We start from the raw sequence: 71,686 nt of genomic DNA, 5'->3' as shown, positions 1-71,686 counted from the left end.
AGGCCTATTCAGACCTATTAAGTGGTTGTGAAGTAAAAAAAAATAAACGCAATGATTAATATCTGAATAATTAAGATTCAAACTTAAAAAAATAAATGCACTTAATGTCTGAGATCTGAATAATTAAGACCTAGACCTCTATTAAGTGCAAACAAATGAGGTCTTAGTAAGCTAGTTTTGGTTGCTAAACTGGCCAATAAAAAACCGAGTCAGTCGGTCATCCATTCATCCACGAAAGGACAAAACAACGAAGGCCTATGCTACAGTAAGGAAAAGAGTATATTGAGATTACCAAGTCACTTAACCGTATAATATACTAAGGATAAGAAAGATAAGGGAAAACTCTAGAAATTGCTTCGAAATAATATCCTTGCGTTGAGTTATCTTTAACTAAGAAATTAATCTAAACAGAAGTCCTTCTTTCTCAAAGTCATTTTTCTCCCTTCTTGCTTTAGTGAAACAAGGGACACCAACGCAACCTTTCTTTAGCCGGCTTCGGGCTAAGCACATTTCTTTGAGTTAAACGTTGAGTGAAATTACTTTTGTTTTAGATATTAAAATTTAAATCAGATAGAATAAATGGATGGATCTATCTATCTATTCATCGTTGAAGAGAGAAAAAATAGAAGAAAAAAAACCTCACACACAACAAAAACAATTCAATGCACACGTGTGGCATTTATGAAGTGGATTGAAGCAAAGTCCCTATACAGACAGGTTTGTGGACTCCAAAAATGGGCGACTCTGAGCTGTTAATGGGCCCCAAAACACACGAGGGCTTTTTGATTGGGATAGATTTGTGGGCCCAAGGCCTAAATAGTCAATAGTCCCCTTTGGTTTGGAGTGAGACTGTACTGTGGACAAATCCTTTTCATTCACTGCTCTTTTTTCCTGTGTTTATGTCTTCTTTCACTGAAATAAATTCCAAGTTCAAAAGTGTTGGCTATGCTATCTATGTACATCTACATACATAAAACATGTGACAACCGTTTTGCAGTTGTAAACTTGATTAACTTAATGAAGTTCGTTTTCGGTTTTGCAAAAAACATTTGTAAATTTTAGTATATTCAAGTGTATAAACTCGAAGTTATATAGGAAATTAAAAATTGAAGACTGATAAATAATGACAATATTCGAATCTCTGTTAAACTTTCTTTCAAATTTTATTCTATTGGCAAATTAAAAAACCATGTTACTAAAAGGGTCTAATAGTTATGTCATCACAAACGCCGAAAGAAAAATAGCTGAAAGAAAATTAAAATATTATGCTCTTTGAATCCCTCACATAAGATTTTCTTTTAAACTTAGAAACTCTTTGATTAAGAAAAATATCAACGATGTAGCTGTTTTTGAGAAGCTATGAAATTAAATATAGTTTTTGTACCTTCAAAAGAAACCAAAAAAGTTTGAGCTAATCAGTGAAACCAGCCGTCCTGGCCTCATCAAAAACTGCGCAAACATCAGTTATCGTCCCATTCATTGCACAATAATGTTGGTTTTAAGTATGATATTAGACAAATTTTCTGAATTGGAGAAAGGATCCTATTGTTCTTACCCAGATGAGAAAAAGAGAAATATTAATTAAACAGATCCTAGTCTCTTTTTTCCCTCTATATTTTCTTCTTTAGGTTAGAGCATTACTCCTGGTCCAACATATTAGTTACAAGTATAATTTCTCTTCTCAAATATACCCTTGTCGTTCCAACCAGTGGAATGCTAATTAAGTGAGATATTCATGGAAAAATGCAGTTTTGACAATTATATATTTGTATGGCTAAGATTATTAAATGCTTTTTTAAAGAAGTGTGCAAAATTAAGACGAATAATAGACCGAATACATCATCAATGACAATTGGGAAAATTGACATTGTATAGCCGCTCTCAAAATAATGTCCAAAAAATATATATTTTTTGTATATATATATATATATATATATATATATTATGTATATTTTATATATAAAAATTATATCAATTTTATATATTTTTCGGCTTGCGCGCAGGCCGAAGGTAAAAAAAGCACATGACTATTAGGATAAGCGGCCCTTGCTGGAATTTTCTTATATTAAAAGGGAGAAGCGCATTAAGCCTAAGGCAAAAGCAGCTTGAAGTTTTTATCCAGTTTTGATGGTAAATTGTGTTATAATGGGAATGGGTGAACAAAAACTTGATTGTGTTCTTTAGGAAGGATCTTCTGCTAGAGGTAGAGTGATTGAAAATTCACAGTGAAAATTAAATTTAAGTGCAATTACAGGAAACTGTTGTTTTACTGGCCAAGTAATTCCTTATTCCTAGTTCCCAAAAGATAAATCATGAAAACTATAGGAGAAATACAAACATTCTAAAGCATGTTGATCATTTTTTTTCTCCCAAAACAAACTTAGAACCCTGCACCATGCACGTCTTTATAATATTACTAGGTACAAAAGCGGATCCACGATTTTGGGATGATGCCCGCAGAATATACGGGTTCATAGTTCTTATTATTACAATTACACTTTTGGAATTATAAGTTCAAAATTAATATTTTTTTAAATAGTAATTTTCTTATATTTATATCTATACTTCATGTCAAAAATTTCGGGATCAGTTAAACCCATGACTATATGCTACATCATCCACTTGCTTCTAGTTTTTAATATACAGATTTTGTTTAGTCATATAAGATTTTAAGGCGATAAAGAAAGAATATAAATTTCAATGTGTGAAATTTTTGGAAAGAATAAACAAAAGAAAGAAAAGCACTTAATTAATATGCAAAATTGACACCAGACATGCCCATCTTTTATGGGCGCCTAATTCTAGAAAAAGAAAGGAAAGAACAACAAGATTGATACTTTGAGTTTGGATGCATATATATATATATATATTGGGCGCCCAATAAATCGCATCATATGATTCTTTGAACTTGGATGCATATACATATATTTTAGTATTTTTGAAAAAAATATAACATTAATATATACAAGCTAGGGAGGAAAGCATTAGTTCATGTGCCCCATGAACCCTTAGAGACGCCCCTGACTAGGTATCTGTTTACCCTAAAAATCGGATAACAATTGAATTTGTACGTAGTTTTAAGGATACGTGATATAATTTGATACAGAGTTATGAGTCATATCAATTATGAAAAATAAAAGATAAAAGGTAAATGCAAACCATGCAAGTTTGGACAACCCTAGCCTTGTGAGATTAATCTCCCCCGAGCTAGAAATAATATAACTGATAATATTATTGACGTTGAAGTACAATGGACTATGACAAAGATAGAAACAACAGTATGTTGCCTTTTGATATAAGTTACAATGTGTTTTATGAATTGTCAAGTCCCCCTTATATATTAGGGGAGATCTACCCTTTGAGATATTATTTTATTGCCCTATAAAAGACAAAAGTCCTTGATTTGCTGACCATTGGTCTCCCTTTTGAGCCCTTCCATGATTTCCGCCATAATGATTGGTTAATGGCGAGAATTATGTACTCTTGTTGGATGAGTTGGCAAAGCTTTCTTCGAGACCGTTAGGAACATGACCGGTCACGTCTTCGGCAAACTCGAGGGTAAATCTGATGGTTTCGATGGCTAATTTTGATAGTGTTTTGGGTTCGATCATAATTACCATGTGCCGATCTTTGAGCTCGACTTCACCCGATCATAAATATTTCGGCTCTGGCCTAATCAGGCAGTACGAAAGCACGATCGAATATCGAGCTCGGTTTTACCCGTATATAAATAGTCCCCTCATTTTTCCGAGAGTAGATGACGAGAAACGATATGAGCCTCAGATTCTCACTTCGATATATCATGAGGCAAGTGACAAAAATATAACATCAAAATCCCCTTTATTTTTCGGAGAGAAAATGATGGGAAACGATTCGAGCTTTCAATTCTTACTTTGATAAAACATGACGATGAAGTCATGACGTAAGTGATAAGAATAGTAAAAATATCCCGTCAGTCCAGTCTTCGAGGCATTAAATATGTGTCAGTCAACGGTTGGCCATCTCGGGATGTGAACCGTCGTTTAGGAACACTATAAATACCCTTCAATCCATTCATTAGAACATTTTCCATTCTAACTCTTGCTCTTGCGTTTTAAGAGAACTTCACCATCTTCATCTTCTGGTTTTCTTGTTTTAAGCTTAAGAAATTCCTTCTTTGTGAGTTTTTTGAAATTTCTTCATAAGTCACCTGCTAATTATAATTCCTCTTCTACCAACATCTTCTTCTTTCTATTTAGAAAAAATGTCAAAGACTTCAAAATCTGTTCCTCAAAAAGAAAATCATTCTTCCTCGAAACCATAGGAAAATACTTCACCTACTGCTACCGAGTAACCAACACCGGAACCCCCTCTAAAGTCATTTGTCCCTTCGGGATGCCCAACTGGGACCAACTTTAAGATCAAGAACACCCCTTTGGTACCGGGCAGGTGCGAGCCGATCTCGAGGTATATATGCATTACTACCGCCAGCATCTTCGATAAGGTCAAAGAGTACTGCCACTGGGAAGATAAGTTTGTTGTGATCCCTACCCCCGAGGAATCGATCACCACATACGTGGAGGGTTTTCTAAGTGTTTACACTTACACTTTCACTCCCGGTCCCTTAGACCTAGTCATCATAGTCTTTTGCAAAAGTTATGAGGTAACTCTCGGGCAGATTCACCCTTCGTTTTGGAGGATAGTAATTCTTTTGTGTTTCTTCGTGAGCAAAACCGAGGGGTGTCCATTTACTATCAACCACCTCATGCGCATGTACAGCCCTCGACTTTACCGAGGGGGATTAATCAAGCTCGCACGCCGAGCCACCAAGGAAATATTCTTGAGTATCGGCGAGGATCGAGACCGGGGCTGGTTGGGCCGATTCGTTTGAGTGAGGACCTCGGACTTGATCCTGGCTGCGGATATGCCATTTCCTGATAAATAGAATATGAAACGTAAGTATAACTTCGCCTTCAAGATTTCTTTTATTGCTTTTATTTTTCATCCCTTCTCATCGATGTCATGTAATGATGCAGCTGCTGCCCAGATGTCGGATGTCGTTCCTCGACTCAAGGAGTGGGTCGAGTGCATTGTGACACAGATACCTTACTTCGAGTGCTTATGGCGTGAGCTCTCGAAAGGTCGATGGAAGGCCTGTAATCATGGTGAGAATTTCTTCTCTAAGTTATATTTGATCTTACTTTCATACCATCGATTTCTGAATAGTCTTATTTTCTCTTTGTAGGTCTACCAAAAGACATCAAAATGAGGCCTCCATCAGCCGATGATGACATATACACCGATCCCCCAGCTCTGAAGCAGGATAAAGAAAAGAAAAGGAAAAAGGCTTTGATTTCCTCGGGCCCTGAGAAGAAAAGACCGAGGAAGCAGCTGGCGCGCAAACCTAAGAATGCCAGCGCTCGAGGACTCTCACCGGACTCACTCCAACGGTTGAGGGATGAGTCCGAAGAAGAAGAAGAAGATTCTGAGTTGGTGGCCCACGTAAGAAGCGGTTACGAAATGCCTTAATCCATGGAGGTCGTAGAAGAAGATGTGGCTGAAGTTTCCAAGCCAGGGAGGGTCGAGACTGATTTTCCCTGAGCCAGCGAGGTCGAAAAAGAAACTGTGTCTGGTACATCTCGGTCAGAAAATAATGTGCCTAAGGAGGCGTTCGGGGTGATTGATCTCTCCGGGTCGCCTTCGTTTACCAATTCTATGATAAACGAGGCTCAAGAGTTGAAAGGTAACCTCGGCGAAGGGGCACAAGGAGCAGCCAATTCTTTCCATAATTTCTTCGACGGCGTGGATTCTAGTACTTTGGAGGACGTCACCAGTTTGGGCGACTTACCAGTACCAAGGAAGATACCATCCCCGGGAGCTAGCGGGTCTTCTTCAAGCCCAAAATTAGTGAACCAGTTCCCCGCTCCGAGTGTTGATCCTACTCAGAGACGTGCAATTTCTGTGTCCATTCCGAAGGACGCCCGGATTCCCTCCACCCCGGTGGGGATTGCTAGTTACCTTTGATGCTTGGTGACCGAAAAGGATCAAGCTAGAATGAACGAGGTGGAAGCGCCATGCCTGTTCAATGAAGCTCAACAAGCGCCGAATCGAGTAATTTCGAATGTCCTTTCATTATGTACTTAGATTCAATAATGAATAATCCTAACATTTTCCTTTGTGCATGCAGGCCTTGGTACTCCATCACGAGGCCTTTCTCCCATACAGGGAGGAGTTCAAGCATCACGAGGCCGAGACTCGGGAACTTATCGGGAAGAAAGATGCTTACAAGCTTCTTAGTGTGAAGCTTCAGGCAGAGTTAGAAGTGGCTCGGAAGGAGCACGTTGGTTTGGTCGAGCAGGTAATATGAATATTCAAACTTAGTGATGATGATTCAGAAACATTGGCTAACGACTCGAACCCACGGGTTCAACAGAGACTTGACCAGATCTGGCAGCTCTAGGTGGAAGTGGACATGGTGAAGGCTGAGGCCAAAAAATGGAAGAAAAATATGGACCTCCTGGCCTCGGAAAAAGAGACTTCCCGGGCGCAGTTGGCTTAGGCTGAGGTTCAGCTTCGGGCTATAAATGAGAAATATTCGGTGCAGGACAATACAATCGATGGACTCAATTCTCAGTTGGCTTCGGTTGTTTCTGGTAAAGAGGCCTTGGCCAAGGAGCTTGAGGCGCCCAAGTTAGAGGTCGTTGTGACCAAGACCGAGGCCAATGATAAAATGGCTCAGTTCAAGGCCGATGTCTAGGCCATTCAAGAACAAGCGAGAAATATGGTGAAGCATGTGAGGTGGCAATTCCGAAGGGAGACCCTCGAGGGAGCCCATGCTCAGAGTTTTGACATATTAGCTGAAATCAAGAATGCCAAGATATGCGAAGCCAAGGCCTGGAAGTTAGCTTATCCCGATGAGGATTCCGAGGGGTCTGAAGAATCGGGTAGGTCCGATGGTGGCGAGACCCTGTAGGCGATGAAGTAGCCCCCGATGAAGATTAGGTCATTTATGGTCTTTTTACCTTTTGTACTGTCTTTCGTTGAGGTCGTTCGGCTTGTTGTAAAAAATATTCATCGGGGCTATTCAGACCTTGGAAAGAAATTTTTGATATATATATATAAGGCCTTTCCTTTTCATAGTTTTTGAATCCTTCCTTTGCTTTATTTGTATTTGCAAAGATCGAAATGCCTTAGCATGAAATGGTTAGGTTATATTCGAAGGTTCGAACAAACCTTGCCTTTACTTTGTATTAAGGCATTGTAGGGATTCGGTGTTACCAAAGGCTTTCCCCCAATAATAATTTGGGTTTATAGCTTGTCAAGAATAACTTTTAAAACATGTTATGAGTGATTTTCAAAGGCTGTATCCCTCACTCATTACGAGTCTCGGACGTCTCTGAGCCGTATTAGTATGGTCGTATCCCTTTTAGTTCAGGCGCTACCAAATAAACTTTTATACCCTCTAGTTTTTTTTAACTCGGAACAGCCTTAGCCTTTAAATTCGGGCATGCCAAATACGTTTCATGCCCTCGAGTTTTATTAACTCGGAACGACCTTAGCCTTTTAATTCGGGCAATGCCAAATAAGCTTTATGCCCTCGAGTGTTATTAACTCGAAACATCCTTAGCCTTTAAATTTGGGCATGCCAAATAAGCTTCATGCCATCGAGTTTTATTAACTCGGAACGACCTTAGCCTTTACATTCGGGCAATGCTAAATAAGCTTTATGCCCTCGGGTTTCGTTAACCCGGAACGGCCTTAGCCTTTTAATTTAGGTAATGCCTACAGTCCCCGAGTGAAGTGAATGTTCGAACTCGAATTAAGGTGGCCCTTGTGCTCGATATCTTTGGCTTCTTGAAAGATGTAAGAAATATTTCAAACGACAAGATGTTTATGTGCAAGGAAGAATATTCTCTTATATTCTTGTGCGCAATAGTTGTACATGTATACATGTTTGGTGCCAGGGCTCGAGCGGTCTGTGTGGGCATAGTTCTTTTGACCGTTTGGCCCTTACAATAAATTCTATTGATCGAGACCCTTAAATCACGAAGTTTCTTTCCTTGTTAGAGTCAATAACCGAGGGTATTGCCCCCAGTGTTCGGGGCTAACTGGAGAGTAGCCTCGAATGCTACTGTAATCATTGCTATCGGTTTGTAGCCGGCCTTTGATTCTAAGTTAGCAAGCACGATTTATTTGCTGCCTCGTTAAAAATCTTGCCGGAAAACCCATTTGGGACTAAACCAGTTCAAGAGAAAAAGAGTGTAACGCGTGCTTTCAGACCTAGGATCTCGTATCATCCTTTATAGGTTGCTTGCAAGTGTCAGTTTGAAATGTAAAAAAGAAAAATAAAAGAAAGAATTGGTACCGTACCTTAGCAATAATATCGTTTTAAGGGAGATATATTCCAGTTGTTCGGTAATTGCTCATCGTTCATTGTCCGAGCTTGTAGGATCCTTTTCTGGTGATCTCGATAATTTGGTATGATCCTTCCTAGTTTGGCCCCAATTTTCCTTCGTTCGGGTTTCGGGTGTTCAGTGTAAATTTTCTTAATACTAAGTCCCCGGTGTTGAAGTATCGAAGGTTGGCCCTTCGATTATAATATCTCTCAATTCGCTATTTTTGGGCGGTCAACCGGATAAGGGTGGCTTCGCGCCTTTCATCTAATAGTTCTAGGCTCATACCCATAGCCTCGTCATTTTATTCCTTTGTTGCATATCGGAATCTGATGCTCGGTTCCCCGACCTCAATACGTATTAAAGTTTCGGTGCCATAAACCAAAGAAAATTGGGTGGCACCGGTATTGGACTTCGAGGTGGTACGATATGCCCATAGGACCTTAGGTAGCATTTCCTTACATTTTCCTTTGGCGTCGATCAACCTCTTTCTGAGGTTTTGGATTATGGTTTTATTGGTGGATTCTGCCTGTCCGTTCCCACTAGAGTGGTAAGGAGTGGATAAGATTCTTTTGATCTTATGGTCTTCGAGAAACTTGCTTACTTTGCTGCCAATAAACTGTTTTTCGTTGTCGCACACAATCTCGGTCGGTATTCCGAATCGACATACAATGTGGTCCCAGATAAAATTGATGACTTCTTTTTCTGACCTTTTTCATATGCATGTGCTTCCACCTATTTAAAAAAATAGTCAGTCATAAACAAAATAAATTGGACCTTACCGGGTGCCAGTAGAAGGGGGCTAATGATGTCCATCCCCCATTTCATGAACAGCCTTGGTGACAAGACCGAATGTAGCGGCTCTCCTTTTCGATGAATCATCGGAGCATGCCTTAGGCATCCATCGCATTTTTGAACGAACTCCTTTGCGTCTTTTTCCATGCCGATCCAGTAGTAACCGGTTCTAATTATTTTTTGAACCAATAATTCGGAGCCCGAGTGATTTCCACAAGTACCTTCATGAATTTCGCTCGAACCGTATTCAGTATCCCCCGGTCCCAAACATATCGCCATCGCGCCATCAAACATTCTTCTGACTAAGGTTCCATCCTTGGATAAACTAAACCGTGCTGCCTTTGTACGTAGGGCCCTCATGTTTTTTGGGTTCGAGGGCAGTTTTTCGATCCTGAGATATTCCACGTACTTATTCCTCCAATACTAAGTTAGGCTCATTGAATTGATCTCGGCGTGGCCTTGTTCCACCACCAATCTCATAAGCTGCACAGTTTCTCCCGAGTTGATCTTGTTGACTTCGACCGACGATCCCAATTTAGCGAGGGCATCAGCTTTGATGTTTTGATCCCGAGGTACATGCTGCAAAGTCCATTCTTTGAACCGATGTAATGTCACTTGTAACTTATCTAAGTATATCTGCATTCGTTCTTCTCTAACCTCGAATGTCCCATTAAGTAGGTTTACCACAAGGAATGAGTCGCACTTGGCTTCGATCACCTCTGCCCCAATCTTTTGGCTAATTCAAGGCCTGAAGCCATGGCCTTATATTCGGCCTCGTTGTTAGTCAAATTCACAGTCTTAGTAGATTGCCTAATTATATTACCTGTCGGTGGCTTTAGTATGATGCCAAGTCCGGTCCCTTTTGCGTTTGAGGCTCCGTCCGTGAAGAGGGTCCAGATTCCCGAAGAAGTCCCTGAGTTAATCAATAATTCTCTTTCTACCACGGTATTAAGGTCGACGTAAAGTCGGCCACGAAATCTACCAAAATTTGTGACTTAATGGCGGTCCGGGGCCAGTACTCAATATATTAACCACTTACTTCTATGGCCCATTTGGCCAATCGGCCTGAGAGTTCGGGATTATGCATAACGTTCCTTAACGGGTAAGTTGTTACGACACATATGAGGTGACATTGGAAGTATGATTTTAGTTTCTTGGAGGCGCTTAGAAAGGCGAGCGCCAGTTTTTCTAGGTGAGGGTACCTAGTTTTTGCCTCACCTAAGGTTCTACTAATATAATAAATCGGAAATTGCATACATCGTTCTTCCCGAACTAGGACTTCACTTACCGCTATCTCCGAGACCGCCAAGTACTAGTATAGTTGTTCGTCTGTCTTCGGTGTGTGAAGCAGCGGCGGGCTCGATAAGTACTTCTTTAGTTCCTCCAAAGCTCGTTGGCATTCTGGAGTCCATGAAAAGTTATTCTTCTTTTTCAATAGTGCGAAGAATCAGTGGCTCTTGTCGGACAACCACGAGATAAATCGTCCGAGAATGGCTATGCGCCCCGTTAGCCTTTGCACGTTCTTTACGTTGTCTACGACCGTTATATCTTCTATGGCTTTGATCTTGTCGGGGTTGATCTCAATTCCTCGGTTGGATACCATGAACCTAAAGAATTTACCCAATCCAACTCTGAACGCATATTTTTCTGGGTTCAGCTTCATATTGTATTTCTTCAATATGCTGAAGGTTTGCTGCAAATGTTTTTAATGGTCCTCTGCTCGCAGGGACTTAACCAACATATCGTCAAAGTAAACTTCAATTAATTTTCTATTTGTTCTTCGAACATCCGATTTACTAAGCGTTGGTATGTGGCACCAGCATTTTTTAATCCAAACAGCATTATATTATAACAGTTTGTGCCGTATTTAGTGATGAAAGAGGTTTTTTCCTCTCCCAGCATATCGTCAATATAAACTTCAATTAAGTTTCCTATTTGTTCTTCGAACATCCGATTTACTAAGCATTGGTATGTGACACCAGTATTTTTTAATCCAAACAGCATTATATTATAACAGTTTGTGTCGTATTTAGCGATGAAGGAGGTTTTTTCATGATCACCTGGGTCCATCCGTATTTGGTTGTACCCGGAATAGGCATCGAGAAAACTAAGGATCTCGTGGCCGGTGTCGGTGACTGCTATTTGGCCTCTTGATTTGTGCTAGAATTTGGTTCCCTCGATGTTGTGAGTACTGATATTGGAATCACTTCTTCGACTGCAAACATCTCTTTTGCGGACAGTTGTTCCCCGTAAACTGTCTTAATCCCTTCCGGAGTAGGGAATTTTAACACTTGGTGAAGAATTGAGGGGCACTACCCTCATGTTGTGGATCCACTGCCCTCCAAGAAAGGTGTTGTACCTCATGTCTCCTTCAATCACATAAAATTTGGCCTCTTGTATGGTTCCGGTGATATTGATCGCTAACGTTATCTGCCCCTAAGTGGTTTCATATGCCATGTTGAACCCGTTTAGAATTCGGAGCGCAGGCATGACTTTGTCTCGTAGACTGAGCTATTCCACGACCCTCGACCGAATGATGTTGGTCGAGCTACCTGGATCAATCAACACACGTTTAATTCAAGTTTTATTTACGAGTACAGATATTACCAGTGCATCATTGTGAGGTTGTATGATCCCTTCCGCATCCTCATCGCTGAAAGATAAAATTCCTTCTGGTACGTAGTCTCGAGTTCGTTTCTCCCTAGTGATGGATACTTTGATGTGTTTTAACATCGGCCCTCGTGGGATGTCGACTCCACCGATGATCATATTTATGACGTGTTGAGGTTTGGTATCTTCTTGTCCTGTGTGTTTTTTAGAATCCCTGTTTCTAAAGTGGTTCTTGGCTCGGTCGCTTAAGAATTCTCGAAGGTGCCCATTGTTGAATAAACAAGCTAATTCTTCTCTCAGCTGTCGACAATCTTCCATTCTATAACCACGAGTGCCATGATATTTGCACATCTAGTTAGGGTCCCTTTGAGCTGGATCAGATTGTAGAGGTCGAGGCCATTTGGTATCATTGATGCGCCTAATAGAAGATACGATGGCGGAAGCATCGATATTAAAGTTGTATTCTAATAGCCTCGGTGCTTCTTTAGGCCCGATGGACCTGTCGAAGTTGTTTTTTATCATAAGCCCCCGATTGCTTTGACCTTGATCATTTCTCATGTTGTTTCTTACGGGGTTTCGCCCCGGCCCACTGCTTATTTGATCTCTATTATATGGTAGATATCGATTCCTGTTTGATCTTGGTTCACGATCGATGTCTCTCCTGACTCTGTCGAGGGTTCTGACGGGATAAATAGACTCTGAGGGGGGCCCGAGTTGGTCATCTTCGATTCTAATTTTTGATTGATACCGGTTGTGTACATTTGCCCAAGTAACGACACGGTATTCTATCAGATTCTGCTTCAGTTGGTGTGAAGCCACCGAGCTCCGAATATTGAGTCCCTGAGTGAAAGCTTGAACAACCCAATCATCAGCGACTGGCGGCAGATCCATTCGTTCCATTTGGAAACAAGACACAAATTCTCTGAGTATCTCGTTATCCTTCTGTTTAACTTTGAAAAGGTCTGATTCCCTGGTTTCGACCTTGATTGCACCAGCATGTGCTCTCACGAAAGAGTCAGCAAGCATAAAAAATGAATTAGTAGAATTAGGAGGTAAGTTGTGATACCATGTCATAGCTCCTTTTGATGTGGTTTCCCCAAATTGTTTTAGTAGAACTGACTCTATCTCGTCGTCTTCCAAATCGTTCCCTTTGATGGCGCACGTGTAAGAAGTTACATGCTCGTTTGGATCGGTCGTTCCGTTATACTTAGGTATTTCAGGCATACATAATTTTTGGGGGATTGGCTATGGAGCCGCGCTCGGGGGAAAATTTTTTTGCACAAACTTCCTAAAATCTAGTACTTTCAATATCGGAGGTGCTCCTGGGATTTGATCCATCCTAGAATTGTAGGTTTCCACCTTTTTATTGTTTGCCTCAATTTTCTTCTCCCCTGATTCTATCTGCTTTGTTAGCTCCTCGAGCAACTTTATAATCTCGGGATTAGTACCCAATTCTTGTTCATTTGACCTTACTATGACCGGTTCATTTCCGCGAGTGACCTCACGGGGCGGATCGGGTTCAATCCTGCTCGGCGTCTGGCTTTGGCTCTGCAACTGAGCTATCACCACCTGTTGAGTTTGCAACATTTTGAAAATCATTCGTAGGCTGATCCCGTCTTCTTCATTATTTTTTGTATTTCGGGTCGTCTATTGGGTCCCACCACGGATGCTACTTTCGGGGTCGGTAGGCAAGTTGACATCGATCGCCACATGTGAATTAACATCAATCTGATCTTCGATCGAAATTCCAACGGGGCCAGCAGGTGATCCTACGTTACCGGGCGCTATGTTGTTATTCTCACCCTGATGACCGGACTCGTTGTCGATATGTAGGGGTGTTAGTTGAGAGTTTGATATTTTTTGCCTGAAATCAAAGATGCTTCAAAGAGCAAGTGTAAAATAGTGTGTGTTATGAAGATTTGTATCAAATAACCAATATTATCCTTGGCCCCACGGTGGGCACTAAACTGTTTATCCTAAAAATCGAATAACAATAGAATTTATACGTGGTTTTAAGGATACGTGATATAATTTGATACAGAGTTATGAGTCAGATCAATTATGTAAAATAAAAGATAGAAAGGTAAATGCAAACCATACAAGTTTGGGCAACCCTAGCCTTGTGATATTAATCTCTCCCGAGCTAGAAATAATATAACTGATAGTATTATTGATGTTGAAGTGCAATGGACTATGACAAAGATAGAAACAACAATATATTGTCTTTTGATATAAGTTACAATGTGTTTTATGAATTGTAAGTCCCCCTTAAGTTACAATGTGTTTTCTGACCGTTGGTGCCCCTTTTGAGTCGTTCCGTGATATCCGCCACAATGATTGGTTAATGACGAGAATTACGGACCCCTGGCGGATAAGTTGGCAAAGCTTTCTTCAAGACCGTTAGGAACAGGACCGGGCACGCCTTCGGCAAACTCGAGGGAAAATTTGATGGTTTCGATGGCTAATTTTGATAGTGTTTTGGGTTCGATCATAATTACCATGTGCCGATCTTTGAGCTCGACTTTACCCGATCATAGTTATTTCGGCCCTGACCTAATTAAGGAGTACGGAAGCTCGATCGAATATCGAGCTCGATTTTACCCGTATACAATATCAATACTCAATAGCATATTGGAAATAGAAAAAGATAAACCTACGCAAATGTTTATATGAGGATCATTTTATTTTTTAGAAAATAATCTTGGGAAAGGGTTGTTTTTGCATTACATTTAAAAAGAATACGGTTCGACTGCTCTCTTTTGATTGTCTTTTGTTTCCTCAAAACACGTAATCTGTTTTAAAACGAACGTCGTTATTTTCAGTTATGTTTTTTTTTTTTTTTAAATCTACTTGTGGGAAAACAGAAAAAAGAAATAGTTTCTAATCCAATAGAGAAGAAGTTATTCAATATTTTCCAGGTATTTCCTTTTTGAGTTCGTTTAGGGTAGAACTATAAAACGTCAGCAAAGAAAGTGAGGTGAATTTCGTTACTTGATTGAAAAGCATTTGATGTTTTGGTGAAAGTGGAGAAGCAATATGAGTACTCGAAATTAGAGCAAAATGGGTAGCAACAAATTCTCCTCATAGATCAGAAAATTGAGAAAGTTTTGGAGGGCATAAAATTTTGACACTTAAATTGATATAATCAAGTAAATAAGTATAACAAAATTAGGAGGGGAGCCTTGGCGTAACTGATAAAGTTGTTGCCATGTGACCAGGAGGTGTTTTAGCCGTGGAAACAATCTCTTGCAGAAATACAGGGTAAGACGGCGTACAATAGACTTTTGTGGTCCGATCCTTTTCCGGACCCCGTGCAAAGCGAGAGTTTAGTGCACTAGGCTGCCTTTTAATAAGTATAACAAAATTGTCTTAAATAAAATAAAATAAAATAAAAAGTTTAACAAAATTCAAGACTAAGAAAGAGGAAAGTGAAACTGGCATAAGTAATTTCCTAAGGGTGAAAATAATTACCTGCCGACAAATTAAAGTGCCATTTTCTTGAATTTTACTTTAGACCGGCAGTTGCTTGTTCGTTGAGAAGTAATTATTCCAACTAGATGCGGTGAGATGGATGAGATCTCTTCACTCTTGATCAGAAATCTCAGATACAAATCCTAAAAATTAAGAAATTCTGATAGAAAGCTCTTCTCCGTCTAATAGTCCATACACGATACGAGTTTGAATTACACAAGTCAGTAAGTTTTAAATGGCAGATGGTTATACTCAAGAGACCATTTTTTTCCAATCATCTGTTTTCTTTTAACGTATCGAAGTACTTCCTCTTTCAAATTTTATCCAAATATCAAAGCTCTACTAAATAGAATAGCTATCAATTATCATATCCACTCACTTTCTAGTTTCCAGAAAAGAAAAGAAAAAAACTAACTTATTAAAGTTTGAATATCTTCTTCAAGTTGCTAAGTCTAATGTCAGAAAAACACAAAGGTATAATGAATATGAATATATAGTCACAATTTTAGGACAATAGCTCGTAAAAGTGATTGCTGTGAAATTTATTTCAACTCATAAAATTCTCAGATTAGCCAAAATTGTCCATGACTATTATATTTAAAAAATAAATAAGCATAGCTCAAAAGTATTCTATCGCACAATTCAATATATTAGCAAATGTTCCAGAAACACAGTTGATCTTTTTAAAATAAGGACAACATGACAAATTGTCATTTACTATTATATTTTGCCTGTGACGACTCTGATCAAAATTTCATCTCAAGACATGTTCTGGCCTCTGGGCAAGGTTACCCAAAAAATGAATAAATTTTAAATGAGAAAATATTAGAACTCATAATTGGACGGACATCATAATTTTGTTGCTTATACAGGGACAAAAGAAGACCAAATTACCTATTATTTTCTTTAATAAAAAAAATCTTCATCTCAGAGCAATAAAAAGCAAAAAAGAGGAACCTTCACTTATAATGTGTAATCATTATTAAAATTCCAACAAGATGGATATAGTGAGATGGATAAAATTCCTCAAATAATAATTAGAAATCTTGTGTTTACGCATGAAAATGAAACAATTCTTAGTAGAAATCGATTTTTCTTTTTAATATGCCTTACACATGTGAATTCGAAATAGCTCCGTCAGCGAGTTCTCGATACCAAATGATTAAGCTAGCGTTTGGATATAGATTTGATTGAAACTTAAAAAAAAAAATTTTGAAGTTATTTTGAAAAATAATTTTTGAAAGTTGAAGTTGTGTTTGGACATGCATTTTATTTGAAAAAAAGTTGAAGTTTTGTGAGTGGAAAAAAAAATTCACCCAAAAAGTGGGTGTCGGTCGGTTCGGTTCGATTTTGTAGAAGTCAGTCGGTTCGGTTTTTTCGGTTTTTGGTTTGCGATTTTAATAACCAAAACCGAACTAAAGTATATTCGGTGCGGTTCGGTTTTCTTGCGATTATTTTCGGTTTTTTATTTTCGATTTTATTTTTCGGTGCTAGTGTAACAATATGTGCCACATCCATTTATGTGGTGTTATCCTTCATCCAATTTGTTACTGTACATTAGATTCCTAATTATTCAGTTATTCAATGAGACATTTTACTTCACTATTAACAAGTGATGCCATCTTTTGTATTGATCTAGTTTTGCATTGCCCTAGTGGTCTGCTAATTCATCTTTGTTTTGTGATGGTTCTAGCAGTTGTATTTTATCCTACGTTGTGTTGTCAAACATGGCCAATTGGAAGAGAATCTGTAACGTATGATAACGTTTTAATTCTGTATCTGGATTCTAGTTTTATATGCCCCACAAATTTGGTAGCATAAGAAAAGGGTGGTTAAACTGAAGCTAGAAATTGAGAAGAGCTTCATTTCCTTATCTTCTTTTTTTCTTTTTTCTTTTAGCTAACAAGATGACTGTCAAGGCAACTAACACAGGAACGAGGGCTAAGAAGGATATATCCCTTTTATGGTAAGAAACAAACGCGACAAATATGTCGAGAAAACACTAATGAAGATAGAAAAATCTAACAGGTCTTTGGTAGAAGAAACTCTTAGCTTCTCCCTAAAAAATTTTCTAGTTGGATTGTTTAGATACCCTTCTTATAAAGTGACTAGATGTGAAACAATCACTTAGACTTTTTAAAAGTTAGTGACGGGAAGTTGTTTTAGAAAATTTAACAAGAAGTTGACTAGTTGTTATCTTATTAGCTATAGTTGTGTCATTTAATATATTTTCAAAGACAGGGCTCTTTCGGCAATAGAAACTTAAAAAAAAAACTTTGGTTCTTCCGTTCACCGAAATACTAAAATCGAACACTTAGCCAAACATCAAACTTTTAAAAATATAAATCGCAAACCGATCGAAAAATCGAATAAATCGAACCGAATAAACCAAAATTATCGGTTCGGTCGGTATTATGCCCACCCCTACCAAAAACTACTCTAAACAAATTTTTGGGAATTTGAAATACTTTTCAATTATTTTTCAAAAACTAATCATATTTTATGAACAAACATTATTTTCAATTATTTTTTTCAAAAAAAGTCACCAAAATCTATGATCAAACCGGTCCTAAAAATAGAATAAAAATATTTATTCAAGAGATCTAGGAAAAGGAGGAAAGCAGAAGGGAATTTCTTGACAATAATAATGTAGCAGTAGCAAGGTAGGGTTGTTAGCAAAGATGGGAGAAGAGTTGGGCAAAGGTGAGGCTGGCGCACATGGTTTGAGGTTTGGAGGGTACATAGCATTGTCCCCATTTGCCATATGGTTTATAGCGTTGGATTTGGGCCCTTTCATTATTCTCTCTGCTTCAATAAAGCTTAGCACATGTTTCCCCTTGTCTTGACTTTTTTTTTTTGAATTTTATTTTTAATAGAGTTTGGTTTGCCAGATGTGTTTGTTTGTGGTGTTTGACAAAGGGAAGTTGGAGATAAATTTTGCAAAAAAAAAAAAAAAAAAAAAAAAGGAAGAGAAGAGAAGAGAAGCTTACTCTATATCATATATGTTTGATTTAATTTATGATTATCAATCTATCAACTCTGTTTGACTTTGGAATAGTAGTTAAATAGTTACTTATATGAGACTAAAATCTCTATGCCCAACGTCTTTCGCACTAAAGATATCTAATAGTTTATGAGATATAGAACAATTATGAAACGATAGAGCAAAAACAATCACATAATTCTCCTCTTCAAAATTGCCTTTTTAATTAAATAATCAATTTTGTTTGAAGCAAGACAATCTTGCTAGGTATGAAATAAAGAAAACAACATTTTTATTCTTTTCAGTTGCTTTGTACTTAATTGACAAAAAATGTACACATTTTATTCTTACATTCTTTCAGGAAAAAATATAATATGTGAGAAGGAGTTTTAATTTCTATTTGCATTTGTTCTATGTACAATTCAGTATTGCTTTCAAGAGGAATATTAATGTGATAACAAGAGTTCTAATCATGACAGCAATCGAAACATCATAAGAAAAACATACTCCAAAAACATCATTTACAACAAAATATTACAATTATATCATATATAGTTGTACCTCATAGCATCAAAATTAATACAATCACAAAACACCTACATAACTAAATATAATTATTTACGTCACAGGTCAAACGCTATATCCAATCATTTTGAGTTCAAGATCATATTTCTTACACTATTCATCGTTTTCAGGTTGTATTTTTGTTGAGTATTGGAGTTTTGATGATTAACAAAGTGTGTCCAGTGAATGTGTTCTAAGAACCAGGTTCTCAAGATAGATGCTGAAGTATGCTAAGAACCAGGTCCTCAAGGTAGTTGTTGAAGGTTCTTACCAGGCAATAACTTTTGCATAGTAGTAACTATTGCACAAAGTTATATGCTATAGCCCGAGATTGCCGGCAAAAGGTTGTTAATGTGATAAGAGTTGTTGTCCAAGAAGATACGCTCGCATAAGTGATAGATAAGAGTCACAAGATTTTGCGGAGTCCTTGGAGCTCTAGGACTCCTATCAAATGGGAAGTCGACTATGCAAAGGACTCCCAAAGATTTCGGAGTAACAGTGAAGTTAAATACTTTCCTGGTGGACTGAAGAGATCATCCTTTTACACGTCAACAGTGTAATAACATTTTCAACACTCAAGTCGATTATTAGTCTTAGTGATCTTCTTGAGTCTGTTAGGTAGTGTGTGTTAGGAAATCGAGTTGTAATCAAGTTGTCATTCATAATCTGTTAGTTGGAGTAAGTGTCTGAGTGTGCAAGTTAGAGTAACTTGTAATTCATTCAAATAGTTACGTTGAAGTAGGAGAATTTTGGAGGTATTGATTTACAGGTCTCGTAATCAGTACATTTAGCTGATTCTGTTCTAGTGAAGTTGAAGTTAAAATCCTACGTGGTATGTCGTGATTTTTGCACCTTTGAGCCGGGTGATTTTTCACGTAAAAGTTAATGTCTTTATCTTTACTGTTTATTCCGTTTACACTTAAGGAGTAAGAAAGGCTTTTTAGACAAAAAAAAATAAATTCTTTAGTAATTTAGAAAGACACTCAAATTAACAATTTTCCTTCAAAATTTTGGGTGGTTATACCCTTACACATATGTTTAATTGATATTTATGTCGTTTTAAATGGTTCGATACAGAATACACATGCAAACAAGAAACTAATACACACATATGTTTGAAACTATACTTATGCTTGATCCAATTTGGTATTAAAAGAACAGTTACATAGCATATTTTCGAATTGTTTGTCCCTTCACAGTTATGAATTATGTTATCATTCATAGCACAGCTGGACTTAATACACTCCTTTCATGCATTACAGATACGGGGAGTCTTATATATGTGTTTAGACAGTGCTAGCCTTTTGTAATATTATTAGACGTCTTTAAAATTGCACCATATATACTTACAGCAGTGTCCAGCTTCCCGTGAGTTCTATGATAATGATCTTAATTAATATATAACTTTAGTTTAAATTGAGTGGGTTTAGAATATTTTGATGTGAGAATTAGTTAGACATGTTAACTTGAAGGTTGAGCTCACTAACTTTCAGCCTTGAGCCTTATCTTGGGTTGTGTTAAAAAAAAAAACACGATACGCCAATTATTTTTTTTGAAACTGATGTTACAATTTAGTTTTTTTTATTTCATTTATAAAAATATGAGAAATGCATGGGAATATACAGAGTGATATAAATCTAGAGTTATGTTATAAGTTAGTTTGAACGCAAGAATAAAAGGCAGACAATTTAGGGGACATTTAGCTATAAAAAAAGAAAAAGAAAAAAGCCCCTTGTCTCTTTCCTCACTTTTTGTTACTTTTTACCTTTCTTCTTTTTAATAATTTTACCCTTTAATTAATTAATTGATTATCTTTTGGTTGCTAAGAAAAAGTTATGATTGTTGTCCCCTCTATTGTCTTATCATACTGCTTTAGCTCACGGTTTTTTATTGATTATTACTGTAAGAAAAGAAAAAAGAACGACAATAAGTGGAGCCTAAGCAACAAAAGTAAGCGCAAAAACAGTACCCAACTTGCTTAGTCCATTATTATTCCAAACAAGAAAACAAAATGAAAAAAAGAAGAAATTAAACTAAAACCCCAATCAAAAAGAAATGGCGTCAGTGATGACATATACTATCCGACAACCCGAGACCGACCCGGTTAATCATTCACTTCCACGTCGCAAAATCCTTGCCCTCTAAAATATATCATACTCTTCACATATATTATCATATATAGCATGCTTGCTCATGCTCATTATACCCTTCTTACTCATTCATTCTCAACTTTAAAAAGAAAAGCACCAAAGAAACAAACAAGAGAAGAAAAAAAAGGACAAAATTTCATTGTCCTTTGTTGAGGAAGGATTTTTCACGTTAAAATCTTGGCAGATGACGAGCGTAATAGGAGCAGAGCGTGACAAAATTCGATTGGATTATGAAGCAGAGACAGAGCTGAGGCTAGGGTTGCCGGGAGCCATTAATGGAAATGAAGGTGAAATGACGTCAAAGAATAATGGGAAGAGAGTCTTTTCAGAAACTGTTGATTTGAAACTAAACCTTTCTTCAAAGGATTCCACAGTTGATAATCAAGTTGACAAAATGAAGGAGAAGAAGAATATTGCTCCCACTGATCCTTCTAAGCCACCAGCCAAGTAAGTGTTAACTGATTATTTTGATCCTAACAAGTATTTTTAGCGTAATTTTTTCTTTTACGGAAAAGAAAAATATAATTACTGTAGATATATATATTACCCTTTCTTCAAAGAATAGAAAATCAAATATATATGATAAGAAAATCAGACAAACATATAACGTGTGTGTTTATTTATTTATTGATTCATATAATATTTGTAACGGTAGTTACAATGGCAATGTAATTTTATCATTTCGTTCCATTTTACGTGAAAGTAGTTAACTTTTTTCCTTATGAAATTTTCTAAGTCATGTTGTATGGTTTTGGAGCTTTAGTTTTATATGGGAATTCCAGACTATTTCTTAATTCTGTTGAGTTTTATGTTTAGAGTATGATAATTTAACTCGTAGAAAATGATAAATGTACAATATTAAGGGACCAAGAAAGTTTTCTTTTCTGCTTTTTGTTGTCGAATTATCACTTTTATTACTTCTTCCTTTTACTATTATATTCTCATGCAAATTCTAACTACTTTGTGCTTTATGTTACTATAAATTACTAGATTTGCATCTCAAATCACACGCTAGAAACCGTAGTAATTTATCTCTGTTAGGGATCAATTAGTGATTTAAGGGAAAACCCTTGGTAATGCAACATCAAAAGTATTATTTGGAGAATTTTTTGAGTAGAATTACTTTAATTTTCTTCTAAAAAATTGTTCCTAAAAAATGGAAAAAACTAAATGTTAGGTGTCAGAACTGTAACCTATCTTTTTGAGCAAATTGGACTTTAATAGGAAATGGGTATGGCTGTGGTTTGGTACTTGTTTTGTCTGGATGATGGAGAAAAGAACAAAACATTTGGAATCTTTTACTTTCATGACCCAACATTTTAGTGGAAAACACATGGACCTTTAATTTATTATCTTTTCACTCTCTTTTTGAAAATGTAAACAATTTATTCGAAGAAAACAAATCTAGAGGTACTTTACAGAGTATTTCTTTGTTACCTCTTGTTGAGACAAGGCATGTGTGTGCTTAGGAAGATAACAATTGACAAATGGTACAATACTAATATAAAACAGTATAAACTTTACATCTAGCTGAACCACTTTATCAAAAGTAGCTATGTCCATTATTAGCTAGAGAAGTATTGTCTGAACAATTTTATTTGTTCATTATACTAGAAATATATTTTTATTTTTACTTTTTAATTTTAAAAAATCAAGAGAACTATTTTTTTTTCCTTTGTTTTACCCTAATCATTAATTACTACTCATTTTCAAATTATTTTCCAATACTTCTTAAAATGCTCTCATTATTATAGGTGTTATGGTAAAATATATACTTCACTTATCATTCTTAAGAGGCATACAAGTACATTGTGGACAAGTAAAAGTGAACGGAGAGAGTAACTATTATAGTCACTCAATTACAAACAAATTAAAATCGAATACATGAATTTTTAGTAATTATATTGGAAAAATGACCCTGAATAGCCGCTTTAAAAATAACAGCCGAAAAAATGTATAAAATATGTATATTTTTTTGTACATATATACATTCTGTATGTTATATATAAAAATTATACAAAGTTTATACACTTTTTCGGCTACCAGATGTAAATAGTTTCTGGCACGGTTTAAAAGTGATAATACCCTAATTATATTGCTACATTTAAATCTTTGTATATCTAATATTCGTTAAAAAAATTAACATTTGAATCTCTGATAATATTTGTTTAAGGTCTTGGCAAGCTTTTGACCTAATTTCTCTTTTTTTGCACTAAATAATAGGAGTAACTTTTTCGTTGTAGAAAGAGGTAATTAATATCTTTTATTTATGGGATAATTAATGGAAAATTATGAGTGCATGGAACTAATGGAAAATGGTATTGTTTTATTTCCTTATCTTAGGGCGCAAGTTGTGGGTTGGCCACCAGTGAGATCATTCAGGAAAAATGTACTAAACGTCCAAAAGAAGAGCACCGGCAACGGCGAAAGCTCCGGCGGCGGCGCAGCCTTTGTGAAAGTTAGCGTGGACGGAGCTCCATATTTACGTAAAGTGGACTTAAAGATGTACAAAAGCTACCAACAACTCTCTGATGCCCTTGGCAAAATGTTCAGCTCTTTCACCATTGGTATATACCTACATAATCTTTTACCTTTTCATATTTTGCAATTAAATATACCTGCACACTCCAAGTTTTTTATTTTTCTGTTTTGGTTTAATCATCTTGTATTCGAAATTTATTGGCCCTTTTAATTAAAATTCACGTCGTTTAAGATCTTTTTTAAGGGATATCGCTCCCTACTATCAAGGGATATGGTGAGATCTATGAAATCACCCTACGTTGGACTAGAAGTGTTCAGCTAGATCCCTGAGAATTAAAAAAATAAAACATATACAAATTTCACAGCATATTGCCAATAAAATTACCAAAATGAGATGAAGACAAAATATACATTTTTTACTTACCAAAAAAGAGGATTGAGTAAGATATGCTATTTTTTTTTATTTTTTTTGTGTGTCTAAAATTCTTTATATAACATTTATTTTCTTGAAATTTGTGTAGGAAATTGTGGGAATCATGGATTTAAGGATTTCATGAATGAGAGCAAATTGATAGACCTCTTAAATGGCTCAGACTATGTACCTACTTACGAAGACAAAGATGGAGACTGGATGCTTGTTGGTGATGTACCTTGGGAGTAAGTTTCTAATTGCATCTCCAATATTTATTCAATTTTCGTCATACTTTTTTGGTTTTATTATGTTATTTTGGTGATTAACTTTAACTAATTCCTTACTTTTATTCTAGGATGTTTGTTGATTCATGCAAACGCTTAAGGATAATGAAAGGATCAGAGGCAATTGGACTAGGTACATACTCACACAAGGAATTAAGTTCTAGATTACTTGTATTTAATTATTGTTTTCCTTATTTTCTTATCCAATTTCTGTCACTAAGATAAATAGCTTTACTTTATGCAGCACCAAGAGCAGTGGAGAAATGCAAGAACAGAAGCTGAAATTGATGATCCAATTACTTGTTCATTGTATTTTATTTTTTTTTTTGTTTCCATGGTCAAATTATATATTGACCTTGGAATTTTAAATCTGTTGTAATTTGATGGTTTATAAAATATATATAAATTATGAAAATATTATCTACGAGAAGAAAATATTTGAATAGTTGTCAACTAGTATATGACAGCCTCATATTGGTTGAAGCCCTATTGTTTGGGAATCTTGAATTATATACATATTGTATTTGGGCCATGTGTAAGTGGCATTTAAAGTTTACTAATAAATTGAAGACAAGTAACATGACACATTAAAGTTATTGGGAGGCAAGGCCATGTGCTTTGCTAATGGGGACAAACTTATTGGGATCGCAATTATTTCAATCCAATAGTGTTGTGGGCATTATATTATTTATTTGTGTGTGGCCATCCCCATTATTGACTCCATTTTGAGGTCCTATACGTCATTTGCTGTCCTTTGGATGGACGTTCAATATATTAAAGAGGAGATCTCTTGAAATGAGTGGACATCCAGAGTCTAGTTTGAAGAAGGGAAGGGGGGTGTAATAGAGAAGACGAAGAAAAGGAATGATATACGACATGGATGGTTGTTACGTATCCCTATTGTATTGTTCGATGAATATAACGTTTGGATATATTATATCGTTTGCTATCGTTTTATGATGTCACACACCGATAATATGACGAATAAACTTGCAATATTACTTTAAAAAACGAAGAAGATATAGAATAGAATTATTATATAAAAAAATAGGGTAAATATTAAAATATAATTATTTAATGATAAGGAAGGGCAAGATGAAAAAAATAAGGTAACGATGACACCACACCAATTTCGTAATTACATAAAATTACACTTTTCGTTGGTACCTACTAAGAAGTCACCCTCTGACTTTAAACGCTTGAAAGATGTGAAAATTGTATAGGAAGAGAATGGTGTCAAACATTTTGAAACATCCCAATCTGGAAAGGGCGATAACAAATGCAATATAAATTCATAAGTTTCGATATAATCACTACCAAGTGTGAAGCTGCATGGAATATCCATCAAGGATATGGCTGATTTGCCAACAAAAACCACCATCAAGCTAATTCAGTTACAACGATACCATGCTTAATATTTGTGGTGTACATTTGACTACAGAGATGATCAAAATTAATATCAGACATTTTAATGCAACTCTCCTCCGATTCTATGACAGGTAAAACACATGTCAATAAAGTAGAAATTTGTATAGAACTTCCGGAGAGAATCCAGATATATTGCATTACCAAACTATATACTTAAAGCTTGAATGATAAGAGATGCATTTGCAGCAATGAACAGTATTAAAGGTTATTCCACTCAGGCTCATCTCTGTCTAAAGCTTCAAGCTATAAAGAAGCAACTGTTTTGATGACGAGGTGATGAGGAACCCAGTTCCTTAATTCGTAAGTCCTCTAAAAAACCTACAGTTCCAAAATCTAGGAAAGATTAATCTGTGAGAGTGATGGAGATTAGCAATGTTAAAGTGGAAGAGTCTAGTTAGAAAGTGGCTGAGGAGTCTGGTGAGAAAGTGTCTTAAAAGTCTGGAGAAAAGGTGTTTCAGAAATCTGCAGAGAAAGGGAAAAGTGTGAGAAAATCTCTGAAACGGAAGGCTGGTGCCAATGAGGAGCTAGGTTCCTCCAAGAAGGCCAAGGTGGGTATGGCCAAGGATGAAGGAAGAGAAAATTTGAGAAACCAGAAGGTGTTGTGGGGCAGAACATTTTCTCCTAATATCCTTGGCATGACACAGATGCGCCAACTGGTTTATATCTGTGAATTTCAACAGTGGACACGTTTGTTCACAAATGAGAGTCCTAAGGTGTATAAGACGGAGGTGCATAGTTTCTATGCTGACATGTTCACGATGGAAGATGACAACATATGTCTGAAGGTAAATGGTGTTGATTTATTGAAGGATGAGGTTGTGCTGGGGATAATTCTGGGAGTGCCTACTGGTCGCATATCATCCATTGAGGAGACTTGCTTTTCAAACTTTAGAAACGTCATTTTGAAGGATGATGCAGTACAACAGGGGGAACGGGTACACAAGAAGGCTCTCCTTCCAGTGTACCAATTGTTGCTCGAGATAGTGAACAAGGTTTTGCTCCCGCGTGCAGAAAGGCGTTCCATTACGTCACGAGCAAACATGTTCCTTATGGAAGCACCGGATGCCTACTCCACTATTAATTTGCCGGGCAACATGATTGAGCACATGAAGAAAGTGACACACTTTAAGGATGGTAATCATGGGTTGCCCTACGAATTTTTACTCACTAAGGTATTTGAGTTCTTCAAAGTTCCTTTGGGAAGGCTACAGTGGGTACTCGCAAGAAGACTTTCTCCAAGACCACCTTAGAAGAGTGTGAGTGCATCGATAATAAAGGAGGGGTTGGCAGCAATTCCACTATCTTTCAACTAATTCAAGCTCAGAACATCGCCAATGAAGAGATAAGGAAGTTAAAGGCACGGAATGTCATTCTTTAGGGACAACTTAGTCAGGCCCAGGAGGCACCTGGTTCCTGCAGTACACAAGGCGCAGAGGTTGCCCGTCTGACCAAGAAAAATGTTACACTCAGGAAACAGACCGAGGACCTGAAGGAGAGGTTGTTTAATAAGAAAGTGACAACAAATGCTCGAATGGATATTCTCCTTAAAACCCTTGTCTCTTCCTCTTCGCTTCCCCATTCCTGTGTTCCTTAAAATCGTTCCCTTCCCAGTGTCAAGTTCAAGTTGTTTGTCCTCTGTTTTGGTTTTTTTGTTTTGATGCATTTATTGGCTTGTACTTTTTCTGCTGTTTTATTTTGTTAATGCTTATGTAAAAAAAGGTACTACTAATTCTGCTCCCTGCATATTTTCAAATTAATGAATATCCCGTCATTTTGCTATACGTGCCTTGCTCTTATGCTCTGCTCTTCGTCATGTTTGTGTGTACACATGTGGCATGAGTTATGCTTGCTAGACTTATTTTTTCTTATTACTTGTTACTAATCTTTTTATGATGCCAAAAACGGGAAAAGTAATTGAGAGGGAACAGGTTCAGGGGGAATATAATGACACACAACCTATCAATTTCTCCCTTTTTGATGATGACAAACTTGTAATTGAAATTCAGCCCTGAGAACCAGAGTACCATAAATATTTTCTGTAGAACCAGAGTATCATAAATATTTCCTATATTCCCCCCTCAATACTTTAAATTTTTTTGCTGCCCCATCTTTTAACCAACAGTGGTATCAAGAGTTTCATTGGTCTTACGGGATCTGTGAGTTCTTGCAAATAACCATTTTCAAATCATTTTTAACCAATATCAATTTTAAACCCATTTTCAAACATGGCAATCAACAGTCTCTCTTTGAATGCCCCACAAATTTTTACTGGCAAAAACTATCGAATTTGCTCAGTGAAAATAAAATTATATCTTAAAACCTATGAATTATTGAATGTTGTACTGGAAGAACAATCCTTACGAGCAATCCCTGAAAATCCTATCATTGTCTAGAATCAAATACTTTCAAAAGAGATTTCAGATAAGACAAGGTCATCAAGGGTATTTTTTATGCACAAAACCATATGACGAAAAAGAAAGAAGAAAAGAGGAAAAAGAAATGCACTACAAAAGTGTGCAATTTCAATAATGCTCAAAACAATTCTTAAGGACAAACAACATAAGCAAGAATTGAGGAGGAGCAACCTTTTAAATTGCAGCAACTGAAGCAAACGAGGAGTGTTGAAATTTTATTGCTTTCAGTTACTACAATAACTTTTTTAGTAGAATAAGTTGCTTAGTTTTAGGATGAATTACAATTTTAAATTTCTATTAGATTGTTCAAGTTAATGCAACTCTCCTCCGACTATATGATAGGTAAAACACATATTAATAAAGTAGAAATTTGTATAGGAGAATCTAGATATATTGCATTACCAAATTATATACTCAAAGCTTGAATAATAAGAGATGCATTTGCAGCAATGAACGATATTAAAGGTCATTCCACTCAGGCTCATCTCTGTCTAAAGCTTCAAGCTATAAAGAAGCAACTGTTTTGATTAATATTAGGAGTTATTTTGACATTAATAGTCAACAAAAACGACTAAGAGCATGCAAACGCTAAAAGACAATTCAAATTCCAATCTAATACTGCAATGATCTATTACTGAAACTCACTACAAATACCAACAAAAATATGGAAGAACTAATTACACGCGAAAAGCATAAAACAATGAATCAGAATGCATGAACTTGAACAAGCCCTCTAGTTCATCACTTTGCAAAGTGGAAACAAGAAATCATCTGATTTTGTCACAAAAGTCAGATGAATTCTTGTTTTCACTTTGCAAAGTGTTGAAATTTTGTTGCTTTCGGTTACTACAGTAAAAGTTTTAGCAGAATAAGTTGCTTAGTTTTAGGATGAATTTCAAATTTTAAATTTTTATTAGATTGTTTAAGTTAGTTGAGATGTTTTAGGTTTTTTGAATTTTAAATTATGTGGATTTTTTATTTCTAATTGTCTATTTAAAGCCTTGTTATGATTAATAAAATTATTGAGAGACTTTTTCAATCAATACTTTAAATCTTTTTGCTGCCCCATCTTTTAACCAACACTGGTTTCAAGAGCTTCATTGGTCTTACGGGATTTGTGAATTCTTCCAAAGAACCATTTTCAAATCATTTTTAATCAACATCAATTTTAAACCCATTTTCAAACATGACAAACAGCACCCTCTCGTTGAATGCCACACAAACTTTTGCTAGCGAAAACTATCGGATTTGCTCAGTGAAAATAAAATCGAATTTGAAGCCCTAAGTGTCACTTGCACGTTGGCAACATACTTGAGAGAAAACTTGATGAATTCTCGAATGTGCAAGTGTGTTGATTTTCCTTTGCTTTATGTTAATATTACACAAGTGATCACTTGAGTGATGCAAGCATATTTGATATAAGGGCATTCCCCATAAAGTGACTACTGTATTGTTGCGTGTATACAGAGGAACAGTTGCAGTCACTTTACAACCGTGGGGAGTTGACTCGTACTGTCAGTAAGGGAACTGATGTCTTTCTGTTCCCTCTTTTGTTTCTTTGACTCTGAATGTTGGAACATGTCCCAGACTTGAGACTTGTTGATGTTGAGCACTTCGAGGATGTGGAACATGTTCCCTATCTCGTTCTTAACATTTAAGTTTGTTAGATCATCAGAACATAACATGACAAATAACCTATCAATTTCCCTCTTTTTGATGATGACAAACTTGTAATTGAAATTTCTCTTGAGAACCAGAGTACCATAAATATTTCCTATAGAACCAGAGTACCATAAATATTTTCTGTATTCCCCCTAAACCCATTCCCCCTAAATTATTTTCCCCTCTTTTGGCATCACAAAAAGATTAGTAACAAGTAATAAGAAAAAAGAAGTCCAGCAAGCGTAACTCATGCCAAATGTGTGCACACAAACATGACGAAGAACAAAGTATAAGAGCAAGGCATGCATAGCAAAATGGTGGGATATTCATTAATTTGGAAATATGCAGGGGGCATAATTAGTAGTACCATTTGTTACATAAGCATCCACAAAATAAAACAGCAGAAAAAGTACTAGCCACTGAACGCATCAAAACATAAAGACCAAAACAGAGGACAGACAACTTAAACTAGACAGTGGGAAGGGAACGATTTTAAGGAGCACTAGAAGGGGGAGGCAGAGAGGAAGAGGCAAGGGTTCTAAGGAGAATATCTATTCGAGCATTTGCTGACGCTTGCTCATTAAGCAACCTCTCTTCAGGTCCTCGACCTGTTTCCTGAGTGCAATATTTTTCTTGGTCAGACGGGCAACCTCTGCGCCTTGTGTACTGCTGGAACCAGGTGCCTCCTGGGCCTGACTAAGTTGTCCCTAAAGAATGACATTCCGTGCCTTTAACTTCCTTATCTCTTCATTGGCAATGTTCTGAGCTTCAATAAGTTGAGAGATAGTGAAATTGCTGCCAACCACTCCTTTCTTATCGATGTACTCACACTCTTCTAAGGTGGTTTTGGAGAAAGTCTGCTTGCGAGTACCCATTGTATCCCTTCCCAAAGGAACTTTAAATAACTCAAATACCTTAGTGAGTAAAACCCATAGGGCAGCCCATGATTACCATCCTTAAAGTCTGTCACTTTCTTTATGTGCTCAATCATGATGCCCGACAGATTGATAGTGGAGTAGGCATCCAGTGCTTCCATAAGGAACATGTCTGCTCGTGACGTAATGGAACGCCTTTCTGCACGAGGGAGCAAAATCTTGTTCACCATCTCGAGCAACAATTGGTACACTGGAAGTAAGGCCTTCTTGCGTACCCATTCCCCCTGCTGTACTGTATCATCCTTCAAAATGGCATTTCTAAAGTTTGAAGAGCAAGTCCCCTCAATGGATGATATGCCACCAGTAGTCACTCCCAGAATTGTTCCCAGCACAACCTCATCCATCACAAAATAAACACCATTTACCTTCAAACATATGTTGTCATCTTCCACCGTGAACATGTCAGCATAGAAACTGCACACCTCCGCCTCATACACCTTAGGACTCTCATTTGTGAACAAATGTGTCCACTGTTGAAATTCACAGATATCAACAAGTTGGCTCATCCCTGTCATGTTAAAGATATCAGGAGAAAATGTTCTGCCCCATAACATGTCATTAAAATGTTAGTTTCTCCCTTTTCCCTCTTTGGAACCCAAGCGTCGTACCCGTTAGCCAACGACCCGTCTACCCAAAAATAATAATACCCATTCCTAACCGGTCCCTCACCCTCCTTAAATAAACCCAAAATGTATCTCTATCATCACTGTTCACATCAAAAGCCAAATACTCTTTTTCTTATTACAAAACCCCCACCATGTCTAAGAATCTAGAAGCCTTAAATCTTCCAGATGTCGTCCCCACTGTGTCATCATATCAAGAAGCATAGGCAACAGAGCCCAAGTCTCCCATTTCATCAAATCCAAACCTCACAAGAGATTCTCAACTACCCCCCTGCTTCTTCTCCAACCCAAACAAGTTCTGGTTTTCATCGGAGTCGCAAAACTTCGAATCCAAAGAGGTTTGTGGTTGTGACCTCTCCCTCTGCTTCGCAGAAAAAAATGGTTGAGGGAGAAACAGTAGAGGGAGAAGAAAATCAGGAAGTTTTCAGTCTGCAAGTTGAAGAAAGCTTTGAGGCAAAACAAAATGCAGTTTGTAGTGGTGAAGAATCAGCGCTGATTACCCCAAATCTTGACTTGAATGTTGCCAACCCTATAGGTAATACTCTCCATGTGCCTTTTGAATCTACTTTGGGGTTGAATGAATAAGAGGATATAGAGAATATACTATTAATAGCTGCTGAGGGGAGTTTAGTTGGTGATTATGAAGGTGTTTCTGAAACCATTGGGTCTCAGGGGGGAAGGTGATAGTCTATAGGAAGAAGGTAGAGAACTGGTGCATGTTGAAAATCTGGCACCTGAAAGTACTACTGGGAAACCATATGGGGGACCTGATTCCTCAGCCCAAGAGGAGCCCTCTGCTCTGACTTGGGATGAAACCCCATGTTCTTCAAAAGAACCCCAGGTCAGTACTGATCCCCCTCCCTCCCCTCATTTCGATGTTAAGCCATTAACCATTGTTGTTCCTGAGATGAGATCTCTTTCTAAGGAAGAGAATGAGAATAGTGAGTAAGATTATGACAATATCTCCGTTGCTAGTTTTATTTCTGCTAGGAGTAGTAGGGCAACTCCCAAAAAACCCACTCCTAAAAGAGCTACTACTAGGCTGCAAAAGAAGGAAGCTCTTGAATCATTTCTTAAGAAAAACAAAGAAGAAAAGAAGAAGATGAGGTTGATGAAGGGTGAAAAGGTAGTGAATGAATAGGTAGTGACTCCAGCACTTATTGTTGATGTTGATGATGAGGTGATGAGGAACCCAGTTCCTTAATTCGTAAGTCCTCTAAAAAACCTACAGTTCCAAAATTTAGGAAAGATTCATCTATGAAAGTGATGGAGGTTAGCAATGTTAAAGTGGAAGCGTCTAGTTAGAAGGTGGCTGAGGAGTCTGGTGAGAAAGTGTTTAGAAAGTCTGGAGAAAAGGTGTCTGAGAAATCTGCAGAGAAAGGGAAAAGTGTGAGAAAATCTCTGAAACGGAAGGTTAGTGCCAATGAGAAGCCAGGTTCCTCCAAGAAGGCCAAGGTGGGTGTGGCCAAGGATGAAGGAAGAGAAAATCTGAGAAACCAGAAGGTATTGTGGGGAAGAACATTTTCTTCTAATATCCTTGGCATGACAGGGATGCGCCAACTGGTTGATATCTGTGAATTTCAACAGTGGACACGTTTGTTCACAAATGAGAGTCCTAAGGTGTATGAGACGGAGGTGCATAGTTTTTATGCTGACATGTTCACGGTGGAAGATGACAACATATGTATGAAGGTAAATGGTGTTGATTTATTGAAGGATGAGTTTGTGCTGGGGATAATTCTGGGATTGCCTACTGGTCGCATATCATCCATTGAGGGGACTTGCTCTTCAAACTTTAGAAACGCCATTTTGAAGGATGATGCAGTACAGCAGGGGGAACGGGTACACAAGAAAGCCCTCCTTCCAGTGTACCAATTATTGCTCGAGATGGTGAACAAGGTTTTGCTCTCTCGTGCAGAAAGGCATTCCATTACGTCACGAGCAGACATGTTCCTTATGGAAGCACTGGATGCCTACTCCACTATGAATCTGCCGGACATCATGATTGAGCACATGAAGAAAGTGACACACTTTAAGGATGATAATCATGGGCTGCCCTATGGGTTTTTACTCACTAAGGTATTTGAGTTCTTCCAAGTTCCTTTGGGAAGGGCTACAGTGGGTACTCGCAAGCATACTTTCTCCAAGACCACCTTAGAAGAGTGTGAGTGCATCGATAAGAAAGGAGGGGTTGGCAGCAATTCCACTATCTCTCAACTGATTCAAGCTCAGAATATTGCCAATGAAGAGATAAGGAAGTTAAAGGCACGGAATGTCATTCTTTAGGGACAACTTAGTCAGGCCCAGGAGGCACCTGGTTCCAGCAGTACACAAGGCGCAGAGGTTGCCCGTCTGACCAAGAAAAATATTGCACTCAGGAAACAGGCCGAGGACCTGAAGGAGAGGTTGCTTAATGAGCAAGTGACAGCATATGCTCGAATGGATATTCTCCTTAGAACCCTTGTCTCTTCCTCTTTGCCTCCCCCTTCCTGTGCTCCTTAAAATCGTTCCCTTCCGAATGTCAAGTTCAAGTTGTCTGTCCTCTGTTTTGGTCTTTTTGTTTTGATGCGTTTATTGGCTGTTACTTTGTCTGCTGTTTTATTTTGTTGATGCTTATGTAACAAAAGGTACTACTAATTCTGCTCCCTGCATATTTTCAAATTAATGAATATCCCGTCATTTTGCTATGCATGCCTTGCTCTTATGCTCTATTCTTCGTCATGTTTATGTACACACATGTGGCATGAGTTACGCTTGCTAGACTTCTTTTTGCTTATTACTTGTTACAAATTTTTTTATGATGCCAAAAACGGAAAAAGTAATTGAGGGGGAACAAGTTCAGGGGAAAAATAGGAAATATTTATGATACTCTGCTTCTACAGGAAATATTTATGGTACTCTGGTTCTCAGGGCGGAATTTTAATTACAAGTTTGTCATCATCAAAAAGAAAAAAATTGATAGGTTGTTTGATGATGACAAACTTGTAATTGAAATTCCGCCCTGAGAACCAGAGTACCATAAATATTTCCTGTAGAACTAGAGTATCATAAATATTTCCTATATTCCCCCCTCAATACTTTAAATCTTTTTGCTGCCCCATTTTTTAACCAACAGTAGTATCAAGAGCTTCATTAGTCTTACGGGATCTATGAGTTCTTGCAAAGAACCATTTTCAAATTATTTTTAACCAATATTAATTGTAAACCCATTTTCAAACATGGCAATCAATAGTCTCTCTTTGAATGCCCCACAAATTTTCACTGGCAAAAACTATCGAATTTGCTAAGTGAAAATAAAATCATATCTTAAAACCTATGATTTATTGAATGTTGTAATGGAAGAACAATCCTTACGAGTAATCTCTAAAAATCTTATCATTGTCCAGAATCAAATACTTTCAAAAAAGATTTCAGATAAGACAAGGTCATTAAGGGTATTGTTTATGCACAAAACCATATGACGAAAAAGAAAGAAGAAAAGAGGAAAAAGAAATGCAGTACAAAAGTGTGCAATTTCAATAATGCTCAAAACAATTCTCAAGTACAAACAACATAAGCAAGAATTGAAGAGGAGCAACTTTTTAAATTGCAGCAACTGAAGCAAACGAGGAGTGTTGAAATTTTGTTGCTTTCAGTTACTACAATAAATTTTTTAGCAGAATAAGTTACTTAGTTTTAGGATGAATTTCAATTTTAAATTTCTATTAGATTGTTCAAGTTAATGCAACTCTCCTCCGACTCTATGACAGGTAAAACACATGTTAATAAAGTAGAAATTTGTATAGAACTTCCTGAGAGAATCTAGATATATTGCATTACCAAACTATATACTCAAAGTTTGAATAATAAGAGATGCATTTGCAGCAATGAACAGTATTAAAAGTCATTCCACTCAGGCTCATCTCTGTCTAAAGCTTCAAGCTATAAAGAAACAACTGTTTTGATTAATATTAGGAGTTATTTTGACATTAATAATCAACAAAAACGACTGAGAGCATGCAAAAGCTAAAAGACAATTCAAATTCCAATCTAATACTGCAATGATCTATTACTGAAACTCACTACAAATACCAACAAAAATATGGAAGAACTAATTACACGCGAAAAGCATAAAACAATGAATCAGAATGCATGAACTTGAACAAGCCCTCTAGTTCATCACTTTGCAAAATGGAAACAAGAAATCATCTAATTTTGTCACAAAAGTCGGATGAATTCTTGTTTCCACTTTGCAAAGTGTTGAAATTTTGTTACTTTCGGTTACTACAGTAAAAGTTTTAGCAGAATAAGTTGCTTATTTTTGGATGAATTTCAATTTTTAAATTTCTATTAGATTGTTTAAGTTAGTTGAGATGTTTTAAATTTTTTGAATTTTAAATTATGTGGATTTTTTTGTTCCTAATTGGCTATTTAAAGCCTTGTTATGCTTAATAAAATTATTGAGAGACTTTTTCAATCAATATTTTAAATCTTTTTACTGCTCCATCTTTTAAAAAAACAACATAAAGTGATGAAATGTTATTGTTTTCTTTCGCTAGAATGCAAGAGATTAGTGGTAAAATATCTAAATTCTGCATCAGTCACAAGTTTATTGGCTCACTAAAGTAAAATGTTTCTCATTTTAACTTTCAGCAACATATATTAAGTGTTTTGACACACAAGCTATTTTTAGGAATAGGGGCACACCTCATAAAGGTGACATCAACTGTTAGTCCCGCCAATATTGTTGTATTTGTAAATAATAATTTTGCAAAATATAAGTTATGGTAATGAAACAGTAATTAATTCGAACTCACTGAATTCACAGTGTTTCCTTAAGGAATTTAATCCCCTCCTAGCACCCAAGGTAATGGATTATTTCCTCCCAAGATAGAACGAATCACACACTGATATAGCGGTAATTCAAACCCCAGTGTTTCAGCGAACACAAAGTTCAATCAATCGATCATTTGACCGAAGCCGAAACCGAAGCCGAAACCGAAGCCGAGCCGAGCGAGCGACGACGACGGCGCGAGACTTACTTTCTTCTTAACTCTTTAAGAGCTACAAGAAGAGCAATTATATATATACCCACTAAAAATCTTTTCTTTTTCCAATATGGGACAATGTCTCATTGTCAAGAGGGAGAAACTTAAAATTTTACTCAAAAATTTCATTTTCCCTCTATTTCTCATTCACCCTCATTTTAAGATTATTTCATCTTAAATAACAAAAACCGCAATACCCACCACTTCCAGGAGTACCAGGTATATATGCTGAACGCGGTGTCATTGGTGGTTGTCTACCAGGAATTGATGGCAAGTAAGGACTTGGAGCATTACAGCATGGAGTAAAGAAAATGAAATTATACTCTCCATACAAAGATCCAAAATGACAACGTAACTCTCCTTTTTGATTCCTGAAAAAGGAAACTTGTCTCTTGGGATCCCAGCATCATTGTAATTATCTCTCGGAGTTTTGGCCTAACCAGAACTAGGAGTAGGTGCTTGATACGCCGTTGAACGAGGATTCCCTACTCCTGATATGCCGTTGAACGAGGACTAGATAACTAAAAAATGAAAGGAATCATCATAATCACATCAGAAGAGAACGCTTCATTTATACAGAAACAAAGTGGAAAAGCGAGTAAATTTCACGCTTCATTTATACAGAAACAAAGTAGAAAAAAGAGTAAATTTCATGGGTGGGCATTCAACTTTGTATTTATTATGCAAAAATTACTTTTCTTCTTTTTGTTATGTAAAAATCTTTTAACTTTGTTCTCATTACCTCTGTTTTAAAAGGCGTTTCTGGGGCGAGCCCCGGGACGATGGTGTGGGGCAAAAGTCTCAAGAGGCGTACGCCCCGCAATTTAGGGCATATGCCCGGGCATGCGGGGCATGTTTTTTTAGTAAGGAGTAAGCCCTAGAGACTTTTTCAAATTAAAACAAAATTTGTTGAATTAGTCCTTCATGTAATACCCAAATTTTCAAAAGTCAGTTTGGTAATTACTCAAAAGGTTTAAAAAGGAACTCAAAAGTACTAAATTTAAAAGTAAAGACCTTTTTTATTGATTTAAACTCTAATTCATGATTTTTTCAATTTTTTATCTTGTCCGCTAGTCTGCTAGTATCTCTCAAAAGTAATGAATATTTAATTTTTTTTACAAATACAAAGAGAACTATATTTTTCTTTATAGCAGCAAATCCAAAGTTCAAATTGCAGGTTAATCATCCTTTTTGTTCCTCAATATAGAAAACTTTATTCTTTTAGATTCAAATTGCTTGTGCTTGTAAGTAACGTATAATAGATTGTTTGATTAATTTTTTGTGGGGGTGGAGCACACATATATATAGTTTTTTTCAATTTTTATGCAATTTTACCTGTTTATAAATATTAACTGTCATTATATTATTTTATAAAATATTAAAAATTAAATACCTATAGGGCTTACGCCCGCTGAGGCATATGTAAAACGCCCCGCCTTGCGCCCACGCCTTTTAAAACACTGCTCATTACCCAAAAGTCACGTTTCTTTCTTTTGTTATACAAAAATTATTTTACTCTGATCTATGTCAAGAATTTATAATATTTTTACTTGAAAAATCTATTATGCCCTTGACATTATAAATTCTCTCATTTATGTAATACCTTTTATATTATATACTACTCCCTCTGATTCACAATAAGTAATCATTTTATCTTTGGCATACTCATTAAGTAAATACAAACTCTTCGAGAGAAAAAAAAAATGTATTCAATAAATTAACCTTAATTAATTGTTACCTTGACACATTGGAATATATAAATAAGAGCAAATTTTAGAAAAATAAAATTAATTCCTTCTTGATTATGTAAATGGACACTTATTTTGGACCAAGATAAAAAGGTAAAATTGTAACTTATTGTGGACTGGAGAGAGTATATAATATATTTTTACTAGATATTTTACTTATAATTAAAATAACTTTATATTTTTTATTTTTATAATATCCACACATTTAATTTTTTCATGGCACTCAATTTGTTTAATCATATTCAAACATGAACATATCTTAAATATAAAAATATTTATTTGAAATAATAAAAACAGATTTGCTTAACAAATGATAGTTTTTATAGTCAATAAAAATTTTAAAAAAACTTTCAAAGATATTTGTATTTATTATTAAGTTTTTTAAAGATTTATCTGTTAATATTATTTATTTAAAAATATTAATATGATATGTCATTGTGCTAAATGTGGGTATTTTATTTATTGGATTAATGGGTATGGCTTGACAAATGATCAGTGAGCTTTGAGTTTATAATTTTTTATTAAAAATATCTCATTAAGCATGGTTAAGAACGTGGACTTGAGATTTATTCACGGTAATATTACTGACAAATTTAATAATGCTACTTATTATAAAATAATATTAAGTTATTTCAATTATAAGTAAAATACTCGGGTAAAGTAGCATATAAGATAGAAGGTATTATCTAAATGGGAGGATTTATAAAGTCAAAGGCATAATAAACTTTTCAGGTGAAAGGCTTGTAAAATCTGGTCAAAGTGACTATTGTCATAACTAGAGCTAGGGGTGTTAATAAAAACCCAAAAAATCGAACCAAACCGAAACCAAACCAAACCAACCAAAAAAACTAATACTTTCTAGGTTTGGTTTGGTTTGGTTTTGAATTTTAAAAACTGACCAAATTTGGTTTGCTTTTGGTTTTAATAAAAAAATAACCGGAAAAAATCGAACCGAACCGACTATATATATATATATATATATATATATATATATATATATTTATGGTACATATTAGTCGTTTAGTCTATTCTTTGCTATTATAATAATCTTATTTTTTGCTTTTACATTCTAGTTTGATTGATATTTTTCTTTTGCTAAGTATAAGAATTTATTTCATGTTAAAAATAATCGATTTTTAATTGAGTAAATAAACTTTTCATCACTATTTGATTCAATTATCATCAATATATCTTGTAAATGATAGATTTCTCAAAGAGCAATTGGTTTGATAGTATTACGTTGAAAATATAGTCGTCGAAATATGTGTTTGATAGTATATGTCTCATATTTAAGAAAAAAATCGACAAAAACCGGACTTAATTGGTTTGGTTTTAATATTTGAAGAACCAACTTACTTGGTTTGGTTTCTTTTTAGAGAAAAACTGATCCAAACCGAATCATGAAAGAAAAGTGACTTTTGGGTAATAAACACAAAGTTGAATGACTTTTACGTAACAAAAAAAATGACTTTTGAGTAATGAATCCAAAGTGTCACTTGAAATTGATTTTATTTTATTTACAGAGTCGAATAGAGATTATTTTATTTACAGAGTCGCCACTTGAAATTGATTTTTTGGGTGTTCCAAGTCACCTTTTATTTGAATCCCTAATCAAAGGAAGGTTTGACTCTATTATTATTGGTCTGCAAAAATAAAGTTTGGGTAAGGAATTAGGTTGACCGGGGAGAAGGTGTAAGGCATTCCCCGAGTCTCGTGGTTCTAAAACGGTCGCTTTATTGACTACAACTTGGCTTAAATTAATTTTAGATAAACTGTGATTTATTTGTTTTCATGTTTTATCTATCCACTTTTATATTAAAATATGGAATTATCTTTGAAATGAATCACGTGTGTGAATCCGTTTTGTTTATTGTGCCAAAATCATGTCACGTGTACGTGCACGCAATTAATAGCATTTTTATTATATTTAAGATTGTTTCGCCCAAAGTTGCGCGAACGCATACCTTGATTTGAGTTTTGGGAATCGTAATTATGTCACGCGAACGTATACATAATCACGATGATTCAATTAATTAAGAGTACGCCTAAAGCATTCTAGCACATTCATGATTTGTTTCTTTCCTAAGTTTGAGATTATTGTGAAGGATATGAATTACGGAATTACTTGTGGAAGAAGTGTATGATTTTAGATATTTCAATAAATAAACCATCATATATACCAATACCCTACAACCCAACAATTGAAACTCAAACTCATTAGGGTCCAAATCTTCCCAACTTTAAAGCAAGTTTGTATAACATATTTTCAAAAACATGATTAAGCATATAGCATTTAAGGACTAACTTGCATTATTATTTATAAAGTTTAAAGGCAAATATATAAAATCACATGAAATAAGATAAAAAGAAAAGAGGGAAGAATAAACCTTTAATGTAAAATTTCTAATTAAATGAGTCTCCAAGAACAGGTACAATAACTCAGACGAACGTCGAACAAGCATAAGCGACGAATAACATCAAACCTAGTGAACGGAGCTCCAGCGGAATCCTCGACCTCGACTATTGACTCTACTTTTTGGCGTGTAAAAAGGGATGTTATGAATTATTTTTGTTGGGTTTTGGGTGATGACTTGCTGGATTTTGCGAAAGAAAGACGAAAAAAGAATGACACGAGTAGAAATTCTCTTAGCGTAGAAGAAGAAAAACAATTCCTCTCGATTCCCTCCTCTTTTTTTTCTCCTTTCTCCCCTCTCTTTTCTCCTCATATTTCTCTTCTATTTATAGAAAAATAATTTCTGAATTTTTTAAATTTGTTTTTGTATTATTTTATTATTTTTTAATTAAAAAGAATTCCCACTTCCCATTTTTCTTCTTTTAAAAAAAAACAATTCCTCACTTTTTTTTACTTTTATTTTTTTTAATTTTCCACTTTTTTTACTTTTATTTTTTTATTTTTCACTTATTTTACTTTTCTTTTTTTTAATTTTCACTTATTTTACTTTTCTTTTTTTTTAATTTTCACTTTCTTTTACTTTTTTTTTTTAATTATCCACTTTCTTTTACTTTTTTTAAAAAAATAATTTCCACCTACTTTTACTTTTACTTTTTAATTCCATACTTCTACTTTTCTTATTTTTTATTCCCATCTGAAATTTAAAAAATATTTAATTTTTTTAAGGTTTTTTTAATTTATTTTATTTTAAAATAAAGATAAAAAAATATTAATAGTAATAATTGACCTTTTAAATTATTTTTAATTTTTACCCTATTTATAAAAAAGTGTAACAAAGCTAAAAAAATATATATTAAATTTCTAAAAATATTTACATAGTAGAAGGTGATAAAAATTCAAATATAGTCAAAAATTAGGTGATCACACAAAGTTGAATGACCACCCATAAAATTTACTCTGGAAAAAGATGAAAACCTGATAATCCGGATTTGACCCCCAAGAAGAAGCGTTTCCAACTTCCCAGTTGTACCTAGCATTTTGCCATTGCAACCAGTTAATATCAAGAAAATGGAATCGCAACTCACAAAACCTATGACAATAACAGCAGCAAGCTAATATAGCAAGATTGTAATCTAAAGGGAGAGCATGCTAGTCCTTCCACAACATGTCTAGTTGCAGATCCTCCAGATCTAATCCACAAACGTTTAGGACATCCGAGTTTATCCAAACTTCAGAAGATGGTGAGTAGTTTATCTAGTTTGTCTACATTAGATTGTGAGTCGTGTCAACTTGGAAAACATACTCGAGCCTCATTTTCGCGTAGTGTTGAGAGTCATGCAGAGTCTGTCTTCTCCTTAGTTCATTCTGATATATGGGGTCATAGTAGAGTCAGTTCATCCTTGGGATTTCATTATTTTGTTAGTTTCATTGATGATTATTAAAGATGTACTTGGCTTTTCTTAATGAAAGATCGTTTTAAATTATTTTCTATATTTCAGAGTTTCTATGCTGAAATCAAAAACCAATTTGGTATTTCTATTTGCATTTTTCGTAGTGATAATGCCTTAGAATATTTATCTTCTCAATTTCAGCAGTTTATGACTTCTCAAGGAATTATTCATCAGACATCTTGTCCTTATAGCCCTCAGCAAAATGGGGTTGCTGAGAGAAAGAATAGGTATTTTATTGAGACTGCTCGCACACTTCTAATTGAATCTCGTGTTTCGTTGCGTTTTTGGGGCGATGCAGTTCTCACAGCATGTTATTTGATTAATCAGATGCCTTCATCTCCCATCAAGAATGAGATTCCACATTCAGTATTGTTTCCCCAGTCACCCTTATACTCTCTTCTACCTCGTATTTTTGAGAGCACGTGTTTTGTTCATAACTTAGCCCTTAGGAAAGATAAGTTAGCTCCTCGTGCTTTCAAGTGTGTCTTCCTTGGTTATTCTCGTGTTCAGAAGGGATATCGTTGTTATTTTTCAGATCTTCGTAGGTACCTTATGTCAGCTGACGTCATATTTTTTGAGTCTAAACCTTTCTTTACTTTTGCTGACCACCATGATATATCTGAGGTCTTACCTATACCGACCTTTGAGGAGTTTACTATAGCTCCTCCTCCACCTTCGACCATAGAGGTTTCATCCATACCAACCGTTGAGTAGTCTAGTGTTGTTCCCCCTAGTTCCCCAGCCACAGGAACACCACTCTTGACTTATCATCGTCGTTTGCATCCTCCATCAGGCCCAACTGGTTCTCGTCCTGTACCTGACCCTGCTCCTGCTGCGGACCCTGCTCCTAGTATACGATTGCACTTCGAAAAGCTATACGGACCACATTTAACCCTAATCCCCATTATGTCGGTTTGAGCTATCATCGTCTCTCATCTCCCCATTATACTTTTATATCTTCTTTGTCCTCGATTTCCATCCCTAAGTCTACAGGTGAAGCGTTGTCTCATCCAGGATGGCGACAGTCTATGAGTGACGAGATATCTGCTTTACATACAAGTGGTACTTTGGAGCTTGTTCCTCTTCCCTCAGGTAAATCTACTGTTGGTTGTCATTGAGCTTATGCAGTCAAAGTTGGTCCCGATGGACAGATTAATCGACTTAAGGCCCGCCTTGTTGTCAAAGGATAAACTCAGATATTTGGGCTCGATTACAGTGATACATTCTCTCCCGTGGCTAAAATGGCTTCAACCCGCCTTTTTCTATCCATGGCTGCGGTTCGTCATTGGTCCCTCTATCAGCTGGACATTAAAAATGCCTTTCTTCATGGTGATCTTGAGGATGAGGTTTATATGGAGCAACCACCTGATTTTGTTGCTCAGGGGGAGTCTCGTGGCCTTGTATGTCGCTTGCGTCAGTTACTTTATGGTCTAAAACATTCTCCTCGAGCCTGATTTGGTAAGTTCAACACGGTTATTTAGGAGTTTGGCATGACTCGTAGTGAAGCTGATCACTCTGTGTTTTATCGTCACTCTACTTCAAGTCTCTGTATTTATCTGGTAGTCTATGTTGATGATATTGTTATTACTGGCAATGATCGGGATGATATTACCAATCTGAAGCAGCATCTCTTCCAGCACTTCCAAACTAAGGATCTAGGCAGATTGAAGTACTTTCTAGGTATTGAGGTTGCCCAGTCTAACTCGGGTATTGTTATTTCTCAAAGAAAATATGCTTTAGACATTCTTGAGGAGACGGGGATGATAGGTTGCAAACCCGTTGACACTCCGATGGATCCGAATTCTAAACTTATTCCTGGACAGGGGGAGCCGCTTAGAGATCCCGCAAGCTATAGGCGGCTGGTTGAAAAATTAAATTATCTCACAGTGACTAGACCCGACATTTCTTATCCTGTGAGTGTTGTAAGTCAGTTTATGAATTCTCCCTGTGATAGTCATTGGGATGCAGTTGTCCGTATTATTCGATATATAAAATCGGCTCCAGACAAAGGGTTACTCTTTGAGGATCGAGGTCATGCGCAAATCATTGGTTACTCAGATGGTGATTGGGCAGGATCAACTTCTAATAGACGTTCTATGTCTGGATATTGTGTTTTAGTAGGAGGAAATTTAGTGTCCTGGAAGAGCAAGAAACAGAATGTAGTTGCTTGGTCTAGTGTAGAAGCAGAATATCGAGCAATGGTTATGGCAACATGTGAGCTAGTCTGGACCAAATAATTGCTCAAGGAGTTGAAATTTGGTGAAATCAGTCGGATGGAACTTGTGTGCGATAATCAAGCTGCCCTTCATATTGCATCAAATCCGGTGTTCCATGAGAGAACTAAACATATTGAGATTGATTGTCACTTCGTTAGAGAAAAAATACTTTCAGGAGAGATTGCTACAAAGTTTGTGAGGTCAAATGATCAACTTGCAGATATTTTCACCAAGTCTCTCACTAGTCCTCGTATTGGTTATATATGTAACAAGCTCGGTACATATGATTTGTATGCACCGGCTTGAGGGGGAGTGTTAGTTTACAGCATGTATATAATGTAATATTGTCCCACATTGGTAAAGGTGTAGTATGTCCTTGTATAGTATAGTTATAAATAAGGACCTCTTGTATTGTATTGTTCATCTAATATCAATAACATATTTTCTCTCGTGCCTTCACACAACCACAAGAGTCAAGACCAAACAAAACCAAAAAAGACAACCCTTCAAATTATACATATGCATCCACTCCACTGTAAATAAAAGGTGAAGACTTCTTCTTTGATCTCCAACATTTTCTTCTGAAACTTTTTGCAACTTCTTAGGTGCTTTATATAGCTTTAACTTGCAGTCGGTCTTAGAAAACCCAAATTTGGACTCCAAGACTGCTTTTTTTCTTACTGTTTCTTCTTCTTTCAGTTCATTCTACTCAACAAAAATAATAAAACTCAGTGTAATCCCACAAATAGGATTTGGGTAGGCTGTTTCCGAAAACCTTGGCTCAAGGGATAGTGAAAAGGAAACAATAAACATAAACATAAACAATAATAATAATAATAACAAAGAAATAAGATAACAGAAGCGAACGACACAGATAGTAGAAATAAAGATCTAAGAATAAGAAAATACAATAATAGTACCTATACTACTGGTAAGACTAGGAAAAACTCTCGACTACAACCTTCAACCTAATTCTCGACCTCTGGACTAGTTTATTCTGCTCAAATTGAGACCTTATTTATGTAGCTTTTTTCTCTTTGTGAGACACGTGTTGCTTCTTGGCTATTCTTTTCTTTAATAATAGTGGTATCCAAGCCTCCTTGCGCCGGTGTCGTCAAAAGCTCATTTAAGGCACACTTAAACCCTGAAACTCAGAAAAGTTCAGGGAGGGCGCTTCGCCTCCCTTGAGCTGCGCTTCAGTGTAGGCAAGCCACCAAGACGTGCCCCTTATCGCCCATGAATTCTATTTTGAATAGAGTAATGCTAGACTACAAATATAATCACCAAATAAGTGTATTAGTTGTTAAGGAAAACAATATGAATGATTGCGAATTGTTTATTTCAAGAATAGGTTGTTATTTTTCTATTGAATTACATATATATTTTTATTTTTTTCTCTTATTGCGCCTTTTTTTACTACAGCCCACACTTAAATTGCGTTTTGCGCTTAAAGGCCCAATTGACCTAGAACGATTTTTAGAGCTTTTCGCTTTTGACAACACTGCCTTGCGCGCACCTGGACTATTTTAGCACGTACCTACTGCCTCAGACACTTTAGGCCACACCCTTGTGTGTGCACTTCTTGGGTATTATTTTTCAGTCCCATGTGTTGAGCAATAATTTATTTTTGCTACCAATTATAGGTAGAAAACCTCAAAGATAAATCTATTGCACCCTCTCTCCTTCTCCTGCTTTCTAGTCTTAAAAATATTTTAAAGATTTTATAGTCTTAAACATATCCAGTTCCTTCAGCATCCATCTTTACTCTGCTGTCAGTAGACAAGAAGTGCCTACAAAATCCTTGTACGCTGAATATTCTTTCTCGGCTTACTGTTTCAATCACAGAACAATTTTAGATTACTGCCTTCTCTTGATTATTCCTTTCTTACCACCCCCCCCCCCCACACACACACAAACATTTCACTAGTCCCAATCCTCGTTGACCTATTAATCACTGCTACGATGGAACTAAAAGGTCAAAGTTTTCTATTAGCGTTCCAATCCCAGGCAAGTGAAACCTATTCACTTGCCCTACATCAGCTCTCAACTTTATGAGAAAAAAAATCATCGATTCTTCTCTGTTTCGACATCTTTCTAGGTTATACTAGACAAATTTTCCTCACATCTATCATAATTCATCCCATGCACCCAGCCTACGGTATATCGATGTGCTCGCACGCTTTCGTATCACCAAAAAAAGATGTACTCTATTAATTAAGGTGGTGTTTGTTTGCATCCTCATTAAAAGGATACATGCTTCATGAAATTGAGAGCAAAATTTGTACTTTGAACTTACGAATTCTGTTTTCCAACCTCAAATTCAAATAATTTTTTTCCAACTTCAACTTCAAATATATGTCCAATGAACCCTAAATACTCACTGATCATCCTGACTCATGTCATTGATAAACACCTCTCCACCTATTCTCCTTATCCTACTCATCCACAAGGTTCCGATAAAAAAAAAATAGTGTTTTCAATACATTTTCCTGACGAATTCTTCATTACTAAATGAATTGATAAAACAAATTAACAAACAAAATAAAACTGAATAGAGATAGTAGGAAATCTAACCGTCTTCGCTATCTTCTTCCTCCTCCTCATCATCATCGCTATCTACAGCTTCGAGGTCGAAGAATTCCAAAGCAGCCCTCCTTCTAGGGCGTCGTCTACCACTACCACCGGTGCCGCCATTATCATTGTCGTCATAATCTTCCTCCGCCAAATCATCAATAAAATCGGATCTGCGCCGTTTGCGTCGTCTATAGCTCTCGTCTTCTTCTTCCTCCTCCTCCTCCTCTTCCTCTTCTTCATACACAGCATCGTCGTTGTAGTCCCGTCGCCGCGGCATAATGCAATTGCTTCGAATTTGGAGAGATTTGTGGAGTTATCGGGACGTTTCAAAAATATGTATAGGTTTTTGGTCGGCTTTTTGCATGGTATAATAATTACTTATACATGATGAATCGTTTCATATATAATTTGTATTTTGCACCCTTCATGTATGCAACTTCTTTCTATTTGCGCAGTATTCTCTATTTTTTGCAATTTACACCCTAACACAACTATAAAATGAACAAAATAGGAACTATATATTCAAAAGCTAAACATTCCATTTACAAAATTGGCAAATGATAGTAAGCCAATCTATAATTGGCCTTATATTATAATTTTCTACAAATATACAGATAATAACTAGTATGAGATGCTATCGGTACCAATTAGACGAATTATCAATATCGAATTAATTAACAATAGGTCTTTTGATTTATTTTTTTCTTTCAAGTTGTTAAGGCATATTTGCTTTGTTAGTTATGTTTCCATTGATATATGTTTGAATTATTTTAGTTTTAATTATTTTTTTGTAACCTAATTTTTCTATTAGAGTGCTATATTGAAATAGTTTCTATTAAGATTTATTTTCCTTTATAGTCAACAACCAATTAACAATATCCAATCGAGTCCTTGTCGATCTATTATAAAACTGTATCGGCTTGTGTATCAATCGACATTTATCACCTTTTTGTTATTAATTTTATGATAATATTCCGTATTATATTGATATTGAGTAATAAGTAAAATTATAAAAAACAATAAAATAGTTTGTGCTATTGTTGAATTTGTAACAATAGAGGATATATAAGGAAACAAACCATGTGTTTGTGTGAAAAGCACCATATTATGCATTAACAAAATTCAATTATTTATGTTCTTACTTTTACTTCCGAATTGTTCTTTATTTTGTAAAATTATTCTTTTTCTTTTCAAAAACTAGAAAATCGGGTAACCCGACTCTCGAGGCTACCCGACTCACATGCCTCCTTGGAGTGTTGGGGGTTAAAGTTTGGATACTGAAACTTAGGAGTGAAGTCCGAACATTCTGGCCAAACCATCTTCTTCCTGTGGAATCGAAAATGCAGCAGGTGAGTGAACTAAACCCTAGTCTTTCACGATTTTAGCATTTGGGGTTTCTCTAAATTCAAAGAAATATTATTGATTTTGTGGAAAAAGGCTGGAACCTCGGGCTCCGAAGTGGAGGTAACGTGGGAGGATCAGCAGAATATTAACAAATTTGGCAGATTGAATAATCGTCTTCATGAACTCCACGATGAAATCAAGATCGCTAAGGTAATCCCTCTCCTTTTTTCTTTCCCTTTTTAACACTTCATTCATAGGTATTTCCACTTTCAGTAGGTTTGTGTATATATTTGGGGTTGAATAGGTTTTAAACACCGAAAGAAGGGGGAAATTTAAGTGCTTTGATTATGGGAAAAAGGAAATCCGATGTAGTTTTGGACTTGTTGAATACTTAATCCGAAACTAGTTGGGTTTCAGCTCTAGGAATCATTCACATCCATTCCGCTGTACTCAGACCTATTCATTCCAATAATAAAATAAGAAAAACTGTTACTTTTAAGATCTTTTAAGGGTTCTTTTAAAGTAGAATTTCTTTTAATATCACACTTATGACATACTAATATGGGCATTAACCACAAAAGAGTAAGCCTTAATCCCAGCTAGTTGGTATCAATCTATATTGATCTGTTGCTTTCATTGTGTTATGTCTTTAGTTAAGTGCACATTCGTTTCATAGAGATTGTAGGTCTTTTAAGATAACCTTGTCTAGATGGTCTAGGTCTACTTTGTCCATTTTTATTACCTTCAATCATTTTAGTGCCGCACCTATGAGCCAGTGTTATACAGGCTTACGTATGACGTGGAGAAAACCGTTTTGGGTGTAAATGTTGTAGACTTGCTACGCTATAGGGAAACAAGACCTTTAGGCTAGCAAGAATTTTACATTGTTTGTCAAAAAGTAAATGCCATACTTCATCAGCAAGCTATGTGAAGAAAATTGCCAATCATGACAACCTTATCGAGGTTGAGATGGTTCGGGCATGTGAAGAGGTGAGACATAGATGCTCCAGTCAGAAGGTGTGAGAGGTTGACCATGGCGGGCTGAGGAAGGGTAAGGGTAGGCCAAAGAAGTATTGGGGAGAGCTGATTAGGCAGGACATGTCATTGCTTCAACTTACCGAGTATATGACCCATGCTAGGAAGGTGTGCAGGTCGAGGATTAGGGTTGAAGGTTGACAGGTAGTCATGTGTTTCTACTAGGCTTGCCGGTAGTACTAGTACTATTCTTGTATTTTCTTATTCCTGGTTCTTTATTATTACATGTTGTGTCATTCGCTTCCGTTAACCTATTACATTGTTGTTACAGTTGTTTGTTGCTTTATTTTCACTGTTACTTGAGCCGAGGGTCTATCGAAAACAACCTCTCTACCTTTATAAGGTAGGGGCAATGTATGCGTACACACTACCCTCCACAGACCCCACTTGTGGGAGTACACTGGGTTTATTGTTGTTGTTGTTATACAACCTTATGACCCATTTATTTATTTATATATAAAAATGTATATATATATTGCATTAGATCTACAGGTTCCAGTACATTTCTTAATATAAATTACCACATATGTGATGAATCAAGGAAAATAAGCCTAAGAATTGAAATAGCTATGATTTGAATATTTACAACTGATTGCTTGAGATGGAAAATGTGTATATTACAATGATATGGATGTCCCCAAGCATATGAGTATATCTGTATTAGACTCACATTGCAATAAATATATGTACCTACCTCTATTTAGCTTGCATATTAACTATTTCAACATGTATTTTGGCCCTGAAACTGAATGTATTAAAAAACAAGCATATGAGCATATCTTCGTTAGACTCATATTGAAATAAATATATGTATCTACCTCTGTTTAGCTTGCATATTAACTACTTAAACATGTGTTTTGGCCATGAAACTGAATGGTATCAGAAAACTCCAGTGGTCCAGTCCCTTCCAGGTTTATATTTGGCCAGGACTGATTACCTGTGTAAATGAACTTACACGCATTTTGTATTTCCGAAGGTCAATCATTATTTACTTTTGCAGAATACAGATTTTATTGCTTTGATAGAAAAAAATCAGCTGATAATATTCTTGATGTAATATACTTGTCAGGGAAAAAATTCTGGATGTAGTATACTGTTTGCTAGAATTATATGCATTGTATTTACATATGTTACCTTCTCACTAAAAAAATGTATTATATTTACTTGACAAATTAACAGGAGTATTTAAAAATTAGTTTGATTTTGAAAAGATTGGGATTCTTTCTGATAAACAGTGTGTATCTGCATACTAGCTGCAAAATGCTAGGGCCTATCGGCCTAAGATTCTTGAATACTATCCACAACTAAAAAAAGCAGCTGATGATATTCTGGACATAGTATACTGTTAGCTGGAATTGTATGTGTTGCGTTGCTTGACAAATTAACAGCATTTTTTAGAGCTTAGTATGATTTTGAAAAGACTGAAATTCTTTGTGATATACAGTGTGTATCTGTATACTAGCTATAGAACACTGTGTTTTAAGACTGTCCACATTATCACTTAAATATTATAGTTCTAAAATTTTCTGGTCAATTATATTCTCATGGATTAGTTTTTTTTTATTTTTTGAGAATTTATTCGCATAGATTGTTTAGATATATCCATGGATTAGTTTTTTTATTTTTTGAGAATTTATTCGCATAGATTTTTTAGATATATCCATTTGCTTGCATGTGCTCGGGAAAGGACACTTTCTTTTGTCCTGCTGTGCATTTAGCTTTCTAGTTTTGCTTCTTTGACACCTTTTTTTTTACTACTTTACGTTTACCTTGACACTTCAAAAGAAGGTGTTTTACAGATTTTCTTCTATGGCTAAATCTCTCCTAACGTACCTTTCGTTGTGTCTCTACTGACTCCAATTTAATCTTTGTCAGGAAACATGCGAAAATCTTGAGGATGCGAGCAACGAGCTAATTCTGACCGATGAAGAGATAGTGCGCTTCCAGATAGGGGAAGTTTTTGCTCACGTACCAAAGGAAGAAGTGGAGAGCAGGATAGAGAATATGCAAGAGGTCACTGCCAAGAACTTGGAGAAACTAGAGGAAGAGAAGGAATCAGTAGTTTCTCAGATGGCTGAACTGAAGAAGATATTATATGGGAAATTCAAGGATTCAATCAATCTTGAGGAGGACTAGTAAAATTTCATAAGTTTTGCTTACTGCTTAAGTGTGTAACTTCGTTGGATTTGCTGTTTGTTGAAGGGTGTTCCTCTTGATTGGATTTTTCCATGTCTCGTGTCTTAAACAGTTGAGATTTTTAATTCCTCAACAACATTTTAAACATGCAGGTCTATGTTTTCTGCTCCTTTTCTTTTCCCCCTTACTTTTATTTCAAGTTTTGCTTATTTGTTAACAAGTTAACAAACGCAAGCCTTGTCAATTGGTACTGTTGGACCAGAAATCTACTTTGAATCCCGAAACCAAAGTAAAAGTAGAAACAAAACAAAAGATGCCTAATGCACCAATTCAAAGAATTGCATTGCGATTAAGCACTTCTTTCTGGATTAGTGCGACTTAGCTATTGAGAAACAAAGCGAAAAATGATCGCCAAGCAGAGTTGACAATTGGATATCCGAATATATTTTCTGCTTTTTATTCAAATTTGGTAAGATTATGAAAGAATTTTTTTTTAAATAATTTAAGAAATTTACATAGACAAATGCGCTCTCTCTTGCGCTTTATCTATTTAGCAATTTCTTTTTTTTTTTCTATTTATTTAATTTACAGGCAACCCATCCCCGTCAAGTTATAAAGATAAGTGATAATTTAGTGAGTTACAGCCGAAGACAAAAACGGGAAGATAGGGAAAAGGAGAAGATTAATAATCATTTCACTCCACTTCCAACCAAGAGGTTGTGAGTTCGAGTCACCCCAAGAGTAAAGTGGGGAGTTTTTGGACGGAAGGATGCCGAGGGTCATTTGGAAACAGCCTCTCTACCCTCCCCAGACCCCACTAATAGGATTATACTGGGTTGTTGTTGTTGTTATTGTTTCGCCTATTAATACTATTAAAAAATATAAAAATATTCTTTTTATTAGTACATGGATATCTACAAAGCAACTTCCACTATGATAAAAACATGAGGATAAATATACAGGAACATAGATGAAGGGAACTAGTAATATTGGGGATAAGAGAGCCATATAAAATAGTCCAAGTAATATGATACTTTACTCTTTAACACCGTTGCTTAACGTAAACAAATTGTAGAGGAGGTCTTTTCCAAATCGACTAGATTAAATGTACGTTAATTTTTTCAACCTAGACTATACATCAGTGTATCCAAACTAGAAAATCAGAATTTCTAAACCCCACCTACCAATATATTGTTCCTAGGCCACGTTTTCCTTTACTGCAGATATTAAAATCTTGTATAGAAACTCAATAATAATAACACCCACAAGGGCAGCAGAAGCCATACCCCACATACAAAATTCCCAAAATTATCTCCCCAGCTTGCTGCAATACCCCATCACATTTCTTGAACAAAAACTGCAGTTTTAGCATCAAGAAAATCCCAAAAAAAAGGAAGAAGAAAAGCTTCTTTCAAGATTCAGAAAATGGCAATCATTTCAGCTTCTGCTGCTGCTACAACTCTTTCTCTATCCCTTACAGCAAAACCCATTTCATCTTCTTCTTCTTCTGTGTGTGTTTCAACAGCAAAGATTCCAACTTTATGTTCCTCTAGCTCACTCTTCTTCAACAGCAAAAGGGTACAGTTTGTGGGTCCAGCTAGAAAAGTAACGAGCAGTGCCAAAAAGGGTTTTTCTTGCAATTGCTTATTTGGGCTCGGAGTGCCTGAGCTGGTGGTGATTGCTGGTGTTGCTGCCCTTGTTTTTGGGCCCAAACAGTTGCCTGAAGTTGGCCGTACTATTGGCAGGACTGTCAAGAGTTTCCAACAGGTTACATTTTCTGACCCAAATTTTTGTCCTTTTAGTGGATATATAATTAAATCAAGAAATATTTTGCAAAATCAGGTCATTATTAGTTAATTACATGTAACATTCTGTGATTAGCAGAAATTAGTAATTAGTAATTTGATAAAAATGGTATCTGACTTGCTATAATAGGTAAAGTTTACGCTGTCTGTGTATATAACTTTAGTAGTACTTGAATCAGCTATGAATGACTCATCTGTGCCTCAATCCCAAATAGATAATTCACCTACCGGAAATAAAATTTAGAGATTTAATAACTTAAGGAAAACTTGAACTTTTTAGGTTTTAGGATGGTGGTATTTCATTAAACGTTTTGGTCAAAGATCAAGTTTTTTCTTTTAGTTTTGGATATGAATATGGCATAATTATGGGATGGAGGATCTTTTGGTTTATTTACATTGATAGTTTTTGGGTCTGATTGGTATGTTCCAAGTTGACTTCGGAAACGAGTTTAGTCGCTTGTGGGTGAAATTAGCGAAGGCTAAAAGGTGGAGAAAAGGAATTGGAACCTCTGATCGACCTAGACACATAAATAGCTCTTGTTGTGGGTATAGATTTGAGATTTGTAAGTAGCTGAACAAGTTCTTTCTAAGAATGCCATTGCTAGGAAGAAGAAATTGAAATACAGCCACTTGTGCTGGTTGTAATACTCTCTCCTTCCCAATTTGGCGGTGTTTGACTAGGCACGGAGTTTAAGAAAGAAATGAGACTTTTGAAAGCTGTGGTCTAAAACAAACCATAGATTTGTGTGGCTGTAAATCAATTCATTAAGGGTAAAGTAGGATTTCTAAAGCTAAATTATTTCTAGATAAGGAAAGATGGCATTCTTTTTGGAACTGACTAAAAAGGAAAGAACAAACAACAACAACAACAACAACAACAACAACATATCCAGTATAATCCCACATAGTGTGGTCTGGGGAGGGTAGTGTGTACGCAGACCTTACCCCTACCTTGTGGAGGTAGAGAGGCTATTTCCAATAGACTCTTGGCTCAGGAAAGCATAAACACCACAACAATAAAAAGAAAAACAATACGGGACAAGACATAAATTGGGACGGAGGGAGTGGATGTTTGGACTTTTTGATTTCTTCTGTTCTTCCAATAGAGGGAGAAAATGGCTTTTCTCCTTTTCCACTGTCATTTTGCTTGTGAGAGAGGCCTATACTTCATAAGATAAACTCTTATGACTCTAGAAATTACTTTACATGGTGTAGTCATTAATTCTGCATTTGGTTCTACTGACCTAGCTAGAAAAGGAGGCATTGTATGTTGGAATCAATACAAATTAAAATGTTATGCATGTGCAAGAGAAAGGAAAACGAACTATCAGATGGCTGCTATAAGCTTACAAAGCAAACCTCAACCTTTAGGATGAGAGTTGTAAAACCAGAAAAAGAGCATATAGATAAACATAATGATGTTAGTGCACCTGGAATCTCATAGGAAGACCTCTAGAAGTTACTTTAATCATCAGGCTAAGATGCACGTAGTTTTTTCAAGTTCATTGAGGGCAATCAAAATGCCTTTTGATCGTGAGATAAGTTTGGCACTTCATTTGTTTTTTTCAAGTGCATATTATTATTACTAACAAGCTCTTATCAAAGTTTGAGTTGGGCATAATTCAGAGTTGAAAATCTTTGATCATAATCAGAAGATACTGATCCTAATTGATAGTGCAAATATATTGGTAATGAATTGGTGTTTCTATATAATGTGCTGGACTTCCATCACGCTTTAGATTTTTAGCTTTAAGATGTTGTCGATGAAAAACTTCATGAAAACGAGGAAAATCATGGGAAAGTTCTGTGAGCTATTGTGGTGGTGGGTAGAGTGCAGGAGCAGTTAAAATTGCACGTATTTTTGCTTGGCTTCAGATGTCCTGTATTTCAAGTAGGGGTTTTGGCGAAAGAATTTATTGTCTGGTGAAATATTTGCACATCATGTGCATGGAAAACCGCATTCTTGAATACTGACAGATATCTTACATAACCTCCTGCCTGGAGAAGGGCCCAACTCAAGAAAAAGCAGGTCTTGAAATAAAAACCACATTCAATTTCTTCAAATGATGGGAAAATGGTAAATGCTGCCAATCTGTAGTTCAAGAAGACTTCACCTGCTAAGTGCTGAGATAATCAGTAAAGACTTGTATGAAATAGAGATGCTCCCATCCTACATTTCTGTGTCGTTCCACTGGTGTAGGAAGATATCTTTATTGACGACTTTACATAAGTAGGTTAGCACTTATGTGTTATATTGGAATAATTTAATACTCTTTTTATCATCTTACTTTTGGTTCTTTTTTTTTTAAGGCTATAGATAATGGAAAGATAGTAGCTCCAATTTTGTCAGGGTTGCCCTGGAACTTCATCTCTTCTTGATTCTTATTCTCTGGAAATAATGTCTTTTTTCTCCCTTTAGTGGGAACAGGGGAGATGCTTTACATAATCTCTAACATATCTCATAATATAGGCGGCAAAGGAGTTTGAAACTGAGTTAAAAAAGGAGCCAGAAGCCTCTGCTGAGCCCCCAATGGAAAAGGCCATAGAGGCTAGTCAAGAAGAGAAGCAAGATGCTACGGTCTCAAGCACGAAGGAGAGCTCATAAAACCACAAATGAAGTTTGCCTCCGCCTATAGTTGCTAGTTTTTTTGTTCCTACAACAGTCATTTATTGTATTTGACTCAGTAATGTTTGAGGCGTTGTATTTGATTTACATACCCGGGTTCCCTCATTGACAGCTTAAGATTATATAACTAGGTAACTTAACCATGCCTTAGCTCCAGTTCTTCATCAACAACAGGAACAACATTTTGATTTTCTTACATTTTCCCACATTTTATTTTTCATTCTCGAACTAATTAATTCAAATAGGATCCAGTAAAAGCAATTAGCGATAACCTTATGTTGCCTCATAAACCAAAATTGCTTCTAGATTGTCTATACCTCTGTGCTATTGAAGTCAACTCTTCGATGGTCCTATTCAACATTTTAATAACTTTTTTTTTATTTCTACATAAACAGCTTCCTATTTGGATTACTTCTTTCGTCGTTGTTAAAGCGTGTTAGGAGTTTATATCGGTATTTGGTATTAATTTTCAAGAACTTCTTTAGATTAGTGCATATTACTTTTACTTTTGAATGCGTTCATTATTTAAATTTGAAAAAAAATCAAATTTAACCAGATTTACAACTGATAATTGAAAAATGAGTTTCAAAAGTAATCGAAATTTAGTCACTTTTTCATGTAAAAATAAGATCTTTCTTAAAAATATACCACCATTGCTTTTCTCGCTTTATAGGTTCATGTCCCTTGCTTTACATGTATTGCTTGGTCAATTTAGCACAGACAGTAACACTTATAAATCATGCAGACTATACACAACCAATCCTTCAACTCAAACTACTTTTACACACATGAACCAGTAAACTCATTTTTCTCATTCACCCAAGTCTATAAATAAAGCCTACCAAATAAATTATCTTTTCTACAATCAAACAAAAACTACTACCCCTCACCCCCAAACTAATTACAACTGTCTGTATGAATTCCGTACCATAAGGGAAAAAGAAAAGTCTATAAATGTGTAATTGTGCTATTACAGTAGAGAAACACTATGTTGGCTTCCAGTGTTGCTGGTATTGCCTCATTATGCGCTCCAGAGCAATACCACAATAGGCAAAATGTTACAAAATTTTACAACCCCCCCCCCCCCCCCCCAAAACCACATGCCACAATTTACAACAGTAAGGGATATGCGGATTCCTTCTAATAGCGATCAAGCTTATCTTGTTTGACCATCCAGAACAGATCTTTGTACATCATCAAAGATCCGTACCATTCTAAGCAAGATTTGTATCAATCTATGTTACCTGTACAAGGGGATAACCTCATTGCGTTAGCCACTGCAAGCCCGCATATACCCAGAAAAAGAAACCTGCTTTACATCCCAGCTAAATCCCAACTGGTGAGTTCACGTGCTAATCAGCAGTTGCTGGTTCTTCCGGTTACATCTGCTGGGGATTTTTTCAGGATAGTCAGCACTACGTATACGTACTGTTTAGAGCTACTTCTTTGTAATATCTGTTTCACAATCCAATGCCTGCAGCAACCCCACCACCATCCCTCAGCCCCTGAAGGTACGCATGCAGTGTTCTCTGAACACTGTCTGCTACAACCCTTAACCTTCCCTGATTGGCATCACCAGCAGAATTCCCATTCACTTCTACTGTTCGAGCCACCCTTTGTTTGCATCTTTCCCAGTCATCAACCCTCAGCCAGCATGCTCGTCCACCATGGCTTCCCTCCATTCCCAGAAACAATACATTCGGGTTCTCACCAAACGCATATCTCAACCTGACAGACACACAGTAAGGCAACCACGCAGCACCACCAGCAGCGTTAATATGAGGTATGTGTGCATGATCAAGAACAACCGTCAGCGCAAAATCGACAGAATTATGAGCCCGATCATAGTGAATGTTGCTTTTGGAAGCAGATGTATTTTCTGAGCTACCATCAATACTACATCCAGCATGATTCTCAAGACACAATTCAATACGGGATTTTTGTGTAGGGACCATATCGCCCCCTTGCACTTGAGACAACCCTTTCTTCCATGCAATGAGTTTCAGGAATTCTCTCAAAACTGAAATAGGTAACGTCAAAAGTGTAATGAATGATGCAACACGAGAAGCGTCATATGGCTCTGATGCAACACGACGGCTGAAGTAATCACATATTTCTCCTATTTCCGCTTGTGTTAATTCCTCTTGGGCACTTCCGGGATTTTGCTGCTGCTGCTGTTGCGACTGATGAAACCTCTTGACACTAATAACTTGCAGGAGAAGCTGAACCCTGTGAACACTAACAGCAAATACATAGCCCCTGCGGCAACAACTCCTTTCAGAATAGGAACTCAAGATCACAAAAATAATATATGCCCAAAAGAACCATATAAACTAGCTAACACCCAAGCGATTGTCAGTAGAATATATTAAAGCAGCAGTAAGTTTTCTAGACATAAGAGTTCACCAGCAAAAACTTCACAGATATTTCAAAGATGGAATATAATTATTCAGATTATACATTTAAAAAGCACCAAGCTTTCTAGCCAACAGATACAGAGTGTTAACAGGTTAGATTGTTTAGATGCTAAGCAGATCAAGTTGTACATCAAATACAGTATACTAAACGAAATTATGTGAAACTAAAATGGACAAAACTCTCAGGTGAGAAATTATAAACTGGGCTTAGACAGAGTTCAGCCAGGGCATATGGTTCTAAATGGAAAAGCCAAGAGTACAAAAACCAAAAAGAAACACGGTATGAACATTGTACCCATACTCTTCTTTCACAGTAAACTCGCCTGACTCCTAAAATATAACATTAGAAAGAGCATGAAGCCACAATAAAAATAAACCCGCAAAAGATTCGGATATTTATCCGGGGGGTTATAGAATCATTTCTTGACCTCTACTAACACGCTCCAACTAAACTTGCATGTGAAAAATTACAAGGATGTGGAGTTCTATGTCCAATTACGCCCCATATTTCTCACAACCTCGAAGAAATATTAATACCCCTAGATTGTTTCCAGCGTATAAGACACTGCACAAGCCAAGAAGTTTTCTCAATGCAACAAAAGTGACATCTATTATGGACAGCATAAAATTAGTAAATCCATTCCCAAGTTTTAAGGTCCTCTTCCATTCCCAAGTTCTCTACACTACTAAGCAGTCAGCAGGAGAATTGGACAGGGATTAAATACAATACAGAATGATTGGAACCTTACCCCACAAAAAAGCGTAAGGCTGGCTGCTCCTGATCCAAATTCAACAATGCACCTTCATTATCCTTCAGAATTGATCCCAAAATCTCCTTCAGAAGGTCCGGTAACTGAGCAAAGAGCCACAGCACCCCAAGGTATTTTAGAATGCCTCTGAGAACCTTCTTGAGAGCAACAAGAGGAACCCATCCACCACCATACCCTCCATCATCGCCAAGTCCAATAATTGCAGTATTTAGTTCTCCTCTGACATGAGCAGGTACACCAGTACCAGGTGGTCTGCGCAAAGGCATCCCTGCATTCACCACTGCTAAGTTCGATGCTGCGGGTAGGCCATTTGCAGTACGGTTGAAACCAGTTACAGCATTTGCCGGACGAACTAATCCAGTAGAATTAGAGAGATTAGTCCTGTTCGTATTTGCAGCTGGAAGTTGTGAACCAGCATTTAAACTATTTGAGTTAGTCAATCCAACTACTTGTTGAGAACCAGTAAAGTTAGAATCAATTCCATTCAGCTCCTGGGCAACATGTTCCATGATGAAAGGTCGAAATTGTGGACATGGCAGTGATCCTCCAACTTCTGGCCCCCCTTTAGGCGGTGTTGCTGGTTGCAACCAAACCTGATCTCCAGCAAAACACCTCATATCAACAGCAAATTTTTTCCGATATATGATGCGAATCCAGTACGGACCACGAAGTACCACAGAGACATCTATGGGCAACAGTGAGCTAGGAACAATGCCAGGACCACCTCTTCCTGCAGCTGCCGCAGCAGCTGCCAACATTGCAGCATTAGGATGGTGCATGCCAAGTGCACCCACAGTAGCTGAAACCGGATTAACTCCAGGTCCGGGTGCAGGCTGATTTATGCTAGTGTTTACATTGCTTGGTAAAGATGGAACATAACTAGTCTGCTTTGCAACAGAAGACATAGGCGCTGTAACACCAGGAACACCAGAAACTGGAGCTGCTCGTGCCGGCCGCGTTGCAGCAGCAAGAGCATGCAATGGTCCTGCAGTGAGACGGATGCAGTCCAAAAGGGATGCAACTTCAGCACCATTGATGAAATCTTCAAGAAACTGTGAGTTCGTCAACCACAGTAAATTAGAAGTCATTATGAATTGGAACCACAACGGAAGTTTTGAGCTTAAAATATGGAGAAGTCTGACAAAAGGATTAAATAAGATAGAATGCAATGCCACCACATGCAAAATCTTTCACAGGAATTCCATAGCTTAAACCACAATAACATAACCAACCAAAGTATAGATTCAAGCTCTCAAGAAAACTCCAATTATAGGATCATATGCATTTTAAGGCTCATTGTATTGCAGACAAGAAAAAAAAGACAGGAGAAAAACCGAACATGTTATACGTAATAAAATGGAAAGCAAACCTTTGTATGTGGCCAAAGCTGATCAGGTGAAACATGCATTGTGCAGCCCTCTTTACCCGATTCCCATTCAACCACGAAGCGAGCAAGCACCCCAGAACCAAAGCTGAACCACAGACTCATCAGACCTACTGCCTCAATTCTGAATTGCTTTCTCATCTGTTCGGAAATTCTATCAGTTGCATCAGAAGCGCCTTTAATTGCAGCCGGCGCTTTATTTTCGGAATTTGCATTACTATCTTCAAACTTTTCATCAGCCCTAGCACCAAGCAATTTTCGCATTCCAAGCGCAAAAGTTCGAGCATTAGATAGCCTTTGGATATCAGCCACTAGCTTCTTTATACTATCAGCATTAACTGAATAATAGCTCAACACAACACCTTCAGAATCATAACGAATATGAGAGTCTGCATCAGATGTATTGGCAATCCGAACACCAGAACCCCATGGAGTACTATTGCTTCCTTTCTGAAGCTCCCACAAGTCCTGGAAGTGCTGGTCATTAATTTTCACATCCCAATACATACTTCCAGGTCTACCTAGCCGCAAGCATATATGCTGCCATGCATCATCTCTGGCAAATGGAACTCGGAACCATAAGTTTGAGGATGCACTTCTAAGACCCACTTCTTCGACATATGGGATTTCAAGTGCCTCCATCTGACTCGTAAGCCGGGCATGTTTGATACAAAGTGAGCAATGCCTGACTACATGAAGAAGGGAAGAAACATATATACTAGAAGGTGCATTCCCTTTATTAGCTTCAGCGATAAGACTGCCATAGCTATACTCTTCAGCTTTACCAGAAATATCTGAAGAAATAAGCATCAGTGACTTAGGTAGATGAGTGCCAGACTCCACAAGTTTCCTTCGCTTATGTGATCCTTCATTGGACTCCATTGCTTGAAGTGATGGAAGTGAATCCAACAAATCTGACAATGTACGCTTCCTTGGTAAAATGTTATATCTGGAAGCTGCATCTTGCTCTGACTGTGTACATGTTGCTGAATCTATTGCTTGGGCTGGCAAAAAAAAGGGAATGCAATTTTGAGACACGTGCATAAAAAATAAACATGCCCAGTGAGCATTAAAAAAATGGATGGTAAGAGCTATAACAGATAGATGTAACATGTAACATACACAACGGTGTAAAGATATATAAACAACAAACTCAGAGGTTATTTGACTTACATCCAGGACTTAAAACCAATGAGTTAGACTCAGAAGTCCTGAAACCAACCGGTACAGTTCCCACAGCAGAGTTTCTTGGAGCACTAGCTTTTCCACTTAATGCAGAAGCTGGAGGGCAAGCTCGTTGTGGTGGAGATAGGAGTCGAGCTGGTCGGTTTGTAGATACAGTCAGCTGGTCTTCATCCAATGACGTATAAGATCCAGCTCCTGCAGAATGAGGTGATCTGAGAGAAGTCAAATCTTGCTCAGACTTTGAAGCTGTCAACTTTTTCACAGTTTGACTCCTTCCTGGAGCCGTGGCTAATGATCCAGCCGAACCTGACTGTATCACGCCCTTGTACATGGAGCTACTGTAGTTTCCTGTTCCCCGATCCCACTTAGGGGACAGTGTTCCAACTTTAAGACACTGATAATTTGCAACACCAGAGCCCAAATGAGATGCAGGAGAAGCACCAAATGTTGACGGGGGAATTTGACCGGAGAAAGAAGGGACAGAGGACCCTTTCTCAAGTTCGAAAATTTCATCAACAATAGAACAAAATGTTGATGGCGCACTGGAAGAAACTAGAGATCTTTCCAAGCTGAAATCCGCAAGGAGACTACTTTCAGATGTTTGGTGACTGCCACCATCACTAGGTAAAATTGATAGCAGTTTCTTGCTGTTGAGAAGACTCAAATTGAGCTCGTCCTCACATATCTGCATCCTACCAACGTCAACAGTTTTTACACGAACCACGTTACTCAGATCAGCAAGAGATTGAGCTTTTTCTGGTGTATCTGACTGACTTTCTAGCAATTTGAACACAGGTTTGAAATCTTTGTCAAGTTCCATCAGCAAAAGGTATGAGCTTCCACATTCAGGAAAACCCATAAGCAACAAATTTGTACCACAAGAAATGCTCTTTGGCACCTTAACTGCTGCAGACCCATGTTCAAATACCTGTGGATATATATCAGATAATCATTTAAAAAGCTCATCAGATAACCAGTAAATAAGCTAAATGATTTCTAATTGAACTCCTAAATGCAAACACCAAATTTTGATCCAGCCAATGCATCTTAAGTACATATGCAACAAGATAAAAAGATCAAACAAAATGCTCTAGAAAGTACAATATTCCTGATATAATGGCAATTCATAATCAAGCTATGGGAGAAGCAAAGCCATGTCAAGGCAAACTGGCTTTCTCTCAGATTAACACGAGGAAGTGGAAAGAGGAGAGAAATTTTCAAATATATTTTTAGTAGGGAGGTTTGACCATCGGGTCGGATAATCAGAGACAAAGTGAGAAGCATGGAGAAGGTTTAGAATATCACAGTTGGTGTGAAGGTCTCCTTGGTCGGAGACAATTTCATCAAAGTCAAGGCAGGCGAGTCTGAAAGAAGGATCTAACAGACTGGGAGGAAAAAAGAATATGGTGTTCATAAATATATGAGGGAGGCCCACCATTACACCTTTGGTGCACATATTTGTTCTGGAAAAATCAGAGAGCATGGTGATCTTCTCGACACTGATATCCAGCGATAAGATGTGAACAATGTACCCAAGGCCCAAGGTTGAACCTAGCAGTTGATGTAATCTTTAATAAAGTTTTTTTATACGGATAATCTTCCTAATAAAGCGTAACAATAACTACACGTCCACGCAACCTAATACTTAAGCACAACCTAAATGAAGTTAATACTATTCCTGAATGTTAAAGGAAACCAACTAAATAAAAATACAAGACAAAGGAATACTAAATATAACAGTAAAGCATCTAGAATAAGAAGCCTTCGCTCTCCAAATGGATAAACAGAATAATCTAATAGCCAAAAGACAAGGAAAAAAGAGATAAAAGATCCATCCATACCTCAAGACCTAAGAACCTCCCAATGCACGCGAACAAATGTAAAATGCTTTTGCTTCTCAAGCTAATAAAAGCGTCAGCTGCTGACATACTTCTCTGGTTTAGGGCCTCTTCACACTCAACAACCACTAATGATGATATAACATTCTTGGAAGAGTGAAGAATGAAGTGGCCATTCCTGGAATATGAGAAAAATTAAGACTTCGCAGGAAAAATTAGCATTTTAATTCTTGTTTCCTGGCCAGGTTTCTCAAAGAGAGATCCAGACAACGGTGTTTTCAAAGAATGACGCATACATCAGAAGCACTTATAATAGAATCTCCAAAAGGAACTATTTCTAGTCCAATTATTTGATTGATTTGCTCCTTGGTCAAATTATAGGCAATCAGGTAGAATATTTTAACAATATCTGGGATTTCTGCAAATATTGCAATGAACAATCAACATGCAATGTTGTGTAGAAGAGCATCCTAAAAATATATACATGCATATTTTCAATACACTTCACGAAGTAAAGGCTTCTCGGACTCTCCAAAAATATCAAGAAGTGCGTGTCGAATCCTCTAAAAGTAGCGCATTTTTGGAGGATCTGACACAGGTAGGGCATTTTGGAGAGTCCACGCAACTTAGTCTCTAAGCAAATCTGTTTCCTATGTTTTCTTTCCCTTAAATGCCCTAACTATCTCATTATAGTGGGAGCTTTTCGGTCTTCTTATCCAAAAGCTAAACCAGTGTTATTAAAAGTCATTCGCAAACTGGTTATCGCTTCATGGGTGAAGCAATGCACTCTAAGAAGTGTGTGCTTCAAACAATGATGTGTCATCGGTTCATTGAGTCTCAACTTTGAGGAATTAACTTAATATCGGCATTATTGTATATTGGATGTTAAATTTAGTTAGTACTTAATTACAAAACTATTAAAGTACAAACTTCATGAATATTTGGTATTTATAGTTTTCTGTATATTGTGTACATCGCTTCACTCTTTTAGTTTCAAGCCCCATGGACCGTGTCACTTTTTTGTGCTTATCACCTTTTAAAAGATTGAGCTTCTCACCCCACCCCACCCCCGGGTCTCCCCGCCTCTCTCTCAAAGCTTAAGTGCAATCACCAAGGCGTACGGCACATACCTCATCACCAAGGCGTTGTTCTGAAGAGGCAAACATTAAATATTTCACTTAATAAGAATTTTTTTAAATTCCTTTGTCCATACAATTGTCAGTTGTGTCTTTAGTCGTTATTCTTGAAATATGTATGTGCTTTTTATTTAGCTTCATTTGCGCCTTTCTTCACAAAAGGAACCGAAGCGTCACTTTTTTATAGGTTTAGGGTTTAGAGTTTCTTCACAAGCTGATATTCAAAAACCCTACTGTATCATTCAAATTGAAAATTAAGCATGGACGGAGAGAAGCTTTCAAGATGGGTTTCATGGGCTGATGATATATGTCCATGCTTTCCATGAAATAGATATAGTTTCCTGTCCCTGCTAAATCCCATGTCAAAGTTGATCCCAGATGACCCAGAATGTCTTTTTGACAAGCTACTGTGGTTTGACTTTAGGTTTAATGGATTTATCAGTTCTCTGTGTTTTGCTCTAGTATCACCGTTGACGAGGCAGAGAGGGAAAGAAGAGAAGCAGAAGGACAATTGAGATTAGTTTTGGGGAAAAGTCAAAATAGCCCCTCCGATGATTAGCGTATTGTTTTTTATTAACAGCATTGTTCGGGCATCTTGCGGTGCACTTCGACTAAACTTAGGTATAAAGTACTTGCTACATTTTACCAACACAGGTATCGAGTAACTCTACTCACCAAGGCTTAGGCAAGTGGTAAAAAATCACCTAGTGATTTTTGTCTCTTCTGGGATTTGAATCCTGGTCTCCAAGGTTTGCACCCACTTCATTGACCACTAGGCCACAACCTTGGATATTGCCCTACTATTAATATAATATTACATTGTTTTTTTTATGAAGTTATATTATTATATTGTTAGCGTGCTAGTCTGGCTTTTTAAAAGAATATGTCAACCTCCATCTCAAAAAGAAAAGGTCAACCTGTCATTTCACAAACCAATTTAGATAAGGAAACATCAACAATTGAAACTTTTCTTCTTTCGGTGTTTTCCATGTGCAAACCCACAGAAAAACATCCTTGGTCCTTTCAAACAATAACCTTTCTGCCCCTCATCCTCAACAAAAAGTTGGTCCAGGCATTCTGCACCCATGGGCATACGGCTTGGCAGGCCTTCCATTTCTACCGCAGCTTCATAGGCATTGCCCTGTTAACCAATCAGCTGTTTGGACGGGTAAAGATAGAGGGAAGACGAATAACAAGCTGGGATCAGTTTTGGTTCCTTTTCCTGAAGAAAAGGGGTGGCTTCGCAAGATGAAGAGCAAACTTGAGGTGCAGTTATGTTTTTCAGGTGAGAAACTGTATGGCTGACCCAAGAAAAAGATTATCAGAGACTTGGCAGACCAAACTCAGCAAAAATTTGAACTAGTAGCAGGGTTGTTCGAAGAAGTCCAGTGTTGCAATTGGTTTCCCAATCTTAATAGAAGATAAGGATTCCAACCCTTGTCTCACCAATGCTCATTTTAATTTCATGCCAATACTTGGTGGCACATAATTAGAGCACAGATACCAGCAATTTCCATGTTCGTTATAGAAAAAAGTTTAAAAACCAGGTGAAATCAACTTCCAACAATAAAAGAAAAAAAGGATATAACCTTATGTTTATTGCAAGGGTGAAAAACGATGAACCAAAGGCACGTACACGCAGGACTTCCTGGCCCTGATACTCCCTGCTGTCAAACTTGTTATCCTTCTGCAGAGATAAAGCAGTTGGTCAGAAGAAAAGAACGAAAAAGTTAATCACGCAGTATAGTACCAGGAAGTCAAGACTGGAATAGGGGACCTTTCAGGAAAGATTATAAGTGTACTTCGTGACTTATAAATAGCATCAGACCTCAGCTTGGTTGTCTTAAGACATCATACAACTTTATTAACATATGAAAAATCAATCCACCAATAATAACATCAAAGTCGGTCCCATGTCCAGAATTAAGAAGCAATGGCAGCATTTTAACATGAAAAAGAAGAAAAACTCTGAAATCTCCATATTTTGGTTTTCGGTAGAGATGATAGTTCGAACAATAATATGACTCTTTCCATAATCGTAATTGGGCCGCTTCACTATTGCATTTTTGGTAACCATATATGCTCTTTGAAAATAAATTAAAATTAACAACAATGGAGACTGCTGATCTATTATCTCATGTAATTCACTGTTTGCTAGTTTAATAGTATGTCATATCAACAAAGGAATAATTCTATTAGCGAAAAACAACGAAACTGACCTTTGCATACGAATTGTCTACAGTGTCAATAAGTAGACCTTTTTTATGAAGATTGTCATTCAGTAGATGTCACTTACCAAAAAGAAATGTCAACAAGTAGACCTTAACACGCCTTATCTGGGTGGATGAAAAGAACGCCTCCCCTCATATCTCCAACAACTTATCGTTAGGCCTCACCACACATTGGTTGGTATAAAGAGACCTCAATAGTTGGAGCCATGTTTAATACTTTTTTTTGATGAAGTAAGTGAGTATTATTATCAAAAGGCATCAAGAAGGTGCAGATGTTACAAAGAAACAGAAAGTATCAGCCCAGAAATGTGAACAAAAGCTCTATCATAAGACTAAGGAGCCGATAAATTCCAAAAAGGAGCCATGTTTAATACTGAGTTAGCACAACGTTTTTTTCTTTTCCTTTTTCTTTTTTTCCGTGATTGGTAAGTTAGCACACAGTGAGTAAGCTGTTGTACCGGCTTACAAAGTATTTGGTAAACCGAAAGTTGGTAAATACATGCCTCTAAGTGCACATCTCAACTATTTTGTGTAGCTATTCTCAGTTTGCCCCTAGTTTTTCAAAAGTGAATAGTACATAGCACGGTAATTTAAGTACTTGATCCACCCAACACAACCAAACAAGCTAGTGCCCCTACTTGAAGATTTTTATGACCACATTCTTTTTCTAACTTTTAGATCCCATGTGCAATAATACATAAAGCAGCCTAAATGAAAGGCAACAACTGTAGCCTAAATGAAATAGAACTCTATCTAAATTTTCTAAGCATATCTGGACAACTGGCTAGTTCTTTCTTATGTAACTGCCAGAAAATTCTAACTGAGATTCTTAACACTTTCTTCCCTGAATGCCCTTGTATCGTTAATTCTCTAACATCCTTAAATTCTTTATTATCAAGAGTTCATCGGTTATCACAACTCTACTCATCAGACTTCTACTGCAGAAAACAGACAACATAATGATAAAAACTAACTAGAGATTGACTTGAATTGTTTCACCCTCGCTAACCCGTACATCAATTTCTTTTTAGCTTAGTGGTCAAGAGAGAATAGATCTTTAAACAACATGACATAGATAGTTTCTCTAACCATGCATAATAACCAACATGGAACTTATGACTTGCATGAGTTCTCAAAATTTCCAAGAGATATATTTAAAATAACTAACCTTCCGAGAATCAGCAAGCATTTCTTCTACATGGCCCTGAAGCTGAACATCGCCAGGAACTCTACAGATCTGACCATTTTTCTCGAGTTCTTTATAAATCTCTAGCAAACGAGTATAGCGATTACAGCATATAACCCTAAGCAGCAACTTCTCAACGTCAATACAACTCTGGTCAAGGGAAAATTCTGCTTCTTTTCCTGTCAGAGGATCAATGGCAAATGTGCTATGAAGACACTTAATTCGCAGATCCAGTCCAGGTTCAATTTTTATAAATGGGCACGTTCCAATTTCGGATGTGCTGGAGTTTTTATCCAAATCCAACCAATACAAAATCTTCAGCCCAGGAGTACGCAAACTAGCAGAATCAGACTCCCCATCTTGTGATATTTGTGTGGAGCCAGCACTGCCACCCTGTCCAGTACTACCATCAGATATGAGCTCAAAACGAATAGCATCTTTCCACCTTCCATGACGAAGTGTCTGCACTTGCCTTATGACAGTGTCCATAACAAGTGCCACACAAAGTTCATGCAGGATGGAGTATAAGGTCATAAATGGATTGTCTGCAGCAGCCATTCTGCGTTCCAAATCATCACCAAGAGCATGCCGCCGAAAGTCATCCAGCTTCATAGGGCCACTTCTCTCACCGACAAGCAGCTCCATATGTAATATTCTCCACATTGACAGGTGTCCTCGGTAACCAAGGGTAACTAGAACCTTAAATTCTCCATCCACGCGGAGCAGAACAGTACCGTCAGAAACTTTGACTTCAGTAATGTCCTTAGGAAGTGAAACCTCAAGGAGTTTAGACCTAACAAGTGCGTCTAACTTCTTTAATGCTGGTTTTTGTTGGTTGGCATTTAATATGCTCTGCAAGCCCACATCTTCTATACATTTTGGCAAACGCTCATAACTTCCGGTAAGAAGAACTTCAACAGCCGAAGGAACATCATAAATGGGAGCACGAGCTTGTTGTAGTCCTTCATGCATAAAAAATAATGAGTCTGCAGCTTGGGTGAAACATGTCTCATGACTAGATAAAGTTGATGCAAGTTGCTGACAATATTGTATCAAGGGGACCTGCAAACCAAAAAATTGGAATGTAAAAGAGATTAGTTATGGAGTATGAACTGCAGTCTCTAGGGATTGATGATAAAGTATATAGGGCCAACCATTAATCCCAAAGGTCCAGGAAGATTTGGCAACCATATTTCTACTGTCACCTATATACTGAATATAACACAAGTGAATCGTTCCTTTCAGAGATGACAGATGAAGCAATGAAAACATGAAAGAGGAAAAAAGCCATGAAGACCAACACTATACTTACCAACATATACCTTGAAAGAGTTCATAAATCTAAGATTAGAGGATCAAATGATTCATAGAAAGATGCTTAAAGTATGACCTACAGGAAACTCATTGCCCTTTTGGTATGATAAAAGTTTTCGAAGAAGCACCATGCTGTGAGGCTGCATAATGTCTTGAGTAGAAGCAAAAGGTCTTGGAGACACAAAAGTGTGCACCTTTTGAAGGACAAAAAAAACACCTTTGGTGTTTGATGATTGACAATGTTGATTTTATACGCAAATGGTTTTCTCCAAAAAAAGATGAGAACTTAAAACACTTTTCTAGGTCCTTTTGCTCTGTTAATAGACAATAAGCTTTTCAGGACGTATAAAGCGGACCCGTTCATATTTTGCTAGTGGAGCTCTTTTTAGAGGGTTGGCATCTCTTCTACAATTACCTACAGGTAAAAGATCCAGTTCAAACCCATGACCAGGGTGGGGATAACAGAACTACAGAAGAAACAGACCAAACCAGACTTTTTCCTTTTCAGTTTTTTGGTCCGTTTTCAGCTTTAATGTTCAAATTTTCGGTTAATCAGTTTGGGGTTGTCGGCTTTTAACATTTGGTACTTTAGTTAATCAAAAAACCGAAATTACGTATTGCCCCATTTGACCCTAAGCATGAAGTTGCTACCTTAGGAACGCAACCAGATGCCCCCCCCCCCCCCCCGCCCGTTAACTCTTTACATGAATATAGGCAATTTGTCAGCAATTAATGTACAAATGCCCCGAGGAAAAACATGGGAAGATTAAGGGTACTCCTACAGGCTTCTTTCCTTCCCAATGAGTCCTTCGACTAGATGATCCCTAATCACCTTTCTACCACCATCTGTTCCCTGCATTAGTAGAGAGTACTAGAAAACTAACAAACAACTTGTTGGCACTAATTGGACAGAGCATTAATCAATCTTAAAACTTTGAAGCTATCCTCAACATTTTTTATTTTTTTTTGGTAGTGTCCTCGGCATTCACTATAACTATAATTTCCACCCTAACTGTCTCGATTTCAAGTTTTAAATCACTCCTCAAGATCTATCTTTTCCCATTCCAATCACCAAATTCCATAAGAAGAAAACAACATATAAACAAAAAACAAAAAAATTAAAAGGAAAAACAAATCAATTCTACCACTATTCTTTGAATGCACCAACAGCTTCAATAATTGCAAGTTCCAGAATCTTTTTCAAGATTCATCTGTTCCCATGCAAATTCACCAATTCATTCCACGGCTACCTTTCTAAACTTCATCAAGATCCATTTTTCTCCATTCCAATTCTCAAATTTCACCCAAAAAAACAAACACATAACCCTATTCATTCGGTCAAAACTCTTTCAACGCATCAACAGAGAGAGTGTAATTCCTCTTTTTCCCCGTTCTATTTCTCGACCACTACTCTTCCAATACATAAACAAAAGGCACAAATTGGGCAAACACCGCCATTATTTTAAACAAAGAGATAGTAAGTGCTACTCTTAAATGCATCAAAAGACAGAATGAGAGAGGGAAGAATAGAAAAGGAAGCAACCTGCTGGCACCACTTGGAGAGGACATTGAGACGGAGCATACGCTGCTGAGTCTTGACTATGTATTTTAGAATCCCAATTTTCTTCTCGGAGTCGGAGAGGTCAGAGGACTTGCACTTCTCCACCAGCTCATTTAACGTCGCGTACGACTCCTCAGCCGTTCGGCTTACCAGCGCCGAGAAATCCACCGTCTGCTGCCCTAATTCCGCCATCTCCCTAAAAAAACTTCTTCAATTAAATTCCGGCGATCCCGTAACCCACTTCCTACTTTAGGGGTACCATTTTATGAGAATTGACTGTGATTATTTTAGGGTTTTGAAAATTTGAGGAATTTAGAATATGTATATGGATATCTGTTTATTCTTCTTGGGTTGATTTTGAAGGCGTCCGAGGAGTGGTGACGCGAGTGTTTTATGATGTCCTAAATACCACTTCTGTTCTGCGCAAGGGAGACTATTCTTTTTTTCTTTTGGTTTTCTTTTTATTCGAATACGGTACTCTCTTGTGTTTGTGAGAAGAGGAGTCGTAGAAAAGTCAAAACTGAGAAATCCTCTTAGAGCTTCCGCTTGACCAAGTTTCCAAACATGGTTTATTTTGATAGAAATTTGTTTTTTCAAATTAAGTTTGAGAAAAAGCACATGAAAAGAATAATAGTTTATATTTGGTTAAATTAAAAAATAATTTTGTATGTATAAAAAAGGGGTGAAAATTATTTATATCCCTTAAGTTTGCTTTAAAAATTAAATTTATTCCCCAATTTTAAAAAATAATCATTTTCATCCTTCTATCCTACTGCAGTGTCTAGTTTACCCTTGATATTTTTAATTTTTCATATATGTAATAACTTTTTTATTGTATATGATATTTTTAGTTCATTGAACATTATAAATAGAATAATCATATTATAAAATTTATTACTACTTTTTATGATTATTATTTTAATATTATGTGTATTAAGTCTGCATATAATGTATGTCTCTGTGTGTGTCTGCTAGATTTTAAGTTCCTTTTTTCTCTTAATCTCTATTGTGTATATAGATTTTTGAGTTTTAATTCTTATTAATAAAAAAAAAGTTCTAAAATGTAAAATAAAATTCATGTAAAGTATAAATATATAGCTTTTAG

At 36.7% G+C, this 71,686-nt stretch overlaps 5 protein-coding genes across 5 annotated transcripts; 3 read left to right on the top strand and 2 right to left on the bottom strand.

Moving 5' to 3' along the window:
- Positions 1–20,966: 20,966 nt before the first annotated feature.
- LOC104104135 (auxin-responsive protein IAA16) lies at positions 20,967–24,581 on the top strand. The gene is made up of 5 exons (XM_009612140.4): positions 20,967–21,392; positions 23,289–23,512; positions 23,948–24,083; positions 24,194–24,255; positions 24,367–24,581. Exons 1-5 carry the CDS (start codon positions 21,130–21,132, stop codon positions 24,402–24,404), a joined length of 723 nt encoding a protein of 240 aa, XP_009610435.1. The 5' UTR covers positions 20,967–21,129; the 3' UTR covers positions 24,405–24,581.
- An 11,647-nt stretch (positions 24,582–36,228) lies between these two features.
- Positions 36,229–46,979, bottom strand: LOC104104134 (putative transcription elongation factor SPT5 homolog 1). The gene is made up of 3 exons (XM_033658171.2): positions 46,614–46,979; positions 41,348–41,402; positions 36,229–36,732 (listed from the first exon to the last, which is right to left on the bottom strand). The coding sequence occupies exons 1-3, from the start codon at positions 46,888–46,890 to the stop codon at positions 36,657–36,659; spliced, it is 408 nt and encodes a 135-aa protein (XP_033514062.1). The 5' UTR covers positions 46,891–46,979; the 3' UTR covers positions 36,229–36,656.
- An 828-nt stretch (positions 46,980–47,807) lies between these two features.
- On the top strand, positions 47,808–51,298 carry LOC104104133 (prefoldin subunit 4). The gene is made up of 3 exons (XM_009612138.4): positions 47,808–47,962; positions 48,051–48,167; positions 50,868–51,298. Exons 1-3 carry the CDS (start codon positions 47,954–47,956, stop codon positions 51,126–51,128), a joined length of 387 nt encoding a protein of 128 aa, XP_009610433.1. The 5' UTR covers positions 47,808–47,953; the 3' UTR covers positions 51,129–51,298.
- Positions 51,299–52,261: 963 nt separating this feature from the next.
- Positions 52,262–55,702, top strand: LOC104104132 (sec-independent protein translocase protein TATA, chloroplastic). The gene is made up of 2 exons (XM_009612137.4): positions 52,262–52,895; positions 55,404–55,702. The coding sequence occupies exons 1-2, from the start codon at positions 52,554–52,556 to the stop codon at positions 55,536–55,538; spliced, it is 477 nt and encodes a 158-aa protein (XP_009610432.1). The 5' UTR covers positions 52,262–52,553; the 3' UTR covers positions 55,539–55,702.
- Positions 55,703–56,350: 648 nt separating this feature from the next.
- On the bottom strand, positions 56,351–71,048 carry LOC104104131 (mediator of RNA polymerase II transcription subunit 14). Its single transcript, XM_009612136.4, has 8 exons — positions 70,564–71,048; positions 67,689–68,768; positions 65,879–65,976; positions 63,157–63,331; positions 61,304–62,243; positions 60,116–61,134; positions 58,726–59,798; positions 56,351–57,818 (listed from the first exon to the last, which is right to left on the bottom strand). The coding sequence occupies exons 1-8, from the start codon at positions 70,771–70,773 to the stop codon at positions 57,020–57,022; spliced, it is 5,394 nt and encodes a 1,797-aa protein (XP_009610431.1). The 5' UTR covers positions 70,774–71,048; the 3' UTR covers positions 56,351–57,019.
- Between the last annotated feature and the right edge of the window lie 638 nt (positions 71,049–71,686).

The sequence above is a fragment of the Nicotiana tomentosiformis genome, chromosome 1, assembly GCF_000390325.3.
Source record: "Nicotiana tomentosiformis chromosome 1, ASM39032v3, whole genome shotgun sequence".
Taxonomy (NCBI): domain Eukaryota; kingdom Viridiplantae; phylum Streptophyta; class Magnoliopsida; order Solanales; family Solanaceae; genus Nicotiana; species Nicotiana tomentosiformis.
This window is presented reverse-complemented; position numbering and strand designations above follow the sequence as displayed.

Excerpts from the sequence above, each read along its gene's own strand:
- LOC104104134 (XM_033658171.2), bottom strand. The coding sequence starts at position 46,890 with ATGCCGCGGCGACGGGACTACAACGACGATGCTGTGTATGAAGAAGAG. Across the intron at positions 41,403-46,613 it reads GGAAGAAGATAGCGAAGACG|GTACAACTGGGAAGTTGGAA; the intron begins GTTAGATTTCCT and ends GCAAAATGCTAG. Across the intron at positions 36,733-41,347 it reads GGTCAAATCCGGATTATCAG|TTATCTAGTCCTCGTTCAAC; the intron begins GTTTTCATCTTT and ends TTCATTTTTTAG.
- LOC104104133 (XM_009612138.4), top strand. Across the intron at positions 48,168-50,867 it reads ATGAAATCAAGATCGCTAAG|GAAACATGCGAAAATCTTGA; the intron begins GTAATCCCTCTC and ends AATCTTTGTCAG.
- LOC104104131 (XM_009612136.4), bottom strand. The coding sequence starts at position 70,773 with ATGGCGGAATTAGGGCAGCAGACGGTGGATTTCTCGGCGCTGGTAAGC. Across the intron at positions 61,135-61,303 it reads ATTGGTTTTAAGTCCTGGAT|CCCAAGCAATAGATTCAGCA; the intron begins GTAAGTCAAATA and ends TTTTTTTGCCAG. Across the intron at positions 57,819-58,725 it reads GCCTTACGCTTTTTTGTGGG|GGGCTATGTATTTGCTGTTA; the intron begins GTAAGGTTCCAA and ends TTGTTGCCGCAG.
- LOC104104135 (XM_009612140.4), top strand. The coding sequence starts at position 21,130 with ATGACGAGCGTAATAGGAGCAGAGCGTGACAAAATTCGATTGGATTAT. Across the intron at positions 23,513-23,947 it reads GTTCAGCTCTTTCACCATTG|GAAATTGTGGGAATCATGGA; the intron begins GTATATACCTAC and ends AAATTTGTGTAG. Across the intron at positions 24,084-24,193 it reads GTTGGTGATGTACCTTGGGA|GATGTTTGTTGATTCATGCA; the intron begins GTAAGTTTCTAA and ends CTTTTATTCTAG.
- LOC104104132 (XM_009612137.4), top strand. The coding sequence starts at position 52,554 with ATGGCAATCATTTCAGCTTCTGCTGCTGCTACAACTCTTTCTCTATCC. Across the intron at positions 52,896-55,403 it reads CTGTCAAGAGTTTCCAACAG|GCGGCAAAGGAGTTTGAAAC; the intron begins GTTACATTTTCT and ends CTCATAATATAG.